Source organism: Glandiceps talaboti, chromosome 12, assembly GCF_964340395.1.
Source record: "Glandiceps talaboti chromosome 12, keGlaTala1.1, whole genome shotgun sequence".
Taxonomy (NCBI): Eukaryota; Metazoa; Hemichordata; class Enteropneusta; family Spengelidae; genus Glandiceps; species Glandiceps talaboti.
The window spans coordinates 21,782,017-21,854,105 of record NC_135560.1 but is presented as its reverse complement, the minus strand read 5'-3'; the positions used below and the strand labels follow the sequence as shown (position 1 = coordinate 21,854,105).

Sequence of the window (72,089 nt, the reverse complement as noted above, 5' to 3'; positions counted from 1 at the left end):
TCCTAAATGAAGTAGCAGAAGAATGGTTATGTCATGAAATATATAGCATTATATATCCTGGCTTTCACTGAAGGATCTACGCGTGGGGTAAATATAGATAATGCTGTATACTAGTATTTCAAAATCGCTTAGTACGACCTTAGACTCTACATGATAGTCTATTGTACGACTATCGATGTATTGCTGCCGTCAAATTTCTGGATTTAAAACAGACTTATCGGGGTTGGTTATTTTTCTTCTATTGTCTAGTGTCAGTCATTGCAGATTACCAAAGCACCCTTTTAATTATTGTTTATTTCTTTGCGTCGTAATTGATAATCTGAAGCTGTTAGCGTGGTTCATTTATTTAGTAAATAAAATAGTAATTACTGTTCCTCTAAGCATGGAAGTGTCACTGACTCTAATAGTGATGGGAACCATACAACATCACACACAGACACACAGAAATATATATATATATATATATATATATATATATATATATATATATATATATATATATATATATATATATATATATATATATATTGGCTAAGACAGACAGACAACAGATAGACAAAGGAGATGGACAGAAAGTAAAGCTTAGAATTTGGAGAATGCTACTAGGACAATACTCGTCGTGCCAGGTATCTAGCTCCTTGGTAGTGTTATCATCTCTGTCACCCATACGTAAACTTTTTATCAAACTAGTATGTTGCTGAAGTCCTCGCTGTTGTAATGTTTAATTTGTTTGTTTGCATTGCTAATTTACTGTTATTATTCCTGTAAAGATAATGATGGCATCTTAACTATTCATGCAACGTCGCTAATTACCTGTTAATGAGGTGCCAATCAATCACTGGGATCCCCTCAGATATTTAATTAACAACTACGATGCATTAATTTCATGTTAGATCTCGTTTTCTCGGTAGTCTGTATTTATACCATAGACTGTCTATGTACGTTCTCACCATCATAATATCAAACATGGGTTAACGCTTTACCAAAATGTCGAATTTACTATCATTCAATTTTGGACTATTTTCCCATCGCGCATTTGTTTCTTGTTATGCACATCATCTCAAATCGGTTTATAAGATTGTATTTGCAGTGGCCATACTATTCAAACTTGAAATAAACATAACAATTGCAGGTCAATGTCAATTTCACGGGTCATGGTATCATAAATGCTTTTATAAAATCACATCCACAATGTCGTTGGGTAGTTGTACTAGTGTAGATATAGAAATGAACTGCTAACCAATGTCAGTTTCAAGGAATAGAGACTCATTTATGTCAGAGTTTTTGCAAACCAACAATGCCTTAATTAGAAAGACAAATACACGATTTTTAAATAAATCTTGAGGGAGTTAATTATAAGAGGATTGGGGAGTGGACGCCACACTTGAACTTGTCCATCAACATTAGTCTTGCCAAGCTTGGTGGCCATAAGTTGATTCCACTAGCAGGATGAACGCCAAGTTCAAGTAGGTGACAATTTATAAATTAAACAAGGGGAGGGTGCAATAGGTGGGAAAGTTTACTCAGGATTGTTGTACTGTTTGTCATTGGGCTTTTTCACAACCCATCACTAATTGAGTAATGAGGCAGTTAATTAGTGTGTATTCATCTATCGTTTGTTATGGAAAACAAAAGTGAGGAAGTTTAAAGAGGCAAGGGGCTGAGTTAAAACAGGAATGTGAAGAACTACTGCTGAGAGGGTATTATCTTTTCTATAATCAAGTGATTCTTGTCTCGTTAAAGACGTTCTCAGGAAAGTCGCAAATTTAAAGTGGGCCAAATTAATGAAGCGTTTATCGTGAGTAATTGAACAAACAATGGTCCCCCTATGATGAAGGCATGTGTTCAGTCGTTTTGTATTTACCGGTTGTTTCAATTTTTTCAAGTATAAAATGAGACCGACTTTTAAACGTGTCCGTCATTTGACCTAATGTACCTGCCATACTCATGGTCCTGCTATGTACGCGCAATTCGAACGTGAAACTGAATGCATCGGTACGTAAATCAATAGAAATAGTCCGCAGACCACTTCCTCATATCAACCTTGGTTCACTTCCTGCTTGAAATCCAAGTAATGCAAAGAACTTTAGCTCAAAACTTTCCACACCGGTAGCAATTCTGAGAGATAACAATCTCGAAAAATTAAGGTTGGCATTTCGTTACATGATTCCCCTTGTCCAGAAATGTCAATCTTCGAGTTGAGGTCTTATGTGCCGGAGGGAAAATACTTCAGTTATCCCTAATAGGGCTTGGGCCTCGTAGACTACTTGAAGTCATGTACGGTACTAAACAGAGAAAAAACATAGTTAGCGTGTGTTACATAAAACAGAAAAGCGCGTCAAATTGTTTGGCTCAACAAATAACAACACTAGTAGAATTTTCGTTTAGATTTCGTTCTCTCTTTTCAAAAAGGCCAACAGGGTTGCCTTCACTGCCGCAATACTGTGATTAGCAGAAAGTCGTGTATTGTAACAGAGGAGATAGAAACAAATTGATTAAAAGGGGAGGTGCTAATGCTGATTTGTGCATTCAAAGAACGCCTGTGGCGAGAATTAGTACACAAAAACATGCAAAAAGTTGGTGGAGAAAGTGCACAATTGTAAACAATGGTATTGTTGCCAATGGTTGCTAACTCATTAGGAGCCTTTTCATCATCGCTCCTTTAATAAGTTGACACAGACTGGACTAAAAGGGCTTATGGCTGAGTTTGCCCGCCCAATTTGGTTTAGAGACCAACCCATAAACGTCATGTTTACATACATATCATGGAAAAGTGACAGCTAACTAGGAACCAGCATAATCCAACAAGATTGATAGTAAATCAACACAGTGGCAGATCGTGCTTATTTTGGTGTCCAATCGCCGCGCTTTACCAAACCTGTAAATATCCACTTTCTCGCCACAGAGGGGGTCCTTGCAAGGCCGCTTAGCTTAATCAGGAGTGAGTAGTACGCTGTCACAGCATGCACAGTCTAAAAGTATCTCGCCAAAAGAAGTGAATCAATAAGGACTTAGAGGGCCTCAGCAGTAATTGTATTAACAGCGTGTTTTAATACTCGTTGCACACAGTCCATCGACGATGAGTCAATTGTTGGACAGTGTTTGATTGACAAGTGGTCGTTTTAAAGTAATCGTACACATGGGCATGGAAGTTATTTGGTGTTGAGGCAACTGAGACAAGCAACAGAGGAGAATACGGTGTACACAAACCAAACAATCATCTTTTTGGTATACAACCACCTTGCATATTATCTTATTTCCAACAAATCACCTAGACCATGGCGTCGGAAATAATGCGACCTTCTGTGGCGATCGAACCCACGAACGAATCACCATCGAAACTACCTTGTAACACTCCTGCGCGGCGAAGCCCCGGTATGTCGAAGCCTAGTGCATACTCTATTGACGTTATCCTCGGTAACAAACCGCCTTGTTCCCGTGCTTTGGAAGTCCCTGTTATGGAAAGTAGACGTAACAGACAAAATGAAGTCCCCTGCCCTACGTCGCCAGAGTCCGACAGGTTGAGTTTGCTGCAGGATGAAGAAGTCTTATCGAAAGACAGCGTTTCATTGAATCATTCTGAAGGTATGGTAACAACACTCACACACTCTCTCTCTCCTTATTTATTAACCACAGCCTGGATCATAGAATATACCCAGACTATGTCTGTTGATTTTGTATTCTGACTGTAACAAACAACTCTTGGGCTATAATTGGCCTGCTAAATGTTCAGTCGTGTTTTTTGCGGGTTAACGCAACAAGTTTGTGAACAAAATAATTTCATGAAATGGATAGCCCACTATTTCATTGGCGTTCCTTTCATAATATTTGCACTAAAGCGGATAAATATAGTTCTTCTTTAAATTCCGAAAAGTCAAGCGTTCATGGAGAGGAATGATTCTAGCACCGTGACATGATAGAGCCGATTTGAATTTACCCAGATGGCTTGCAAATTTCTCGCAACAACAACTAATTAATACAATACAAGCTGACACAACACGGTTTCCGTCGGCAAACTGAGTTGCTGGTATGACACAGTCACTCCAGGGGTGCAGAACAATCATTACAGTTGAGAGAGGGTAACGAACGACATGGCCAACCAACACCCCTCCTCCTCCCGCCAAACGGTTATGACGGTTTATTGCAGTGAGACCCTAACGTACGAACCTCGACGGAATAGAGATGTCTAATAGTCACTAATATGTATAAGTCACGTCATGCTTTGTCGAGTTGTATTGTTGTCGCCCCATCCTCATTGTTGATTTTGTTTGATCGTTAATGAATACATACTTTCAACAAACGTCGTTACCAAAATGAAATGAAATTAGCTCAGACCATTGTAAAACACCCAGACAGACAACTGTGTACCATCTCCAACCAAATTACCCAAACATCAGCAAAAAATGTCAGTGGTTGGAAACCCCTAAATAACTAATATTCATTTCATTGTAGCATATAATAAATAATTCTATGAGCTAATTTTAGGAATACTTTTTTTCAACCCGTAAATATTTCATGTCTATATTTTTCGAGTTTCTCTCCTCATTGTTAACAGTTCTGTGTGTGTATGATCACTTACTTAAATTACTGGTTATTAACACACAAAAAAGCCAAAATTAAATGTGTGATGATAAACGGGTTTAATTAAAGTAATCCCCGGAGAGAAACTGATAAATAATTACTAAGTTAATATACCCTTTATTCGTGGGTTCAAATTGTACACTTTTGCTTCATTGAGTGATAACGCATAATTATAATTTTGGATATTACTAAGCGATTATATTTACATATCTACAAAGCCATGCTGGTCAACTAGACTGAATATAGTCAAAAGTGATAACCTTAGGTCCTGCACTGTTTAATTTCACTATGAAGTGGGGTATCATATGAACTGATACTCATCTCTGCTCAAACGCTTCACTTGTTGTAATCAGATTAATAGATGTGATGAACTATTTAAGGCAATACAATTAATGTCGTTCTGGCATCATTTATTTCTTTACGCATTCGTTGTCATGAATGTTATGTTAGTTAGTGTCAATGCTTTCCCATCCACTCTGACCCAGCCTTCTGGTTTATCCGCAAATCGCTTCATTTTTGCACCCTGTTAATATAATCCCCTCCCCAAAATAACTATAATTATTTTATCGATTTATGTCAGATGTTTCGGCCGAAGAGATTCTGGCAAGAAGTGATGCTGGGTCGCCAGCTGGTAGCTTACTTAACGACAGTAGCGATGCTATGGGTAGAGATTGTGAAGACCAAAAAATGAACGAATCCAACTCCGAACAGGACGGCACACCGGAAAAACCACGGAAAGTGCGACGGAGTCGAACCACCTTCACAACCTATCAGTTGCATCAGCTTGAACGGTCGTTCGAAAAGACACAGTATCCTGACGTCTTTACTCGTGAAGAACTGGCACTGCGACTTGATCTAAGTGAAGCAAGAGTTCAGGTAAATGACCCTCACATTTCGTTTTTTCCTTGTCTCGTCTGAGAACCGAAAATATGGAATTATGCTTCCCTTTTCATCATTAGATTTATTTCTCTTAGTAATCATTACATGTAACAGTAAAGCTTGAATGATAAAATAGAAAGACAAAACATAAAGATAAAATTCTGTTAAATCGAATATTTAATATTGTACGTTTAATACATTCAAATACGTTGGATATTTAAAATCGTTGATTTGGTGTTACCTTAGTAACAAAATAAATGTTATCATTTAAAAAGATAGGGATAATCATTAATTGATGCCAGTATTTCATTCTTTAAAAAAATAAAATCATTTAGAATCATCGCATGAAAGTGTAACACAGCGTCTATACGTGAATCGGCTTAGTTCACGTACGACTGCGGCAGACCGGTGTTGCCTTACTGAGCCATGCCGTAGTACGGTCAATTGTACGCCTCGGGGAAATGAACGAATCCAATGGTTCAGTTTCCAAATGGCATCAAAGTAAACGAAACGTCTACTATAATTGCTAATTAAGGAAATAAACACAGTTAGTCTGTCGTTAAAGGAACGTAAGCACAAGACTCTCAAGTAATAGTTGTCCATTTCCATTGAAAGCGTCAAGAGAAATGTGATACAGTGTTTGACTTATTAGATTGACAAGGACATTTAATGCAATCATACGAAGAACTAAAACACACTTGTATCAGGGCGGTTCTTAGCCAGACTTTCTCCACGTACATATAAACTCGACGTATTTTGGTATTTACAAGATATGGCTGGAACTTAGCAGAGGAGGGGAAGCACTCAAAAAGTCCTTAAGTCGTAGGTAACTGGCGCCTGCATGTCAAGAAATATGCGGAATTCAAGGGAGAGGTTGGGTACATTGGAACGCCTAGGCATGGGTTTCATGTGCAGTTTATAACAACTTTCGCTAGAGGAATCTGTCGACGTTGAAAAGTAATCGCATCTTCGACTGACGAAACTCTCGTCGTAGAAATTCCTTACACAATAGGTAAATTCGAATGTTTTTGTTTAGTAAATTGCTGCAATATATGCTTCATTTGGCCTGCTATGTTGACCGTACTCCAACAACTTTACTGCGACAATCTGTAAAAGCTCTAAAGTGCTCCACAGCGTGTGAACGGACGTTTTCCCTTTGCATGACTGACAGAACCGTCTGAAAATCTTAACCCTATTCGAACCGAATTCTCGAAATTTTAACGTAAAATGCTAAACATTGAGGGAGGTACCGTCAGTCTCAACTTGGAATCCCTTCACGGTTAACAAGCGTGGCAGGAAACACGCCAAATTCAAAATGTCAAGTACCGAAGCCAAGTCAACTCCTATTTCTCCACAGGCAGAGAGTGTGCGTTAATGTTGTTCATTTCAAGTACTAAGAGTTGTCCATTGCGTACATTTCACAGCAGTTTAGGTGTAACAACTACCAAGCTATAGCTTCTTGGCGTACCATTAGTAATAGAATTACAACCGCACTACATGTATCAAGAGTGAAGAACACAATAAACTGCATTAGATGTGTCAGGTGGGAAAGGTTAAATAACAACGCTACAAGACAACCAAGAACACACAGACTAACCAGTATAAATGTAGGATACACATTTTGATCAGGCACGTGATATTTCTGTAGACACCGTGATGTTACTTTACTTGGGTCCCAAACGCAAACTGATTACCACCCATGGCACCAAAGTAAAGCGTTTTCTGTATGTACCACAATCGTTTATAGCATTCATATCAAGTGTAAAAGTATTACAGTTTCATTTGCTAATTTATCAACCAATTTGTTTTTAAATTGCATCAACTTTCCGTCGCCATAAAACCACTGGAAATCAGATTATTGAAATTAAATGCAAAAGTACAATGGCACAGTCACGTGGATTGTCTTTGTGGTGGCTACCCCATACACACCACCACCACCATCACCACCACCACCACCACCACCACCACCACTATCACCATCACATTCACCACCGCTATCACCACCACCACCACTATCACCATCACATCCACCACCGCTATCACCACCACCACCACCGCCACCACTATCACCATCACATCCACCACCGCTATCACCACCACTATCACCACCACCACCACCGCTATCACCACCACCACCACCACCACCACTATCACCATCAGCGAATATGTCAGTCGTATTGATAGTGTAAGTTTACATTCAGAAGAAAACTAAAATATGGTGACAAAACAACCTGTCTGATTTTATTCACCGTTCGGTATTCACCATGACTATTTTAGTAAACCGATCATGTTCATAGTCAGTCAGTCAGTCAGTCAGTCAGTCTACAATATCACAATATCACTGACATAAAGGGCAATAGGAATAACACATGCCAGTATATTGTACTATGAAACCAAGCTGCAAACAAAAAACACACAAAGTAACAATAGACATTATATTATGACCTGTATTTTTCAACTACATCATATTTTCATACTTGTCAGTAATTCAAATAATATTCTAATACATACACAGATATGAGTCTTTTCACATTGATTATATATCATAACGTCTGTTTATTTTAGTTTTGTAATTCAATAATTAGTAAAAAGAGACAAAGTTTGAAGTGTGGTGAGGACTTTGTCTCCGTCCATACCAGCGCCCAATGTGACAACAATGGTCTTTGTAGAACAATTTGATTTAATTAAAAGTAGTATAGGATAGATTGAATACACAAATACTTAATAAAACCGCCAGCATGTTATTTCACATATCTATTACGTAACCATAGAATTTCAATGATGCATAGCATAGTGTATAAATAGACAGTCCGAGACAAACATAAGGCTACCGAGAGATCAGTATAGTGATGTTGTAAAAGGTCGATTTAAGGGCCAGTGTCTGCATTATATAGTTCTTTTATAGCAAATTTAATGATATAAGGGCAATACCCAAACTCGTTTGCTGAGCGTCAACATACTATAACTTACATAAAAAAAATTGGGAAAAGAACTGAGAACTGTGCATGCGATAGGTTTATATTCCCAGGTGTGTGTGTGTGTGTGTGTGTGTGTGTGTGTGTGTGTCTGTTTGTCTGTCTGTCTGTCTGTCTGTCTGTCTGTCTGTCTGTCTGTCTGTCTATCTGTCTGTCTGTCTGTGTTTCTGTGTGTGTGTGTCTATATAGTGTATATATATGGATCAAATGTGTCTAACGTTAACGCTAGTGTTTACATAAGACACAATATGATGGGGAAAATGTAACAGTTTACAAATCGATTTTACACAGGATTAGACACGGTCAATGTTTATTTCAAAATTTCACCAGTGCCTCCCCTCCCCTCCTCAATCGATTAAATCTCATGAATCATATGGTTTTAACCGACTTCACAATCCTAACCCTAATATTTGATCCTACACAGCAGTATTATATTAATTGGTTTACTATTTCAATTATAACAATTAAATTTTTTTTTCATGGATATTTGTGTTAATTTAAGAGGTACTCATAGCCGTTGTATTTCACTAACAGTACAAAGGAAGGCGGAGTAACAACCGTGTACATACATGTCGTTAGACTAAAGATGACGGAAGTTACATCCAACTCGTCGGTCTTTGTCCAGTCAGACTCGATCGAGTTGGAACAAAGCAACTCAAGGTGGTATAGGACATGTGGTATCTATACTACATTCCAGATCACTGCGAATATGTGTTGTTTAAAGACACAGCAAGTAGGGCTTGATTTCCATTGTTATCAGCTACCTGTTAGTTATGTTTCTATCATAGATAAAAAAAAAGATTATTGGATGTGGTACTTGATTATTTAGAGACCCAGTGAAAGTATTAGAATTTCAGTATAATTTACCAAAATATCCTGAATGGATATAATTTAGGTCTGTGACTCGTAACAATAGCAAGACAGCCACTCATCACAGTCATTGTGCAGTATGGCATACCAAAATCACCATTCTCGGCCAAAGTATTTTTTATTGTTACAGTACTTGTCTATCAAATGGAGCTAATTGCCGTGCCTGTATCGGGTTGCGAACGTAGCAACCCTGAAACTTGTTAATTAATTTTCTCATTAAGTATGTTGTACTGATTAAGTATGTTAATGTCTGATGGACTGATGACAATGCATACTCCATTATATCTGTGAAACGAGGAACAGATTGTTAATATAATGAAACAAGTTGCCGTATTTTATAGATGACATGTCTATTCGTGTTGAATACATTGTCTCACTCTCAGCTATCATGTGTGTATGGTGTGTATCCATGTCTGCTTGAGGATATAGCTGTAAACCTCCCCCGACACACACACACACACACACACACACACACACACACACACACACAATATAGCATGTCTTTATTAAGGACAAGGCTTCGTTTTAATAAACCAGGCGGATACTGCGAAGAAGCTTGAAAATATGCCGTATAAATGATGATGAAATAAAAACGCCCACCGCGAAAAAGGAAAGAAATCGTATTCGGTCAGTTCATTATGAATATAAAGTGTAAGCACTTTTACGATGGAGCCGTGTGGTGTTAACAGTAAATTGATCACAAATAGGGACTCCTGTATATTCTAATAGTGAAAAGAGCAAACAATAGTCCCCCTTCTCTTTTTGTGTTACATTCATATGACTGCATACGGTGAAGCGTCCAGATTTTAAATAGTTTTGTTCTTACCCGTCTGTCTGTTCAAATGAAAGAGTAGAAATTAGTACTATTTCATCCACAAAAGAATAACAATATGGTACGCTCTTTTGGGTATTCATTGCCACAGTGTATTAAAAGACACACAAGTGGAATGAGTTTGTGTATGTTTCTGATTGACTTAATTCAAAGACCCATCAGTGCAAACAGAACTGCACGTATGTGTTTAGTTACATTAACTCAGTGAGTATACAGTCCGTGATTGATCAACTAGTTTTCCAGTGACGTTACCTCTTTTGTTGTGATGTCCCCCCTGATTTCTTACAATTGCCTCAATTAACACCATTTTCCAAAAGCAACAATGCTGTGATGTAGACAGCGTACGGTACACGGCCGGCTTAGTAAAAACACAGACAAAAAATATCTTCCTTGTCTGTGGTGTAACCTATTCTTTAGGCCATATGCTAGATATCAAGAGGAATTTAATGTCGCTTCATTTCGACGGAATTCATGGCACAGTTCTTTTATTGATTTGGGCACAGAAGAAAAAAAGGACTTTTAAGGTAATGATTTATCTGCAACAGGCGATGACACAACAGTCAATCTACTAACAATTACTTTTGGTTGATACACGATCCACAAATTAAAAGCATCAAGTCGATAAAGCCGAGATATTTCACCATGCTTGGAAAAACAAACCTTTCACACAATTTGAACATTCGGGAACTTTCAAGTGAACCAGCGCGAGGAAATTGCCTGTCAATTTAGCGAAACTGTTACAGTTGGTTATAAATGGAAAGCTAACTGAGGCTGGTGTGAACATCACTAATCAGATGGTAGACTGAATAACCGCCTCATATACATATACCAATTTCCGATCGATACGGGCTATTTTGGCCATATAAACACAAAATCAAATAAATCAAGTAACTTGGCGTGTTGCTATTAGTCAATGGAACATTTGATTCAAAATGGTTATTCGATGATGGTGTTCAGAAAAATGTCCTTGGAAGAGGATGGTTTATTTTTTTTATCATTATTCATCCTTTACCAAAATATATCATTGACAAGGTTTATAGCTATTTGCAGTTGGCGATATCTTCAAGTCAAAGTTGCACGTTCTAAAAAAAGAAAAAATATCACCTTGATTCCGTACACAATTGAGCGACGTGTTAACTACTGGATTGTACTCTAGATAGTTATTGCAGTCACGGAGAACCTGTTAGACAGAAGTTGTGACCCAGGGATATATAAAACATGTTTTTTTTTATTGTTTGAAATAATTTCCCCAACAATCAAGAAACAGTACACGTGTGTATGACGACTAGCTGCTAAACCATTCAGTGCATGATCAGCTGGGAAAACATTTGTACATACAATGAAACCATGTGGGTCTCATTTTATTTATCGTCACAGTTAGTACTGGCCGATCAATATAATTTACATGTTTTGTTGTAGAAATCTGCCGTTTATTTCTCGTATTTCTGACTAGAGACGGACAGACAGACAGACAGACAGACAGACAGACAGACAGACAGACAGACAGACAGACAGACAGACAAATGGATGGATGGACGGACAGACAAACAAACAAACAAACAAACAAACAAACAAACAAAGAAGGCGTTCAATTATATTTCTCTCAAATATTTTCTCTCTTTAATATGTCGATATTAAATATTACGTTTAATATTTACATACTACTTTAGTTATATCAAGAGATCAACTGTCGTAATAATTATATATATAAAAAAGGTCAAAGTGTTGTAGACTCAAGTATGTAAATTTTGTATTGACAATTGACCTTTCAATAAATTTATTAATAAGCATATGAAGGCGTCTACCGTGTAACATGTAAACAAGATAATGGCTGACTTTCGCCCTTTTAATATAGTTTAGGGTGCTACCTTTAAGCCTTTCCTTCGTAATTGGACCATTGAAAATGTAAACAAAAACATAGCTGTATTCAAAGTGATGTGTAGAGATACCAGTCTAGCATGTCAGTAAAGAAACATTACTGAAAATTACTTTTCCCTGTCGATTTTGAAATATCGCTTTATGTTCATTTATTTCTGCATCAAAATTTCGACACTTTAAGCTTCAGCAGTGAATTATTTAGCTAACTATTAAAATCGACAGAAATTGACAGTATTTATTCATTTCATTCTATTTTATTTTATTGGTTGGCTACCTTTATGTTGCTTTATGCTGTTGATCGTTCTTTGGTTGGTTGGTTGGTTGGTTGGTTGGTTGGTTGGTTGGTTGGTTGGTTGGTTGGTTGCTTAATAAGTCAGTCGTTTTAGTTGGTTTTCTTTAATGTATACACTACATGATAGAATGTCCTGCATACTTTCAAGAGTTTGTTTTAAAAGAAGGAGATTACATTAAAAGAAAGAAATCATACACACAGTGTGTTTAGGCGATGAATTAGATCTTTTTGCAGCCTTTTGACATAAAACAAACAATATTGAAAGATGACAAAGCAATGTGTGTAAACTTTGAATAAAATATATATCAACGTCGGACGAGTTCGAACCCATGTAAAGCTGACCTTTGACCGTTCATTGTAGCATTCCGAACTGTCAGGCCCTCGACATCACTTATTGACATACTCATTCGATAACACACGTTGATGTATTCACCAATTTAAATTTGGTTATCACTTCAAGGAAGTCATATAAACCATTCTGGAAACACCAAATAGAGGCCAATTTCTTTGTACTTGGTCATTTTGAAATTGATTAGTTTTGATCAATTTTACCCTGCAGAAATGAAGTGGGGTATACAGTCTAATTTCCTGCCAGAAACTCCTGTATACTGACATTCATTTGATGTCATTCATACAATACCAATACATACTCTCTCGCTTCATCCCTTCTGCTTCGTTTCATGCAAATTAACCCGATATTGGCTGCAATTGGACACGAAAACCGAGTCAAACAACGATGATGACTCCTGACAGACTTAATTATACCAATTATCTCACGTCAGTGAAGCTGAAATGAAAAAAAAAGACTACCGTCGTATCTTTGACATGATGGTGACGCCGACAACAGAAAGTAGCATACTATAGGTACCATATTACGTTCAGAAGGGTCATATATTTGACACAGCATTTTTATTCTTTTTAACGGTGAGATGAGTCAAATAAAAGGTGCACCACACTTCATTGTCGCTTTGAAGTACCAGTTCATTTTGTTAGATTTGTTTCAGCAGCTCATTAAAATTGATAATTTATATTACGATCCCTTGTTCAATTGATCTTCAACAAAACGTTAGGCAGGGAGGAATGGAACTTAGTTAAAAAAATTGGGGGGGGGGATTCAAAACACCATGACTAAACTCACTTTCGAATTTCATTGTTCTCAGTAGCTTTTTAATGATCTATATAAAGTCTGATTAAGAAAAATATTGTAAAATAGTCAAATGGAAATAAAATGTAAAGAACGCATGTAGAATTGTCAGAAATTGATTGGAGCTGGAATACTACTGACACTGATGAAATACAGGAATTCTTTACAAACATCTTTACATCCCGCCATATGGCAATCTGTCCAGTACCAGAGTTCTCTACTCTTGTTTATAATTCATTATTTCATATCTCCTGCGACATCATGTTCCTTCAATTAATAATGTCACGATTTTGGAGTCACTATGACAGGGATAATAAAAGGACAATCAACATTTCATATGTGAGCTTTCATGTCCGATTCAACTTGACAACAAGGCGCTATTTAGTAGTCACAGACCAGCTTTATAAAAACCTGTATATTGGCTGTACATATGACGGGACGGTGTGTTGCGCTTGCCCGCGTTTTGGCCTTCATTAATATTACCCAGCCGTACAGTATTTGAATAAACAATTAAAGGGTCGTTTTATAATTGTCTGTTTATATTTTTAAACTAACACGTCTAATTATACATGTATACAACCCAGCCAGCATCTTTACCATGCCACGTGTTACCCTGCGGGCCTGGACAATCGCTTAAATTAGGACCAAAGCATTAGCACTACGTTGCCGACTGCAACAGACTCGCTTTCAAATGGAGTGTGAACTTTTAATTATCTTTTCGTAGTATAGGAGATTATTCTCCAGCGTTTACAATGAAACACATTGTATGAAATAAATACAAGCCTACATAAGGCACGAATTAAAAATGAATTATTCAATTTTCATACATTGAAAAGAAATTATATATTGGACTGTTGCATTGTTCGTAATATACAGACAATGCTAAACAGGTATACAGTTTCGTGATAATCAAACATTATGCGTTTTGTTTGTTTGTTTGTCCTTTTATTTATTTATTTATTTATTTATTTATTTATTTATTTATTTATTTATTTATTTATCTGTTTGTTTAATTCCGAATCAACGAATACACAGAAAGAGGGCGATTCCTTCATCGACGGTGAATTAAATAAAACTTACGAGAAAATTTATCACCATGTGTCTATTTGTGAAATATATGGTGTTGACAACGACAACACCACCCTAAGACATTGAAAAGTATTGACTTTATGCCCCGTAAATGTGTAATTAGAGTTGATATTTTACCTTCTGTTCATGTTGGAGATAAACCACTTAGTATTGTTCATGAACATGACACAGGGTTATACCCTGACCGACTCTCTGCATGATGATATAGTGCAATCAAACGCCAGGTGAAATGCTTTTACAGCCAAGCTAATATTTTACTTCGTACATTTTCACACTATTCAGTTGATGTTAAGCTATTATTTAGAACTTCTGTTCGAATATGTACTGCTCTCAGTTGTGGTCATTATACAGTAAAGAGTGTCTGAATAATTTTAGAGTTGGTTACAACCATGTGTACGCTTTCCGTATTCGTATGTGATATTCGCGAGACTGTAGTGCAAGCTCAGTGTTTATCTCAACACACAACCTCCACTTTTGGGGTTCTTAGGCGAAAGCTAATGTACACTTTTTTGAAAGGTTAAAGTAATGGTTTTAATTTAGCGATGCTAAATTACGTTACGATCCTCTGCTCGATGAATATTCAATTGTGCCTGTAGCTTGTTATAGGTGTGTATTGTCAGCTTATCTTGTTTGAGTTCTGTTAGTTTAATAATTCTGTTTTTGTGTGCATTTTTAATTTTTCTGTCTATTTTAGCTATGGGATGTTTTGAGCATTGTTGCGTTCTCTCCCCCCCCCCCCACCCCCGAAATAACTTTAAAAATAACAACAATAATACTGAGGTGTAAGGTCAAAATTGCTGTAGAAAATTACTGGTACGGACTTTACTAGAAACCAGTTCAATATGTATGTAGAGGGGAAATTTTCTTTTCTGGTCGTATAAATTTCAATTCAATTCATTTTTAAAAGGATTTAGTAATTATGTCCACGTATTGTCGCCATGGTGTCACGAGGCGTTGAAATGTTTAGAGTATCATGCATTTCCAGCGTTAAAGGTTGAATTCGATGTTGACAAATAAAGAAGAATAAATAAATTCTAGTACTGATTAGTAAACTAGTACAATGCGATTCAAAATGATACAAAGATATTTTATGTGATGCATAGAAAGCCTGTGGTGTTTCTCTACCCGTATATTTTACGCAGCATTTTTTTCTGGTCTGGGTTATGCATATGGTGTTTTAATTTCAAACACGACAAGATAGTCTTTTTTTTAATGTATGTGTTGCGCCACGCACAACGCCACTGTTGGTATTCTGGAAATTGTGAACTAGAGATAAAATTATTCTATGAACGAGGTGACAGCGTTGCTACCTCCCAGTAGAATGAAATAAATGTATACAATGTAGTTGTATAGACACCAGCAATGGGGTAAACCCATTCATACAATTATCCTAATTACTCTCACTAAATGATTCAAATTAGCAGAAAATACACCAATATTAGGCTTTCAAAAGACGTTTCCCTCGAGTCTACTGTTTCCCGCCCATTGCTCATCTTTCTGAGGAACCGGACTCATCATCCTGTCTCCTGAATGTGGTGAAATTTTACAATTTGACCAATTTAGGCGCGAAAACCGATAATTGGACAAGACGAACCGTCAATTATCCTTTTATCTTCAGTTTTATTTCTTTACACTCATTTCAAATAATCAGTGTCTATGTTCTTTAGTTGTCTGTGTCCGGTGTGATCTCGTACCATTGCATGTAATTTTAAAGCTTTCATCCAAAATTTGGCACTAATTACAAAGGAAGGAAAATGCAAAAGAGAAAGAGTGTGTCATTCATATATATACTTAGCAGTGTTTCAATTTAAAACTTGCCTATCCAAACCAAAAACAATTCGTACAATACCTCTTGGAACAGATTCATAACATGACTATTTTAATCTAATTTCGTAGCTTCACCATTGAAAACCATAAGTAAATTAGCGCTGGTCGTTTTATGCGAGGAGAAACACGTTTTTCCCATTAAAAGTGCTCATCTAAGTATAATCATTGCTATTACTCCCAAAGTCATTGATACAATTCGCATGAAATAGCATTTCTATTTTTTTGGCATAACAATAAAAATTTGACTCTGGCGTAATGCTCTCATTTACACATTGAATGTACATGTTCCTGTCTGTAATTGTTGGTTCGTTGTACAGAAAATATTGGGATGAATGCGAAAACAATGAAGAACTCAAAGCCACATTTCATGCTGTGTGGTACCGCCATTGAATGAATAATTTTCAGATATTCAATATTATTGCACAGTAACCTTACTTTTGTGCAAGTGAATATGTATTTGTTTTAAGTTTATTACTATTTTGTTAGAATTGTATTTTTAAAACGGGGGATAGATGGTAGCATCAACTATACCAAGGCCAAAGGCGGTACTAACTCAAAGCCTTTCGTTTTGATAATAAACAGACTCTGTAGGAGTGATGGTAACACCTCATGTTCTCGTCACTCATTTGTTGAATGTCTAGAAATATTCTACAATTGCATAGTATACACTCTAATATGCTAAATTTTCCCTTGTTCTTCAGGTATGGTTTCAAAACAGGCGAGCTAAATGGCGCAAACGTGAGAAGGCTTTGGGAAGAGAGAGTCCCAATTTCCTATCGCCATATGGCGGCGATATCAGTCCATCACATGAGCTCAGTCCCCAGTACTCAAGTCCTGAAAGTATTTGGGCCAACAATTTGGCCAGACAACTGCCATATTTAACCGGAGTAGGACCAATGCGAGCTTTGGGTCACCAAGGGACATTTATACCAGCGACCTCTCCATATCTGCATGGCAAATCATTTGACGGACTTTTAGCAAGCTACATGTGCAATGGCCTCCCAGGTTCAGTGTTGGCACCATCGTCTTCATCGGCGACGTCACTTCCGCTTGCATCCCCAGTCCTTTCCTCGCTCCCACCAGGAATTTCACATTTGGACTTAGCAGACGCATATGGTATTAGAAAATCTAGTATCGATGCTTTAAGGTTAAGGGCAAAAGAGCACACTTCTGTTTTAGACACCCGGAGCGGTGGCACACCGCCAGAGAAGTAAAAGTGAAGATGACGCCTTGTTATTTTTTTCGCAGTGAGGCTGCCACCTTTGAACTGAGTGTTTCTCAGAGAAACTTTCACTATACTTTGAGAATATAAACTGCGTACTCCGTCACTTCTTGTGGTATTAGTTGGTGACCTCTCAGACCACTGGTTGGCTATAAGACACATTGTGTTGTGAAAATATATTCACACTTGTGGTCTCTTAGTGACAAAGTCACGTGACCATATGAGATGTCAAACCATCATTCCAGTATATAGAATTGAGACATGTATTCAAATCGCTTCAAATTCTATTCTAAATATGTAAAACTTCAGTTGTAATGAATTGAAGAAAAACTTTCTGAGTTGTATGTTATTTCTTGTTATATTTTCTTGACACACTGTTTTTGAAAAAGTCATAGCAAACAGCATGATGTAGACAGTCCTGGGTAGTAGTATTATGATGTCGGTAACAAGCCAACTTAAACTAGTATTTACAGTAGGGTTTCGTCAATATTGCCTGCTATGGTTTCATAAGTTATATTTGGGTACTTTGGTGTTCTTCTTTACTGGGTACCACCTTACGTTGATAAATTGTGTACCGCCACGCTCACAAATTATTATTTTCTATGTCTGTTCGACGAATGTTACATTCTTTAATCTTTCTCACATTAATCATTCATGATTTCATCCAATGTTAACATTCCTATCCAAACTTCAACGGTATTATGTGTCTTAAAGTTCATCATCATGTTATCCGACTATACAACATACCATTTTGTATACATGTAAGATCTCTATCATAGAAGTCATAATTAGATATTCCATCTCGCCATTTTGAAATGTCATGGTTTTTGTCTTTTTTTGTCTTTTTTGTTATTGTTTTTTGCTTTCTTTTACAAGAATTTTGTATTTCGCAAACATCTTTTCATGAAGACATGTAAAAAAGACGAGAGAGCTGGGAAATCTTTTTAAACATTCAAGGCCGACAATAGAGCAATCTTTGAAAGGACGTTTACCCAATTTTTGTAAGAATTGGGCCTGCAAAATCTGGCGCCATTTCGCCTGATGTGCAACTCATTTGACCCACCGCTGGGCATGTCGGGTAACCCGTCCATGACCGAAAAATGGCAGAAAATCGTATTTTAATTTCCTTTTAAAGGAAGAAATGACTTGCGATTATTTTCAATCGTCGTAATGGCATGGGCAATAACCTCATGTGACAATCAATGTCGATTTGCCTTCTGAGTTTGCTGAAATTCTAATATCTATTGATTGAGATGAAAACAGTATAATGAGTGTGAAAATATCGTATAAAACTTTCCCTCGTTCATTTTAATGGGAATAAAGCTGTTAACGATTGGTTATTATTATTAAGTTAAATTTGTGCAATAAAATTACAGTTGACAATTTGAATTTGATGTCAGTTGTCATTATGTGTTGGTATCAGGCTCTTAACGTACATCCTGGAAGGAACTTGCTAACTCCTGCTTAAAAACCTCAACCAAACAACTTAAAGCATTTTGGGTCTACAGTACATTAGCCTGTATACTCGCTGGATCTGTGACTCCACAACACTCAGTATAGACAGTAAACAATTGTAGCACAGCCAAAGACACAGACAGTCGATGGGCTACCATTATATACATCATAATATCAATGTTCACGGTTCGCCGAGTGTATTCTCTTCTCTCAAAATCCCTAACCCTTCTTGGGAGCATATTCCTGACCGAGATTATCTCTTACATCCTGTGTATTGAGAGAGAGAGAGAGAGAGAGAGAGAGAGAGAGAGAGAGAGAGAGAGAGAGAGAGAGAGAGAGAAGGTGACAGTCATTTACACGGACACACATAAGGGGAAAGACAGGCTGACAGACGGACGGGGTGGATCGATGGATGGATGGTTGGATGAATGGACAGGTGTAAACAGAGTCAAAGGGATACAGAATCACCAAAATATAGGTAGACATAGAGAGGGGTTGTGGAATTGTGTAAATAAATAGGATATTAAGGAAATGTAAGGGTATATTAAGAGACAGACTAAGCCAGGGGCCGACACAGTGCTACATGTATATATGGCAATATTTAGAAAGTCTGGGCAAAACGGGTTGCCCTAGTATAACAGGAGAAAAGTACATTTACAGATAAAATGATGAAGGCAACATGACATTTATTACATACCCTCAGACAACTTCTAATGCAAAGGAAACAATTACATAGGTGCCGTGTAGTGTTTTAAGTAGAAGTAGTCAAGTTTAAATGTTGATATCAGTTAGAAAATAACCAATTATTAAAATCATCAACTCCATATGTAATGTTTCATTACAGGCCTGTTTTACTGCAATACGAAAGAATAGCAATGCTTATCACTGTTAAATGTGATTTGGCAAATGATCCTGCTGTGTTTGTTGTGTCTCTGTTAGTCTGGAGTAAAAATATGTATATCTTTGTGTCAAAAACGTAATGTCCCATGCGTGAAATACCAAGCCTACATCATTTTAGCTTTAAAGTAAATTTGTATTGCTAGGATTGTTTTGGTTATTGGGATGATACACGATCACATCTGAGTACTCCTCCATGAGGATAAAAAACCTAGATCTTACTTACAAATAAATGCAGAAAGCTGATATAGTGCTGTAAGCCTAAAATGATATAAATGATTGAAAGTAAGAATTGTGATTTTATGAATCAGAAGGGAATTATGAAAAAAAAAATCTTTGTGGTTATACAATGTTGTTTTCCCGGGACAGTAATAGTTATTATTTGTATACCTGAACCAAATTGCCATTCAAAGTTAGATGGATTAAAACCACAAGTGTATATATGTATGGCATCAGCGATAATTGACAGCTGTTGTAAATGCATGTATGGCATCCTGAAACAGATCTAAACTGTAAATGCTATTGTGGTGTGAAATATTGCTTTTAATCGTTTGTTAGGGCGTATTCATTAAAATACCGCGTTTTGTATGGTTTTACGATTCTGTCTACTTCTGTAAAAGTAGTAATTCGCTAGTAATCTCGCTGGGTTATTTTATCACGATGATTTACATATTTCCACTCGTGCTTGTGCGTGTTGTTTTTTCTGCTACGCACTTTTCACTCCTTTCCTCTTGTAAATATGTCCGCAGAGAACACATCAAGCACTCTGTTGGTCACTGTTAATAGGGTAAGGCTAAAGTGTGCTTGATTGGTCAGTGTTAATAGGGTAAGGCTAAAGGGTACTTGATTGGTCAATGTTAATAGGGTAAGGCTAAAGTGTGTTTGATTGGGAAGTGTTAATAGGGTAAGGCTAAAGGGTGTTTGATTGGCCAGTGTTAATAGGGTAAAGCTAAAGGGTACTTGAGTGGGCAGTGTTAATAGGGTAAGGCTAAAGGGTGTTCATAATCAAAGAGAGAAAAACATGACAGTGAGAGTTTGCCAGGTGGGAGTTGAAAACGATAAGACATCTTATTGTCACAAAACAAGAAAAGAAAGGCAACAAATACATGTAACTTAACTGAAAGTATTGTAACATGTCAAATCGCCAAACCACAGAGACACAACAAGTATACACGTTAAGAACTTGTAACAATATTATTTATCGACCTTAGTAAGCAACTTACTTGAACCAATTTCTACTACACTTGAACACCCATCAGGAATCTCGCAATTTTAAATTGAATTACTCATAACTTTGATATGAGACGAGACATCAGTAATTCCTTGCAATAGAAACGACAACTACCATTTGAGTCGCCGAAATTGGACAGATTGCGACAAATGAGAATCTTTATTCCGGATAATTTATTAGTTTTACATACAAATAAGCCATTAAATACTCGCTGATGTTGTATTTAACACAGGAGATGGAGAATCAATTCAATAAAAAAAAACACGTTTTAAAATCAATGTCTGGCCACAGTGAAACGTGTCAACCTGCAGTACAGGGTATATAGGTAGACGCCACATGCGGCAAAATTAAAAGCCATGATTATTTTCGAGATGAAATATGGGTTTCAGCTTTCCTGATATTAAAGCTTATTGACCTTATAGCTAGTTGACATTCGCGTCAAAATCCCATCGTGACCTCCCCGACAAACACACACACGCAAAGGGCAGCTAGAGATAATACACATTATTAAAATCATGCCATCTGAAACAAAGCATCGTCTGAACTGACTTAACAATCTGACTAATATTGCTCCATTTCATCGGATAGCTCAACAAATATACTACATTTCATTATGATGTACATTTCCTTGGTGTAAAGTATTACTGACTGACGTCAAATCCTTAAGAGAAACTATGTGCTAAAATAGTAGATTCTCAAACACAGAAACAGTAACAATATTCAGAAAGGATTTTATGGAGTCAGACGCTTTATTCCAGGTGACATGTTTTCATTGCGGGTAGTTGAAACTCTGCTCAAGATTGATATATAAATAGATAATGATGATAATAATTTAATTTCTTTGTGTAAGCTAGGCCACTGGCCTTTAGGTACACGACCTATGTAATATTTGTAATTTACAAGGTCAAAGGTCAAAGGACGTCGTGAGTCCTCTTCTTTTGGGACTATTAAACTGTTCTTTGTAAGTCCCATGATTACAGGTCTTTTAATGCAGTGTACCGGCATATCTTACGTATAACGTTTGATAAATATATCACAATCTGTATGTAGCTTTAGGGGTGAGCTATGAAAATTCTTGACTTGATTGCGGAGGGGCTTTGTACATTTTTGAGAGGGGGGAGGGGCTGCGAATTTTTTTCACCAAAATATTTTTCCTCGGCACCCCTTCATTTCCTGGCATAAATTCTGCTCGCTCCCTATCCAGTGGTTAAAGTTTTTTAATATAAATTTTAAATTCCATACAAACGGGTCATATGTTACTACACATGGACAATGGAGAGGACAGTGAAAGGAACAAGAATGAAAATGTATATGATATGTCATTTATAAGGTAGTTTGTTCTTGCAAATATTAAAGACATCAAGAATAATCTCATTCTATGCCACAGGTCACAAGTTCTATCATATGATTATCTGAAAAAATTATTTTGCAATTCCAGCATAACCTTTAACAAGTTATGGAAATGGACATTGAAATGTAGTTCATGTGCCATAATCCCTTTTCAAATACATACACTTTAAACAGAAACAGTCACATTTGCAAAATGTTTTAGTTGAAGTTGCTATGATATTTTACTGTAAGGGCTCTCGTAGTTTCTACATCTTATCTCAAAGTAACGATTTCATAGCGGGCGCCCCCAAGTGTTGACAAGACGTCAGCAACGTTTTATTCAGAAATTCAACATTGAGAAGAATTTGGACCATAAAGGGCGCCAAGTATGTGGTTAATTTTCTAAGATTATAACGCTATTGAACGGAAAACCAATTCATTTGTTCAATGACATTTGGACAATCCTCCGATAGTATGTATCTTGACAAGGGGACTAAAAACAAATTTTCTAATTAATTGAATTTAATTTGGTAAATAAATTAATAAACTATAACAAGGTGGAGGTATCAACAAAATTTGATCGATGCGAAACTATATCAAACTATAACCGTTATTAGGTAAATGTTAATTTCTAAGTCCATCTATTGTCCATCGGCTTCACACCGTGACACTTTAACGCTTGGTAAATCTCACGCAACACCCAAGAGAGAATCCCTTACCATGATTATACAAAAATAAGTAAATTGAAAACTTCCAACGGTTCAACGCTGACGGATCTCTAATTGAGTCCTTGTAGGCATTTTCTAGCTGTTCGTTTTTCGTTAAAATTTCAAAGATCTTAGAAACGTCGGATCTATCTACAGTTCAGATATTTTGAAGACTTTGATCTAATGATCTAAGTAGAAAGCTTAAGCAAAGAATCTTAATGACCGACGGGACACTGCAAGACAGGTTATGTAAGGGAAGATGAATAGATACATGTACTCACAAGTGAATATTCACTTTTTAAAATTAAAATTCGAATTATCATGCCTTCGGCTGTGGTATGCGAAGAGCCAAGACTTGTCTTGCGCTTGTATTCAATTGCAAGTGAGTCGTAATTCTGAAGTCATGCAGGCTGAATAAATTTGAGACCAACAACAGCAAACGAATCGCACGTGCTTTCTTTTATAAGAAACATTCAAGACAAGATTTCTAAAGCAGATAGGTGACCTATAGGTTTTGATGTAGAGGTCCCAACTACGAATAGCATCGCTGAACGTAGCCAATTATCGCGATCAAAACAGTGAATTAGGCACACATTGTGTAGCACTCTCTTCGGCTAACAAGACGTACTCTAGATATAATTTCTTGGGGCTTCAAACGGGTACTTGTTGTTGTCATTATTATATGCTTCGCCATTCTCACAACAGCGCGTTCAGTTTAACAAAAGCTGGACTACTCCTGATTGACAGATTGCTATGGCAACTAAATATAGGCATAAAAGGGACTGCATCGGGGTACTAATAAGGGGCAACAGGGCAAAAGATGGCAGACTGGGCTAGCAATTGTTCACTAATTCTTCTCAGCTTTACAATTCATGTACTGGTTGCTAATTGAAGAACTACGAATAGTATTCATTGACAAACAGTCAGCGGTGGGGCTTTGGATGATCCCTTGGTCCTTCCTATAGAGGCTTCGCCAAAAGAAAAGCATGCTTAACTCAAGTAGTTTCACTAAACTAGCAGTTCTGTTACACCACAGTAATTAAGCATCTGAAATGGTCGATTTAGTTGGACTCACTCCAACAAACTTCAACGAACACCAACTATCGAAAGGTAAACTTTAACGCGTGCAAACGAAATCATCAAAATCTGTCCAAAGACGCGGTTAACATAACTGCGCAATTAGACGCTAATATAAACTAATTAGGGCCTCTAATTACCTATTCAAGGGACACAAAGCAACGACGCATTAACAGTGAAGTAGGCCGGACAGTTATCACTAATGGTGGAGTCTTCTGAAAGAAAACCACTATACTATACCTAATTTAGCAAATACCCCTTTGAAGTATAGTGCTTGGCTATTGACTCAATTCTGCTTTAGCCTGCAAAAGCGTATTCTTTCTTTTCGAATCTGAACTGGTGGAGTGGCAAAGCCGCCCTCAACAAGACCAACGCCTTGTTTAATGGCCAAATTTCAATTCTTGTTCGGTCTAGCAACCACACAAGGGCTTCGATCGCGACGGTAGTGAGAAGGGAAGAAATCAACAATATCGACAGATACCGTTTCAGTGTGTTGACCAATCCAATTACGGTTTATTATGATTGTGTACTTTGCAAACATTCTATGTGTGTACATTCCTCTGTACGCACACATTCAATTCCATTGATTTCCCATTCAATCCCAATTATGCGCATCGAAGTCACATTTCGTTCACCTCCCAATTTTAGAGGATTGAACACACCCACAATCGTACTTTAGTATCAATTTTAGAGTTCTACCTTTACTTCATGTCCTTAATACAGTTAGATTTTTCGCTCTGAAGACTTACCAAGTTCGTTTATTTTCTCACCACTCATTTCCGCCGAAGGCCTTCTCACAGGATCGTTGAATTGAACAGCAGGGGTCGTTCTTTCCCTTTGTATGTGATTTTCATTCCCTAATTCTATACCGTCTGAAACGAACAATCCTTTACAAAATGGAATCAAAATTTAACGCTTCCCACGTAAGACTTTGTGTACATCGTTCGATGAAGATATTCGACCCTTACTGAAATAAAAGACTCGGTATCTACCAAGTTGGCTAATTAAAGCGTATATAAACCACATTTTTTCGATCGCAGGTGATTAGGAGTAGACTCTATTTATACCAACAATGGTCGTATTTGTTGTAACTTGGAGACAGAAAAATCGTTTATCTATAATGGCGGATGCCATGCAGGTTTCAAGAAATAATCCCGCCATCTGCTAAGAAACAACTATTAAGTTATTAAAATTATAGCGTCTGAAATAATGAGAGGGGAACACAGAGTAACGCCAAGGTAAGATAGCTTTGATCGACGCAGGTAAGATTATCTCTGACATAGACAGTGTAACCAGGCTTGTGGAGTGGCTCTGAAGAACATAGTTCGGACGATTCAAGCCCGGCACTTTGCTCAAGCAAACCCCTTTCTGTTTTGGCAAATAAATGTGTGCAGTTATTCAACTCAACAATTTGCCTCCAGAAAAGAATCGTTATCTTTCCAAACACTTGTAAAGACCGTTTGACAACTCGGAACCGTTTTGACTTGACAGAGAAGTGGAATAGTTTCTCACATAACAATACAATGGCAATTTTCTACATTGCTATTATCGTTAATCAACAGTACCAATCAACTATGCACAGTGATATGATGAGTAACTGTCAATAAATTGTTAATCAAATCTATAGAAAGAGTTGTTTTTTGAACAACGAGACGTACAATCTAGTGATAACGTGTAATTGAATTAATTGCAATGGTCAAGTGGAAACGTCCCATCTCTTTGACTATTGATTGACCGCATTCGTCGAAATCACTTCAGAGCGGTCGTAATAGTGTGCAAAAAGGGTAAATACTGTCGAATAATTTTAATATGCACTGAAAAGAGAATTTTGCTGTTTTCCTTGACCTAATTTTCACTGTTTTATTTTAGGAAAGTGTGCAGAGTAACTATGAGAAGAAAAAACCCACACCCGCGAAAATAATGGCAATAATTTCCATTTAGTCGTTCACAGTATATTATATCCATATTTTGTGTGGAAATTGACATCCGTTCATTAACAGTCGACCGCACTATTTCTCGTCCATGGGTAATTTTACAAACAAAGTTGTTGGTACAATGTAAATAAGTAGACCCATCCTGTTAGTCATTTACATAGGAATGATCATTCTTAGTGACCACTAATTCCTCAAGGACCAATGTTTTGTAAGTACAGTTTATTCAAGGCAAAATATCACGTCTTACAAAGCCTTTTGCAATTACAGATATACCCATCGTGATGTGTTTCCGGTACATTTTGAGTATTAAAGTTGGTGGCCAATTACCACTTTTGGTACCGGTTTCAAACTTGTATTGCGGTGTGTAAAAAAAAATGTTTTGCCAAATTTCGCAGTACTCTTACTGCTATTGGATGACTAGTACAAAACGATTTGTGAAAAGTTCGTCTATACATTTTGGTGAGTTTGGCAAATATACTGTCAGAGTCGGTTGTTTTCAAAACTTTAACATATTCAATTGCGGCCATACCATGGTCCTCACCAGATGTACATTTCATCGTTCTTGTATTTGTAAAAAAAATACATGTACATTGTAACATTATGCCTCCAGATATATAGAGTAAATATTAGGCAGAAAAATTGTCTCTGTAATTGTCTTTGAAGTGTTTAGAAGTTTTAGGCTAAGCCTACTCGAACATGAAAGCAGGCTAAAACGTTTAAACACTTCAAAGAGACAATATTTGTGCATAACCTTTACTTTGTGTATCTGGAGGTATAATGTCACAATGTGTGTATTTTTATGTTTTAACTTAATGTATTTCACAATTTTTAAGCCGACCCTACAACTCTTTGCGTTGTTTGTAACGGTTACGGAGTTTACCCTGAACAAAGATATGTTTAGAACAATATTTCATTTTGCATGTATTTGCGTGATTTACAAATGTAAACTTGTAATTCATTCATTCATTCATTCATTCATTCATTCATTCATTCATTCATTCATTCATTCATTCATTCATTCATTCATTCATTCACTCGGTCGCTCGGTGAGTCGGCAGGTCAGTCAGTCAGTCAGTCAGAAGACATGGATATTTGAATTTGAATGTGTTTCAATGAAATGGAAAATAAGTGAATCATGAAGTACACATAGTTATCATATAACAGTTACTTCGGATTATACAAATGAAGAGTCGCACACATTTTTGACGACAGGGGAGTAGAGATGTTTATGCCATTGACCCAATCATGTTCATAATCAATTATGACTTTATTTAACTATCATCATCATAATCAGCGTCACAACAACAACAACAACAACAACAACAACAACAACAACAACAACAACAACAACAATCAGTGTTACCACAGCAATGGCACAGACATGACCATTATTATGGTTTCATGATGACACTACGCATCGAAGGCGAAACAATAACATAAACGGAAACAGTAACAATGACTAAAACATGACTGAACGGCGACAGAAATTCAAAGCGAATTATTTTTGGCAGTAGCTTGTAGCTTTACTTTCGCATAATCATCAACAGAACAATCGTGCGTAGATGGGTTAACATTGGCATTAAAATATTGCTATCAGTCACCGCATCAACACCCGACGATATTTTAGCGTTGCACAGAGACGTGATGTCATTCACACTGTTCGGTATGGTAGCTATAGCTACACGTATTTCATTATGTTGACACAAATTATACTAAACAAGCTTCGAATCACGACTATTTAACGATCCAGTGGCAAGGACATTTTGGTAAACAGCCTGAGGGTTGATTTTTGAATACAGGTAGTGGACACACTCGACCACATCTGCTGCTAGTATACGTGATACTGATAACACTTTAACTTAAATCATTAAAGATATATTAAATATTAAGTTTACCGGAAACAACAAAAACACATTTTATGCTACAAGCATACGTCTAAAAATTATGACAGAATTAATTAAATATACAAGGACGACGTGTTTGAAATACTCATCGTAATGTTTTTGTTTTGTTATCAAAGTTACGCGGCTTTAAATCTATCCACTAGTAAACATTATAGATTTAATTGGGGAAAGTCAACACGCTATTGGAATTATCTTCACGTTGATCGAATTGCGTTAATCTATTTTGTTGGTAGTCAAATTTATGATATTGAAATGTAAAAACATGTTATCCGTTTGTCGTTACGATAATTGTCGAGCTTATTGTTGGTAACTGTGATGACTTGCTTTAGCCACATTTAATCACATATACGACATTGTTCTTCAACTTAATAGACTGTCGAAGAGATATAAGCATTGCGGAAAAGCCTGCGCTCCCGCAACAAATTGGAAACAATTTACTATGAGATAAGCCACGAATGAGTGTTTCTGTTCAATCAAAGAGGGCCTCCGCTCTCTAATAGAGCTTTTAAAGCAGTATTAATTTCCCGTCAGTAATGCGACCATTTTGAGGAAAACTTTATAGCTGCTTCCCCGTTATACATTGTCTGCTAGATATGTATCATGTTATCTCGGGCGTTCACAAAACGTGTATAGTCAGGGAGTAGATAATGTTCAGTACCTCACAAATGCCACATTTGTGATCAGTTGAACTATTGTAATATAGGTTATTTGAGGAAGATAAAACACTCAATTGCTTAGCTAATCGAATTTAGCCCTACATTGACAGAAAAAACATCAAAGCAAAAGAGAGTGCTCTGATGCCATCAACAAACTCAATTTCTGTCGACAATTTTTTATCAAATTTTGTGGCGATGAGGATTGATTGATACAGGCGATGAAGTCAACGCTTCGTCTTCAATACTGAGTTTAAATGACTTTGATACGGTTGAAGCGAGTCTTGTATTTGGCTTGCAATGGGTACAGGCGTAAGCTGTCCTCTGGGAGCTAGAACGAATAATTATTATTCGGCTCGTTGTCTGATGCAGTCACATCTGTGTTTGTAACCCTCAAAGTGACAAATATGAAGCGATGTCGAGGGTTTGATGCACTACGAGAGACACAAATTTGCTAACAATTACGAATTGGAGGTAGCGAGTGGTTGTCACTAAGTATTCAGGGACTGTTTGTAGTCTCAAGACGTGTATCAACGTAAATAAGAAACAACACCTAAATACAATCAATCGAAAAAAAATGTTCTAACTAATGCGATGATGATAAACCTCTGGAGTCGATGACTACGCGACGCCATTGAGTGGTAGCATGAATGACAGCACTACTGTATAAATTTGTAAATGTATGTATGTATGTATGTATGTATGTATGTATGTATGTATGTATGTATGTATGTATGCATGTATGTATGTATGTATGTATGTATGTATGTATGTATGTATGTATGTGTGTGTGTGTGTATGTATGTATGTATGTATGTATGTGTGTGTATGTATGTAAGTATGTATGTATGTATGTATGTATGTATGTATGTATGTATGTATGTATGCCTGCATGCATGCGTGCGTGCGTGCGTGCGTGTGTCTGTGTGTGTGTGTGTGTGTGTGTATGTAGGTAGGTAGGTAGGTAGGTAGGTAGGTATGTATGTATGTATGTATGTATGTATGTATGTATGTATGTACGTACGTACGCGTGCGTGTGTGTGTATGTATGTATGTATGTATGTATGTATATATATATATATATATATATATATATATATATATATATATATATATATATATATATATATATATATATATATATACATATATATATTATTATAGTTTACTATGGAACAACGTCATTCTTTTATCTTTAAGTTATTTTTTTCAGTTGGTGGTTTTTTTATGTTTATAATCTTATATTGGCATAATACGGATTGCTAAGCTTCAGCATAAATTACATTTTTTTTAAAAACTTTTCGGTCCTTTTTGTAAAATACGTGTAAAACTTTAGCAAAACTGAGTGTTCATGTATTATTGTTGTTGAAGACTCGAACTGTCAGGGCGGAAATACGAGACTGTGATCAAATTGTTTTGACGAAAACAGATGTGATCTTCGTTGTTCTTTGCAATAAATGCTAACAAAATTGACGTAATATATTAACGATGATGCAATGTGTTGAAATTAATGGGAAAAGGGTAAAAAGTGAGCTACCTTGGATGACAATTGTGGAAAAAACTGAGAAAAACGCCACGTGCATGTGGTTGTGTTGGGTCGACTTCCCTCAATAAGCCAACTTTGAAGGTTTAGTCCTAACTATAGCAGCTACACAATGATGTGGTAACACATGGCGTATCCCCAAGTCGGGGTTAGGTCGAGGTATTGTCATAACTATTAGGAACGACAGATAAGCAACACCAATACTATAATACATCAAATCCTGGATTATTCTGTGTTCATTTGCCTTCGACTGTCACCGGTTTTTATGTATACATAAAGGAAGGTAGAAACAGACGTCCTCGGCGGACAATAGCTAAACAAGAGAAAAACGTTATCATTATAGACAAACCGGACACCATAATAATACCTCGAGTGCTGATCCGCCATAGTTCGCACAAATCCCTCTGGTCGTGTTTTCCCTTCGCCTCTATGTTTGTCAGGACGACAGTTTAGACATTGTTAGACAATTCAGACAGTGTTTAACTATCGAATACGAATAGTTGACACTACATGGACTTTTGCAGATATTCATTCAGTCAAATTTAGGATGAGAAGAGTCTGTAAGTGAATTCAACGATTTTGTTTTCAAGTGTGAAAAAATGGATCATTTTCATATTCATATGATTGCTTCGAAAATCGATATTTCAAACTCATACAAACTAAAACAATGTGTGTACAAAAACGTGGATTCTTATCGCGCAGACAGACAGGCAGACACTGAGACACATACACATACACACAGAGAGACAGAGACAGAGACAAATGGAGAGAGGGGGAATATGACAGACAGACAGACAGACAGACAGACAGACAGACAGATAGGACAGACATACAGACAGAGACAGACAGACAGACAAACAGACAGACAGACAGACAGACAGAAACACAGAAACACAGATAGTTTTTGTATGTGTGTGACTATGTCATTATTTGCATGCATACATTATTTGATAAAAGATAAAGGATAATGCCATGTAGTGTCAAATTTCTACCTTCCGATAAGGTACAAACGACCAACATGAATAAACATAGAAGAATTTGATAAAAATGATATGCATGAATCTATTAGTAAAACTGTGGCCGCGTTATATAGTATAGGTAGTCAGTGTCGGATGCTCGGAGTGGCGGGCGAAATAATTCCATAACAAGCACATAAATGTCATCAAGAAAAACGGAACCCATCGAAATCTTTCCTCCATTAGGTAATGTCTTTTTTCCTTGGCATATTACCGATCTATAATGCCATTAAGGGTTCGTGCTGACATTTTTAATTTTTCACGCCGACAAAATTGAGTTAGCAGCGTCAGATTCAGTCAATTGAGATACGCTTGATACAGGCACTGGTTACCGGCATTTGTGGCGCTCTTCCGCTAAAATGAAAGCAAAAGACCCCGACTGAATTCGAAATGAAAGCAAATAATCACACATCGACTAGATGAAGATTTGGCCTGAATTCAATCAATTTTATTTTTGAAAAAAGTAGTTTGAGAAGCACACCATGTATATTTGTATGGATGAACAGATACACATATAGCGTTTTAGTAGTTTTGGTAAACTGTTTCCTTTATTACCACAATGCATTGTTTTTGTTTAGACCATACACTGTTAGGGCATGTGTTCAGGTATAATACTTACCAACTAAGAAAAACAAGTTTATTTACAAGAAAATACACACGAACTCTATCAGTAAAGGTCAAACTTTTGATGATTCACACTCCCAGTTACGTATATAAGTAAGGCCTAATAAAAAATATTGTGTGGCTCTGATTACGCTCAATTTTATAATAGGTGGGGTAGGTAGATATTTTCTTCCTATCAGATGTATAGCCATTACAGATACGAATAACAGTTTTGTTTTGTCTTTTTAAGTTGATGTCAGTTTCCGCATCCACTATTTCTCGTGAGACTTCACAATTTGTTGCGATTTTATAATTTTTTCTCGAATAGGTAAAAAAACGTTTAGGGTCGGCAATGAAAAACTAGGTGGGGTCGGGTAACCAGAACTAAGCAATTATTTTTTTAGGCCTAACTAGGAGTACACAGGGTAGGATATAGATGTCTCACAAGAGTATGTACCGTCATTGCGACATGTTTTAGTCCTTTCAGTAAATTGAAACAAGAACAGGAAAACTGCTGACTCGGCAGAAGTTTGTCCTTCACTCAAGAGTACTGTAAATTTATTGTTCTGTCTTTTCTGAGTTGAAGCTGTGTAGGAATCAAGTGTAACACACATACACAACATGTCAGAGCTGTCAATTCTTTACAATTCTTGACATTTTCCTTGTGAAATGTGTACTCCTAGCTTCCTTAGACTCATATTCTTAGATTAAATCGGACGTTAAACTAGAAGGTCCCTACATAACTTGAATTCACGTGACGGATTGTGCTATACGTCAAAGTTAAGTAGACAAGGGAGATTGCTGCTATTCCTAATACTATGTATCAGCTGTATACCAAGTTACTCTGTCGAATCAATGAACCGTAAATATAATGGATTCAATGCCATTTTTTTGTTCTTGAATGTGACACCGTATGTTTTCGGTTTCACAAAGTTTTCATATATTGTTTAATAAAAGAAACTGACAGAGACAGCTGTGCTCTCGTAAAGCGCTTTCTTGTTGCAGATTGTTTTAGTTTGTGCAATCATCCCTTCGTTTTTCACCACTACCTCCCCCCCTCCCCCCGCCAAGGGGAGGCTCTACTGTACATTTGAACGTAGGAAGTCATGATGAAAACGTAATGATAATTTAAAAGATGATGAGAAATGTGTTTGTGTCAGAGTTTTATTCTCCTAATTTTGAATGTAAGGCCTAATAAAAAAATGTGTGGTTCCGATTACGCTCAATTTTAGAATAGGTGGGGTATGTAGATTTTTAATTTAATTTAATTTTTTTTTTCATTTTCATGTGTGAGTGTCTAGTTCAGGTTTTCCATTGTTTTCCAAATAGTCTGTTATTAGTTTCTTCCCATCAGATGTATAGCCATTACAGATTGGAAGAACAGTTTTATATTGTCATTCTAAGTTGATGTCTGTTTCCGCATCTACTGTTTTTCAATTTTTGCGAGCAATGCAATATTTCCATAATGGCAAAGAAACATAAATTTTAATGTCGACACAAGTGGTTTTATGTATCCTGTGGGACAATGGACCCGTTCAAATCATACTACACCAACAAGCATTACCACGTATATAACCCCTGTGTTGGTTGTCAGAGATTAGAAATGTTAGTACTCTAGATCTGTACGCACCCACTATTCACTGAATTCAACAAAGTACCCTCAAAGCTAAAGAATTACAAACTTTACGAGATGTCACGGTGGTTGCTATAGTTTCATGGAATGCAGTTTTATTCCCCATAATGTTCCGATATTAATACTTTATTACCCAAAATAGATTATCAACAAAATACATATCGTAAACAATACAGAAAATTATGGTAACCAGAGTCAGAAAATAGCCGAAGAAATTACGGCCAATAATAATTTAAGTACATATTCAAACATTTCCATGAAAGTGTGTTTTTTGTGTTCGACTTTTATAGTTATCCGACTAACAGCACAGATGTAAAAATTGAGCGCTTCGTTAGAATTATTTACAATTCAATTTCTGGAGAATTTGGCTTTGGCTTGGAGGGAAACCCAACTCTAACACGTTCTAATAATGCTACGAAGGGATTATCATATAGCCTGCATTCCTTTTATGTTTGTCTATATAGTATTTTTAGATTATTCAGTGTATCGTTCTTAACGTCTACTTTCCGAAGTTTCTTTAAATCCGTTTTTTTCGTTTTCCATCCGTTTTCGATTTTGAGGAGTTTTACAAAACGGCAAACAAATTACTGTTTATTTTTTAGGGTATACGTATATTTCGTCAAATATTTAAGATCGTTTTTTGTCTTTGTATCCATATCTGCAGAATATACTAATGAGAAACCATTCAATTGGTAGAAACAGTCAAAGTGTGTTAACGTGACACGTTTATGGGAAGATTTATAATGAAATTTTGGTTTTGATTGTTTGGCTATTTTATGCAATCTGTTAGCTTCAGTTTGAGTTGTCGTAAAGAACACATGCACACAATTAAAGAGCAAATGTACACTTTATTGTGTATTACGTTCAATTGGCGGAACATATCAAAGGGATGAAGTAATAACTACATAAAAACTGTTTATTCAATTGTTACACGATAATCTTTTTCACCACTAACCAATGCTTTAATCTTCTTCGGATGCATAGCTTCACACGCGAAAAATGATTTCCAAACCACCATTCCATAATTAGCTATTTTTCCCCCGTGGGAAAATGCAAATTCATATCAAACATCTACATACATACATACATACATACATACATACATACATACATACATACATACATACATACATACACACACATACACACATACATACATACATACATACATACATACATACATACATACATACATACACACACATACACACATACATACATACATACATACATACATACATACATACATACATACATACATACACACACATACACACATACATACATACATACATACATACATACATACATACATACATACATACATACATACATACATACATACATACATACATACATACATACATACATACATACATAGACAGAAAGATAAACAGACAGACAGACAGACAGACAGACAGACAGACGGACGGACGGACGGACGGACGGACGGACAGACGGACAGACAGACAGACAGACAGACAGACAGACAGACAGACAGACAGACAGACAGACAGACAGACAGACTATGGTGTCCTATTGAGAAGCTCTGAGATCTGTAGTATATATGTTACATTAATAAGGAACTAAAATGCATTAATAATATATACTGAAGTGATCAAATGATTGCAATAAAGAATGACTAGATTCTTCTCAACAACATTATATTTATATGTCACATGCCCTAAGTACTAAGTTAGTCAACATGACCAATGCCTACGTTGGTGTCGATGTATCGTTAGATTGCATGTCATTTCTATAATGTGTACAACAGCTTGCATTTTTAATTATTGTTTGGCTTTTTAAAAACCATGAGAATTAGAGAGATCTGACCTCGACTCATTTGCATGAACACCCATCTATTAATGAAAACTAATGTTACAGAATTCCTATATTACGTTAATCCGATCGTGATTATTGTTGTAAAAAACGAAGGCAGAATCATCACGTCACCTATTTTCCATTCTTTTCTTCATCAATATGCTTATGTTGGCAGACAGCCTGAGGCCATGGATGATTGGTGATGACAATTACTTGATTGGTGTACGTAATAATTAATTTACACGTAGTTTGATCAGCTTAAGGAGATAATATGATCAACTCATAAACACTCGTTGACTGCCAGAAAATGTTGTGTATGTGGCGCTTAAAGTCGACCTATTTTTATACGTGAAATTCTTAAATGCCGTAACTATATGGTTAATGTCAGCAACCATTCACTTATTATAGATTAATAAGTTATATTGTCATTGGGTTTTGATGGACGGCATCTCCAAGAACTTCAAAAGAGAAATATGCAACTGTACTTACTATTTCGATAAATTGATTAATATATAAATTTTTAATGAAATGTCTTATCCATGAAATACAATATAACAATAAGCGAGATGACACTTGTTATTACAGTTGGAGAAACGGACGTTACGTGTTGTACAGTCGATTAGTCTTGTTGCCGGCTGTGCATGTTCTGCCTAACTAGTCGGACACATCTGTCTACTGGCTTAATGAAGTGGGCAAAATGTTACCACAATTTGGATAAACCTTAACAGATTACGCTAATAATTGCCCCTTTATGTTTTTAGCCATTCAGTTTTGAGTATAATAATTGGGTTTTTTTTTCAAAAAACAAAACAAAACAATGATTTCGCTGTCATTAGATGGAGAAGTAGCGTGTACAGTTCGTCCGAATCCTAAATTGTTGTAATACTGGAATTCTCCCGATCTAATGGCCGCCTTGATTTCATAGTGCCACAGCTTGCACATTTTGGGTGTCGACTCATTCATATAAATGTTCGATTTTGATGTACTCTATGGATAATGGGGCACTCCTTTTTATCAGTGTAATTTCATATATATTGTGTGGTTTGTTATTTACCTTGGCGGATGAACTGCGCCGCTGATCAGACTGGCGTATATACCACGTTATTCATTATTAAAATAACTCGAATAAGCAATATTGTTTCAAGTACCAGGTACGGGTGAAAGGAGATAGGAGATTTGTCAAATGTCAGTACTATTGTTAGCTTCTTACCACAGTCAGTATGGGATGGTTTGATAAACTTGCTATCAATGTCAAATTGGCGTGTTTCAATTGACACGATTGGGTCCGTTTCATAGTCACGCGTGTGTAGAACGAATTCGGATAACCATGTAACAGCTGTAATGGACGCCAAGCTTCTTTGTGTCACATTAAGGTTTCCAGATACTACATACGCTGGGAGCCCCCTATTTCGTCATTATGAAATTTTATAAGTTAATGTAGTTGATGTGAAAAGAGGAGATGTAGGACTTTTGTTATCCGATGCATCCTGTGTCTTATTTTTGTCGACAATGCCGCACTTTCAGTTATGACATTTTGTGATGATTGGTGAATGAATCCGACTCTCCATTTTGATATTTTGTAACACTCATTGACAATATGTTAAAATGTATTAGCAGTAAAATGGAAGGTTTACAAGACTACTAGTAACTATGAACAATTATATAGAAATTATGTCCATGGCGGCTTGGAGGGTGAAATGTTTACCAATACAGACTCATTATAAACTTTTTTATTGTGTTGTCTTCGTACAGCTATAGCCATCTTTGACAAACACTGGTGGGTCGGTCGGTCGGTCGGTTGGTTGGTTGGTTGGTTGGTTGGTTGGTTGCGACCTACATTCTCTCACGAACTTTGGAGACGAGGCAATCAAAGGTCTAACGGTCGATTCATGATGTGTGTTTTTCCATGCTTTCGTTTTCTTTCAGATAGACCTTTTTATGAAGTTCAAATAAAATCAATTATCTTAATAAAACTGGCAATGTTAATTTATGTTATATATGTTGAAAAGAGGGGTCTATGAAGTAACAGTAATTATCCTGTCCCAGCTGGCACAGTGTAAATAAAATAAAACTTTTTTCTTGGATTATCTGTGCATGGCATGGAGGGATGGCCATGAGCAGTATTTGCTACTGTGTGGTAACTAGGCAATACGTGGTTTGCTGGTTTATGATGTAACCCATATTGTATTTTGTGTTTATTCACGTTTTCTTTTATTTCAGACAGAAGTTTCTATGGAGTCACGTGAGTAAAATAAACAACTTAAAAACTGACAAGGACGACAAAAAGAACTAAAAAAATGATCAAATGTTGAAAAAAGTCTATATAAAAAGGATAGAAATCCAAACCCATCTCAACGGGCATTGACACCAGGTTTACGAACACTTAGAATTACAGAGTGTTGTTAGTTATAAAATAGTGATTAACATTTATAGGACTCGTTTAAAGTGACTTTTTATGGACTGTCCGTCGTCATCCTGTGACATCGTTTGATGATAACGGATTTTATAGAATGAAATCAGAAATATCAGCAAAGAAAATTGTTTTTTTGATCCTTGAAATAATTCTGTTTTATGTATGTAATCAAACGACATTTGTTTAAACCTGAAAGCAGATGGATGAAAAGTTGAGGGTGAATCTTGTGAACAACGTATTTAGTTATTGTGTTTGGTTTTGTCCTGGTTGGTGGATGTCATAGCTATAGCAACAATGAGCGAAGTTACAACAGACACCGTGACGGTAAATACGTAAGAATGTAACTGAATTCAACAAGTAGTTGTTCTCACTTGACCATTACATGACTGAATGGTTCGACTATAACATTATTGTTAGAGCAAAAGGACAATTCCTGCACTCTATGCTTAAACTGTATTTCACTTTTATTCCAAACGTTTGACCCTACATGTCAGGTCTCATGCAGACTAGACTTTCTAAAAACCTGACCTACCAGGAACAGAGTTACCTATAGCCTATAACTACAATAGCACATTCATTGATCAAATAACTAAACTTCCCATCTCGCCCTGACAGTTTTCTCGCATGACTGTTCAACTGCGTGTCTACTTGATCGAGTAGAGGCCACAATCTTAATTTGCTAAAAATTGGTACAAAACAAATGAGTATAATTATCTGAAATATAGTATAAGCTTATTTGGTAATAACAGTTTTGTAGCACTTACTGCTAGTAAATATGACAACTATAATAGGGTTACATGAAATTCTTGATTATGTAAAATAGTCTCAAATCTTTGATCAAATAATTTACGGCCTAGCTATTCAGGATTTTTGTAAGTTGGTCGTTTTTGTAACAGAATTTTGACATTTACTCAGTAAAGTAGAAGTTCAGTTGATTGATAATTTTTAATCAAACCGTGTTTGCCAAGCGAAAAATTGCCACATTCAGCAAATTGATATGATAATGTGATTGTTGTTTTAAAATTTCATCATACTAAACACATCACAGTACCATTTGTAAGTCAAGTGGGAACTCCGTTTTGCTCATTGCCACAACGATGATGTAACATTTGACAAGCTCTAGTTACTGAAAGACTTTATAATTTCAACTTTTCAACTTTTCAACTCGCACTGTATAAACTGAATAAGTTCAGATGTTTAAAAAACATTCTTGTATATCTACCGACATCGCAGAGTGGCGGCCTAAACATGTACTCACCAAACAATTATCAAATATCGTATAACACAATGAAATCAACAAAGGGTGAATTAAATACGCGCAACATTCACCTTGCAGTACCATACAAATTTTTTTTTTTTCATTTCCTTCAAAACATTTCAGGATTTTCTTTTGTCAATGCCTGACCATCGTGGTTGGAGATGAAAGTGTGAGTCTGACACTGATGAATGATATGCCCTCACATAAATGTAAGAAAAATGTCATGATGACTTTATTACCTACAGTTTCAGGGTGAAAGAAAAACAAGAAGGAAGACTAGTATATGATTACGAACACAATTTCGTTCCGTTATCTGGCACTCAATAACATTCCTCTACAGATACCTCTCTCCAAATGCATGTTCTGTCTTGTTTTGCAATGCGGTGCAGTAAAATGACAACATTATTAAACATTTCTACCGAGTTAAGTTCAGCATTCAATATTTAACATTTACACCAAAACCATCCGTCCACCTTAGTTTTTGACATAAATCGTACACCGGGCTGTCAGAGCATTCGAATTCGTTTGGAGATTGGAAACGACCTAAACCCCTAAGTCTTCACATAAACCGTACACCGGGCTGTCACAGCATTTGAATTCGTTTGGAGATTGGAAACAACCTAAACTCCTAGTCTTCACGACATAAACCTTTCTCAGATGTTTTCTGTACAACCGTTCATTAGTCCGAATTAAGTTGAAGAGTATGAACTTAAGAATGTTTTAATTGCCATCTATTTGTTGTAGAGACAGTAACTTGGCATAGAAACAGTGAGATAGTTTCGTTTGCCAACAGCTGAAATATGCAGAACGGGATTTTTAGGAAGAAAATTATACCTGCAACTGTTTGTTTCGTCGAACTAAATTATCGGATCAAGAAAGCACGGATCACGGTTCAACGACTGCCGATCGATTCAATGCCATAATTGACTACCCAGCGTTCACAGAAAGATAAGCCGTTGTGTAATTCATGTACATTGTAGCTAATTTGTCATGCCTAACTTTGACGCTGATTCTTGTAACGTGTTAACAATTACGAAGGTAACTTATAAACCCGTTTGGATCCGTTTGCCAATAGCAATATCGATATACAATCGCACTGAATCATATTTCCCGAGACGTGTGTACCAAGTATACCTTGCTATCGTTTTGAGCATATGTCAATACCGTCCTTTCGAACACCCCTAAGGAACTCTTTCAAAATCCCTAATTAGTCAAGGATACCATAGACCAAGTATAGCTAAGTTTTCAGCTCTGCTTTGTCGATATTTGAGCACGACAATTTGACATTGACACTGTATTCTTTTACTCTGAGGGGTATATATTTTACTGAGAAATACCCGTCTCGGCGTGATACGCTAAGAAACTTTCAGACCAGCACCCCAAACAAGAGAACGTGTTTTTTTCACATTTGAAAGGTGTTTTGGCGTTTTCTAATTAAAGTGTGTATATTTATCGGCATATCATTATTGTCGATATGATCGACTTCGATTTTACCCTTTCATCCCCAATCAACAGTCTCCCTTCTTATTTGTCGCCTATTCACACCAGGAACCCCGTGGAGAGGGGAATTCACGGAAACACAACGAGTCAATTCACAATAATAGACCGCCACGCATTGAAAGTGTTGTGGCTAGGAGATGTATTGTTCGGTTGTCTGACACCGTCCAAGTCTGGAACAGACGTAAATTAAAACAACGAAGGTGTTGTGGGGTCTGTATTTACTGGTCTCTTGGGCAGGGTCTGATCGTTACTTCACACCAAAGACGTATAGACAAAAATACATACACCTTTGTACGAAAGAAGACCCTCATTTGTCGCATTTGATGGTCATGGTACTGACTCGATGGGGCGTAAGACTTCCATTCAACTTGCTCACCCACATGTACAGAGGGTGCTAAACAACGATCATCGGTTCGCTAATTTGCAAGTCCGGCGCCAGAGTTCTTACTTTTAAACTATAGCCAATACTTGAGGGTGATCCGAGGCCCCGCCTCCTGATATTACCATTGATCGTATGTGAAAAGGAGACTGCCTCCCATTTCACACACACAGCATTAGTGCCAGAGCACAGTACAATGCATCCCTAATAGGCAGCTTTTGGTCTCTTTACAAACTTTTTGTAACAGCAGTGGATGCAGTGACGGGTTACTTGTTTTGCGAATCTTTAGTATTTACAGACATATTTACCCCTGTACTCTCCCCCTCCATCAGCACCTCAACACTGTATTTAAAATGGATCCCTGTTCTCATAAATTTGTCTGAAACAATTGTCCCCTTATTGGAAACTAAATCGTGCCTTAGTGCAACTGAACCACATTCCTTTACCGTGTTGAATCGCAGACCACTAACTATTTTCTTGTGGTCTGAGATTGAATGCCGTGTCCCGAAGAAGACATGCTAGCAAAGACACGGATCGAGGGATTTTGATTGCTACGACAAAATCAACCGGGGTTACCGTGTCTTCGTTTAGACTGCACGATGTGATGGGCTAACACGGGTCAATAGGAATACCCTACCTACAGTGGATTAGCAATAGATTCATACCTTTAATGAATTCGTTGTTACCTTTATTCGTAAGCAAGTCACGAACATATTCAGAACAACCTTTCAGGACAATTAACGCCACCAAAAGAAAGGATGAACTTTCAACAACACATTCGTACCATAAAAAAAAGTTGTCAATAAACGTCGGTCTCATCATAACTTTAAGGAGCACACATTGAGTTTATGCATTTTTTGGGCAAGATTACGCTGCATAGTTCTAACTTTAAAGGAGCACACACTGAATTTATGCATTTTTGGGCAAGATTTATGCTGCATAGTTAACAACCACCCGTAGTATTCTACTTACTGAAGCATACTTAACGATCACTAACATTTGACTGAATTCAAACCTAGTATTAATATATAACATATAAACGATACGATGACGTAATTTTGCATACGTATCCAAAAATGTCGAGGAATCCATACTAGGAAATCAACTGTTCTAACAATGGCAGAAGACAAATGTAATGTGATAGAAGGTATGCATTGACAGTAATATTATACTAGAGTAGTTTAATCAAGGTTTTACGTAAATATTTTCACTTTGAGTAAAAGGTTTATAAACTCAGATTGTGGCACGTTAACATGATAGTATTCTCGTGGCAATGTTTAAGTTTGATAATAGTCTCGGTAAATAAGCCGGAGAAACGAGGGTTTATATCGATTTTTCCATTATGGTTTTGACAGTGATATCATAGTCAGGAATAGTAAGATATTGTGAGGGAATACAGGTGAGATTGTTTATATCAGATATGGGATATTTTAGTGACCCCCTTCTCCTTTTTTTCTTCAATTTAACGTTTTCCAGTTTCATCATTTGATATCTTACAATTCTGAACTCCAGCTTTCAAAATATGTATCATTTACTACGAGTCCCTTTTTCGAACTGAGTCAGCTGTAACATAACAAATTTCCATTAGTTGATAAGTGGCGATGTAACAAATTTATTTCCATCAGTTGATTGATATAAACAACGTTGATATGTATTATATAACCCGTTGTTTTACTGTTCACCATGTTATATATATATATATATATATATATATATATATATATATATATATATATATATATATATATATATATATATATATATATATATGAGAGAGAGAGACGATGCATGAAAATTAAGCAAGAACTTTTTCAATAATCCACAAAACGAAACATGCCGATTGTAATTTTTCTGTAAGTTATGTGTACCGATTTCAGTTTAATGGATATATAATTGCAATCTTTATGTTGTGGCTCTGGATAGATTATATTAAGAAGCAGACAGAATGTGATAATGCGCCATAATTCACACACAGATATGACATGACGTTTCTATCGTCAACATTTGCCCTTAGTAGGAAACAAGATTTTATGTTGACACCGATTACAAGTTGTAGTTGTTACGTCATAATGTATTAATATGAACACAATAGTATTGTGAGTGCATTCGTTTGTAGTCTTAAAGTTGACTGGGTCAGATTCTGTAACAATTTATTGATGTGATGTAGACCTTCAAGGAAATCTTTTTAATGTACACTCATTAGGATAACCATATCTTACGTGGCACTGTGAACTGATATATCATAAATTCAATGTATTTGCGAAGAAAGAAAACAAGACTGGACGTCATCGTATATTCTCACGTTTCAAGTTAGATACACAACAAACTATGTTACACCATAGTTACATGTACAATTACCACACTCATTAGGAGTGTTAATAATTGTCACACAAATGTCTGCATATATTGGTTCCACCAACAGGCTATATAGTACTTTCATTTGTCAATAAATGTCTCCATATATTGGTTCCATCAACTGGCCATAGTACTTTCTCTTTACTCCAACGGGAGAAATTGGATAAGCACAACAAGCCGACCATTTTGCAATCTGCTAACCCGTACGTGTTATATCATATCTTGGTATTGAGCCATAAGAACCCAACATCTCTTTGCGTTTTGATACCCGGTACCCTCAATGTACCTTATTTTCAAAGTATAACAAGTTGTTCTATGTACCGTCTGCAATCCCCTTTCTCCACAAATGCGCTAGGTCGACCTGTTTATGCATTATCTTGTTTTGACCATGGAAGTATAACTCCACAAAGTATATAAAGGACAACGAGGACCGAAACCATAACTCACTTTAGTGAAAATTTTTATTTTTTCAACCTCCTCTGTATTCTCCAGAATCATCCACATAACTTTCCGTATAATTAAAACCTAAAACCAAACAAGCTGACTCTCATGTACTTACACGATTCTGTTAATCATCCACATAAACTCCAAACTTTCCTTTTCGTTTCTTTGTAAGTTTCTAATTTATTGGTTCATTTATCCGAATCAGCTTACTTTTAGACTTATTTCATTTACTTTCCGTAGAAATCCTTATCTGAAAATGGACGTTCTTTTTCAGTTATGAATTAAAAAAAAACATTATTCAAGTATTCATACCCCGATTCAGTCATTCTAATTCCTTTCTCCGAGTTTTTCGTAGAGGAAATGTCACTTGATTTCACACTGTTAGAAAAAATGAAAAGCTAGGTGACTTAAAAGACTGTCGAAAATGTCATCCAGTAAACGCTGTTTCATAATTATACATGTCAAAACACCATCGTTCTAAGAAGGACATATATCACGTGACATGTAAAAATAAATGGATTTGAAACTGCAAGAGTCAACGGACGGCTAGTAATAATGAAAAAGTACAACTGAAATAGATCGCCGTGTTCTGGGAAAAGACGAGATCTAATATAAATATTTATAGATAGCTTTGAAATTGACTTGAACAGATTGAGAGTGGCACGAAACCGATATCTGATTGGGAAAAATGTAATTTGCATGAGGTATGATTGCCTAAATTGTGTTTATTGCATCTTATAGTGATCGAATAACAAGCCTGTTTCTTCTCTATTGCAGTCAAATTCCTGACTAAATTGAGCAATAAAAGAAAATGAAAGGGACTTGTCTCTCTTTGCTTAAATGAAAACAAAACAGCTTTTGAGGATCCTGACGAAAAAGTCAAACCAAACCAGCTTATGCATCTTTTGAGTAATGTGCAACAACTTACTTAGTTAAGATCGCATTTTAACAATTTGCATTTTGAGTGCCATTTTTGTGCCACTTGGACGTCAGATCATGATTCAAATTCAATAGGTATCTATCAAATACAGTTTGAGTATTCTTCGGAACATGTGTTATTTCAGGAATAATTGTCCCCCGAGTCCAAATAATTCTGTTTAAAGTTCGAAAATCAATGGTTATTCATTTTGTATCGTACGTTTTTGTTCTAAAAACCATACTAGTTGTCCATAATTTACATATTTGATTCTGATAGGGGTGAACAGAGGGTGACTAGAGCATTGTGGGTAGTTTTATGTGTCAAACATAATCACACACTACCTCTAAATTCACCAGTCATATCCCCAGTGTAATTGAAACCAAATCCAAGACTTATAGAAACAAATCCTAATCACCACACAAATAAAATTACGGAATTTCAAATTCTTGATCTTTTTCATCCATTGTCAATTTCCTGTGTATAATTTCTCGAGTCTCTCGTCCACCATGTCGATTTCAGTGGTGACAGATTGTATTAAGTCTGCTTGACTGGTATCTCCGGTCCTAGTCTATTTCATTTCTCCACTGTCCCTAATTTCAAATTCGTTACGACCCTCTCAGTAATTCCCAGCAGAGAAAGCCACCTCTGTTAATTGATCAGAAGCTTCCTGTTGGAGTGCTTGCTCTCGAAATGATTTCGTCAGTTATTTTGATATTTCCTGGATGAAAACCGTGTGGTCGAAATGAGACATGATTATGCCCAAGCTTCACTTCTCCTGTGAGAATAATTTCCCTTCCGATCCAGCATCACTCACACTAATGCATGACTGTGAACCTACAACAAACGTACTCATACTTCACGTAAGCTCACAGTATGTGTAAAATACTAGTTTTTAAACCAGGTCAGTATATATAGAAGACAGTCTTGTTTGACTAGTTGGTACACCATTATTAGACCAGGTCAGGGTATCTAGGAGACAGCAGACTTGTTTGACTATATAGTTGGTACACCATTATTAGACCAGGTCAGTATATCTAGCAGACAGTCTTGTTTGACTAGTTAGTACACCATTATTAGACCAGGTCAGTACTAGTATATCTAGCAGACAGCAGTCTTGTTTGACTATATAGTTGGTACACCATTATTAGACCAGGTCAGGGTATCTGTGAGACAGTCTTGTTTGACAAGTTAGTACTCCATTATTAGACCAGGTCAGGGTATCTAGGAGACAGTCTTGTTTGACTAGTTAGTACACCATTATTAGACCAGGTCAGTATATCTAGTAGACAGTCTTGTTTGACTAGTTAGTACACCATTATTAGACCAGGTCAGGGTATCTGTGAGAGTCTTGTTTGACAAGTTAGTACTCCGTTATTAGACCAGGTCAGGGTATCTAGGAGACAGTCTTGTTTGACTAGTTGGTACACCATTATTAGACCAGGTCAGGGTATCTGTGAGAGTCTTGTTTGACAAGTTAGTACTCCGTTATTAGACCAGGTCAGGGTATCTAGGAGACAGTCTTGTTTGACTAGTTGGTACACCATTATTAGACCAGGTCAGGGTATCTGTGAGAGTCTTGTTTGACAAGTTAGTACTCCGTTATTAGACCAGGTCAGGGTATCTAGCAGACAGTCTTGTTTGACTAGTTGGTACACCATTATTAGACCAGGTCAGGGTATCTGTGAGAGTCTTGTTTGACAAGTTAGTACTCTGTTATTAGACCAGGTCAGGGTATCTAGGAGAAAGACTTGTTTGACTAGTTAGTACACCATTATTAGACCAGGTCAGTATATCTAGCAGACAGTCGTGTTTGACTAGTTAGTACACCATTATTAGACCAGGTCAGTATATATAGGAGACAGTCTTGTTTGACTAGTTAGTACACCATTATTAGACCAGGTCAGTATATCTAGTAGACAGTCTTCTTTGACTAGTTAGTACACCATTATTAGACCAGGTCAGTATAACTAGTAGACAGTCTTGTTTGACTAGTTGGTACACCATTATTAGACCAGGTCAGTATATTTAGTAGACAGTCTTGTTTGACTAGTTAGTACACTATTATTAGACCAGGTCAGTATATCTAGAAGACAGTCTTGTTTGACTAGTTAGTACACCATTATTAGACCAGGTCAGTATATCTAGAAGACAGTCTTGTTTGACTAGTTAGTACACCATTATTAGACCAGGTCAGTATATTTAGTAGACAGTCTTGTTTGACTAGTTAGTACACCATTATTAGACCAGGTCAGTATATCTAGAAGACAGTCTTGTTTGACTAGTTAGTACACCATTATTAGACCAGGTCAGTATATTTAGTAGACAGTCTTGTTTGACTAGTTAGTACACCATTATTAGACCAGGTCAGTATATCTAGTAGACAGTCTTGTTTGACTAGTTAGTACACCACCAGTAGACTAGGTCACCTAAGTCATCATATCACAAGACTTCGTCATTAGTGTTATTGCCGTCTTCTACAAGCAATAAGAAAGTTGTAAATAACGAAAAATCACAGAAACACAAATATTACTCAACTCACTAAAATCTTCCTATTTTATTCTGTGAGCAAAATTTATTATGTGAGTAAAATTCATAAATTTGTCCTTTTCTTTCTTTTTTTACTCATTATCGAAGTAAGGTGATACCAAAATGGCATCACAGTAGCCTAGAGACCCGCTCTTTTTAGTAGGTTCAGTTAAAAACTGCAACTCTATATCTCAAATTGTAAAGGAAACCATAGTAACCGCGTTTGACAAAAATGACAAGCGTAAGATTGAATTCAATTTGAACATAAAGTGTTTATTTGTTCAGAATTACATCCTGATTTTTTTTTATCCTCCTCGTAACTTTGATTTTATGGGTCAACCACAACTTGTTCCAAGTATTACACCTTGACATATCCCCTGTACTTACCATCCCTTATACCTTCAAAGAGCTGGGTACCTTCAAAGTCTAACTTATCAACAAAAACTGTACTTCTCTTTTCAAGACCCATGCCTATCATCCTTTACACATTTCAACTTACAACTGTAACACGAAAAATCATATCATATTCATTTGAATATGTTGATTATGCTGGTTGTCGATATGATCCTACCCTGGTGTGTTGTATTTACCGAGAAATAAACTGCTGTATTTGAAATGCCAGAACAACCCTCAACTAAATGTGTGACAGTGAAAATGTTACAAAACTTGTACCTGAAACAAGTGTGTTCTACCTCAATATAGAAACAATGGCAGTGTAGTATTAGGGGTATGAGATAAATGGCGAGTTCTCTCTGTTCCTTTCTGGCTTAAGAGTTAATTTATCTGTATTTATCAAAACATCTAGAGTAAAATGGCTTGTTGTTGTGTATAATTTCACCTTAAATGATTTCTGATACAAGCAGTGATAGTTTCCTTGATTGATCTGTGCTGTGATCCGGTGAAAATAAGGAAAAGAAATCCCCTTTGTATGTTATGCAATGCGGTCATATTAAAGTATCCAAGTTGTGCACTTTTAAACACTCCCTATCTGACATATCATAGGGGATTTTCCCGGCAATTTGCATCTTTGGAGTGCATGGTAACTATGGGTTCTGAATGATGCGGTCATCCATTTAGAGATGGCGTCATCAATCTCATTTTACTACAGGAGGAGGGACTCTTCAGCCTTTTCTTATTTTTCCTATGTCTCTAATGAATAAAGGATATATTAAAATGTTCAGATTTTAAACATGGTGGGTATTGTGCTGTTATCAAAAAACTACTACAACAATGAAATAACTGAAGGATATTTCAAGTAACTTATTCAAAATTGAAATTGAAATATAAATTATCAAATAATTGATAGTTGCAATTTAATGCTTCCAGAGAATATCAAGAAAAGTTCAATATCTGAACTTTATGAGAAGGGTTGCAAACATTCTCTAAACTCTACCATAGTGCAAAATTGTATACGGAATGATACAAAGTCAGTTCCTATAGAAATCTTCGTCCAGAACGTTATCTTGGAGTAAAAGTTTATTCCAGATGAAGCATCGGGACAAAAAAATGTTTCAGTTTTTAAAATTTAAATAATTTTCTTTCCTCTCTGTCTTTCCCTCTTATTTTCAAAGTTTTCCTTTTCGGTTCTCTTCACCCATCATTGCCATGCCACTTTTGTGGTAAGATGAGCAACATGTTCTTTTGCTTTCATTCGCAAAGATACTATACTTGAGCTTCGAGGATCGTTTTCGTCCACTTTATGATCTGAAGGCGATGTTGTCGGTGGTAGCGCCGTTACAGCGGTGGGAGTGTTTGGACTCACAGAACCCAGGGTTGGAGTCACGTTTATTGCGCTCAGAGTTGTGAAGTTCGTATTAAGTGTTGTCGATGTTGGTGGCATGAGAGGGTATGAAGTCATGGGTGGTGGACCAAGCGGTGGCAAGTAGCCCGGCAAAGAGTGCATGGCGGTGGTTACAGTGTTAGCGATTGGAGGAGTTAGCCATGGATCTATTGGAAGTGTGTTATTCAAAGATATGTTATTTCTTTGCAGCGCTGTCATAGGATATTCCTGTAATTTCATCTGCTGAGCCTCCATTTTCTCCTGTCTTCTCCACTTAGCTCGTCTATTTTGGAACCATACCTGAGAATAATAAAATAGAAAAATTATAGTATGATAAACGAACAGTACGAGGGAAAAAATTACAATGTACAGCTTTAAAGTTGGAAGTTGTCCGACCAGAGGTTGTTTTCAAGTCATAATGTGGACATATCGAACTTCAGCAAAATGTCTCAAGATTTGTTGATCATGTGGGAGAAGCGGAGGGGGGGGGGGTTAATGAAAGCCGTTGTAGTCTATACATATATCACAGGAAAGTGGGTTATGTATACAACAGAATTAATCGAATTATCAAATGCATTTAGGTGAATCAACTGCTTTCCTGAATGGATACATAAATTTTTCACCAGGAAAAATTACAGAAAGCGTCACTAATTGAATGCAATCGGGGGCAACGTTTTTAGGAAGTGGAAAAACCGGTCGCTTAAAGAGAAAACGTCGGTATAAGTGAGCAGTTGAAACAGGCCTAATGTCAGCGACACGAGACGAGAATCGGTTACATACACATCGAATTACGGTGCCTTTTATTGTGGAACAATAGCCTGAAACGTACAAGCGCAGACGGCGAGCCACTCAAGGAAATCGAGTATTCCATAAGTACTGTTTTCAAAACAGGCTCAACAAGCTTACAAAATAACATTTGGAAAATTAATACTGAAAATATAATCAGTGTATTTCACCAAACTAACAGACCATAAGAGATTAGAGAAGTTGCAGCTAAATTAATAAAACTCATTAATTTTCTTTGAACTCCTTTTATGTTTCATAAAATATCAAACAATTTCCGTTTCTTTTTGACACATGTAAAAGCTCAAGTGGTTCGAATATGCCTTTTAGCTTTTGAAAGTGGGAAAATCTTAGCTGGCTACTTGTCGGAGAGTGGAATGTTTTAATTTCATATTGTAACAAAGTCTGGTAAGATTGATCTCTGTCGCTAACTGAACTGTTCTCTTATCGGACAAACTGTCATTTTTTATGTTGAATTAAGAGTGTCATTATGTACTGCCGATTTGTATACGTTTGGCTTTATCGCTGAAATGTATGTTTGTTTGTTTCATGTTTTCAAATGCTTGTTTCTAAATTGGGCAAATATTCCACCAGGCGTTCCTCAAGTCACACAACTGAGTGTGCTGACTCATTGATGGCTCGAAAACATTCAGTCAATTTCAAAACAACAACGTTCGAAAAATCAGAAGTCTAAGATATAAGTCCTTCAAGTCGTGTTCATTGCAAGTACCTGTCATAACCATACTCTACGACTAAAAGCCGACGCTACAGCTGTCAAGTTCGTCATGTAAATGCAATCGTTTCCTCGGTGGATGAAAATGATTTCGACAACGTCACAACAGTGCAATAAAAAAGTAAGGATATATTGATAAATTCCGCACAGTAACTGACCCCAGTCAACATATCTAATTTATTAACATATAGACTGTTATTTCTGGTAATAGACAATAGGATATTTTAATGTCCGATTCAGTCCACTTGGTCAAAGGTCTCGTAGAGTAGACGACTTGCAAACACAGCTTGTTAAAGGTCGAATGCCCTTATTGACAGCCCTGGCATTTAAACCATCTGCCCTGTGTAGATTTTCGAAAAGTCTCGCAATAAACTAAATCTACTTAATGATTAGTCTTTTAATTACAACTCGTTCTAAACATTAGTTATATTCACTCGGAGTGTCTTGTGTCCAAATTTGATATCAACATCGTTGAATTCGACAACGCCAAGTTCTCTACAGTATCTCTAAGTTCAGACACATTCGGTATAACAAAATGTCTAGTAATAAACTTTGTGATGTAATTAAAACTATGCTGGTTTGACTAGTATGGATTTATAAACTAGTAGTTCTATGAAACATATGTCCCAATCCTCTTTATTTTGTATTCCTCCTACTCCCCTCCCTCGTAAAAGTCACTACTTGCTTTATTTCTGCTTTTAATTGATGTTTCTGTATAATTAGATCCAGCCTAATAGAACAGTTGACATTAATACATTGTACATTTCATGACGTATGCTTCAACAAAAGATACTTTGAACATGTCACGTTTCACATTTTATGCATACGTCAGACTTTTAAATATGTTTTACAGTTCCCTAAAGTTTGCTGTTTGTTGGAAACCTTGAGATAGCAAAAACGGTTTGGATTTCCCTAGTAGGCTCGTCAATTTTCAGCTCTTTTGGCACTTAGTCTAGTTTTTAAACTAAATTCATCGTCATACAAATAGCAAATGTCACTAAGCTTTGTCTAACTGTGAAATTCCAACAAACGTCTTCACAAACAGCTGATAATATGAAGAGCCTTGTTAAGTGACATTTTTTGAAAGTATTGCCGCCATAATGTTTGCGATTTAGAGAGAGTTAATTCACACAGTGTAACGTTGGCAATACATATATGTATTAGGTACCGGTATACTTCCCATTCTTCCTTCACAAATAGACAGTGAAGGATCAAGCACTGACGATTTCATTAGACCTGCATATGTTGAACTTTATGATTGTGACTGACACTCTGCTATGGGTTGAAATGAACGACATATTTTCGAATCATATTTCTCCTAATGCCTCTAAATGAAACGTACCTACCGAGAAACAAATCAAAAGTGACAGAATCAAAGAACCAAAAACGCGCCAATTGTGTCGTCTCCATAATATGATTACAGCAACTAAAGCTCAGGGAAAACACCCGTGAAGGGAACCACATTAATAGACTTTTTCTTTGATAAGCGATGTGACTGACCGAAGGACAAGATATATCACTTCAGTAGTTACTCAGTTTTAAGAAAGATCGAAGAGTTGATTTTGAACTTGAGCAAATAAATCAGGTGAAATTTTAATTTTGAGGTTTCACACAAAACGGGACCTTTTTAAATTAATGGACAATTGGTGCTTCTTTAAAAAAAAACAGATCAAAGCTCTAATGCATTAACATTTTAGGAGAACTGACTATCTCTGATGTCATTTTATATTCAAAAACGTAATAAAGGGTCAGATTTAGAATTAGTAAAAGAAAACAAAGATACATTAATATTTGAAGGTGCTGATTTTGTACTTTTGATAGTCTTATTCAGTTTAGGAGTGCCCTTGTCAATATTATGTCACGAACACATAAATCCATTTTAGATCATGAAATAGTTAAATCAGAGATCTGGCTGTCATATTTTGGATTATGTAGAACGAAATAGTCGATTATTTCTCGATTTTGTGAGATAAAGCATCATTATCAAGTCTGGTCAAGTTCAAGTTGATTATACATGATAACAGTATGCAATTTAAACTGTTCATGCTACAATGTATGCTTTGACATTGTCAATGGGGTCAGATTTATGAAGACATACTGTCGTTAATAAGCCAAGTTTGATCAAAAGGAAAGGTTCATGAGTCAATTCAAATCCTGAACATCATTAGCCTAATCCTGAGATTGCTCAATGTATTCACACTCCGGCTCCTCAACAACGGATTTTATTCAAAGATATCATAGTACAAACGTGCGATCACTTACGTAATTACAAAGCCAAACGATAACCATTCATGGTAATATTGCTGCATATCAACAGATTTTACAAAACTGTGTTAATTTCAAAACCGCTGCACTCAGTCTTGTTACATTAAATGTTGAACTTCAACCCCAGATCAAAACAAACTTAACTCTTGATAAGAAACAGTTCGATATTAGGAACATAGAAGGGGTGGGGGGGGGGGGGGGTGGGGGGTCTTCCTGTTCTGATCTTTGGAGTAGACTTTTGGATATGTTTCGGCGGTTTTAATTTTACCTTTCCGTGAAACGCATATTCTTAGCTGTGATTCTACGACTAACTCTAAAAGATAAAGATTTCAAATTGACCTTTCACCCTGAATCAGAAACGTCCAATCTGTCTATCCAATCTTAAACAAATTATCATCAACAAGATAGCGATTTCCATTGAACATTTTCTTGTACAAGTGATTAAGAAGGGGGAGTCAAGTTAGGTCAGATTCCCGCCAAACTGTCCTCTCTTGTCTGTTGATTTCAACACTTCTCTGTGATGAGACCCTTCACCGTTCATGGTAACAGTATTTGATGTTGATTACATGTAACGTATAAATGGTGATTAGCTATGATGTGATGTTTGATTTCAAACACTCACTGTCTCATGTCATTTTCACAAACTATGAACCCTTATCCACTAACAATACAAAGATGCAGCCCTTTTATGTTCTCATATCAGTGTTTGGTATAGAAAGTTTATTTATTATCTAATGGTGCATCGAGACAATAAAACACACAGTGAAGTGTTCAAGCGTGTTATTCTACAATCGCCTTTTACCATTCAAGAAGCCTAATTAGATATCCACTGAATCTAAGACATTGATGATAATGTTGTGTTTTCTTTAACACTATTTTAATTTATATTAATGATCTTAAATTGCAATCAACAACTTCAATAAACTTGTGTCAATAGGTCGAATTCGAACCAAGAGGTAGAGGATTGATTAACCATTAAGGGTCTCACGGTGAGTGACAATTTGAAAGCCTTAAACTGTTCAACCACGTTATGACATAAACAAACCATAAATTTCCCAGAAAAGTGAAATGTAGTCTCTATTGTATGGAATGAACACACCTGTGTCAGGTGGTCTCATTCCATACTGAGATTATATTGCTTTCAACAGACAAGTTTAATGCTATTACCAAGATTACTTATACTAGCTTTATTATTGTGTTTCAATGTTGGTCGCAGTTATTAATTCAGTAATTTTGAGTGAAAAAAGAGGCAACATACGTTATATCCATAATTTAGAACTATTCAATATTGATGATATGCAGATGGAATATGGTACAGTGGAAAGAGCGATCGGTAGTATTAGTTAGGGATGTTTTCAAATGAGTCAAACATCATTTCAAGTAAACCCACTGAACAATCACCATATACAAAACACCAGTTCTGTATGATAAAAATATGGAATTATTTTTATCCGCTTATCGTAATGGCATTTGCAATAAATATACGTTGATCGTCGGGTCATTGAGAGCTTAGTGAGATCTTTCGGAACTCTTCGAGTGACTGCAGTTCGACCACCTGATCATTATCCAAGCCAGGTACTGAGTTTACAAAGAGAAACCAGAACACTCCGTTAAATTGACTTGGAGACGTACATTTATATGATAATCTATATAAATATTGTTGTGTTTAGTGACCAGATACGGCATCAAGATACTCAAGTGTCTTTACAGATATTAACGCCTGTAGGTAGAAGGTTCTGAGACACTCAGGTACTGATTTTTAATGGTGTATCCGCGGTTGCCCTCAGAGCTCGGGCTTTCACAATCACTGTTTAATCATTACTAATCGAAAGTTGATAATGTAAATATAATCTAATGTTGGGATCGCCCGGAAGGGATGATCCGAATATAAATCCGAATATAATTCAGGAGTGAGAATTTTGCTGAGTACGATGTCAAATCCGCGTAGTTCTGTCTAATCGGGTTGGATGCGGTCTCTTCAACGGTTTTGTACGAGTGTTCCGCCGTGCTCTTTTGACTCTACTCGCTGTCTTAATACGATGTTTTAATCCGTCCAAAACCGTTGCGTCAAAAAACTTCACAATTCAGTTGGTTATTTTCTTTTTCCTAATCCTTTTCAAGTCTCTAAACACCGGATAAGACTTTTCCCAGAAAGGCCGATACAAACTGCTCCCGGTAACTTGGCCAATTAGATATACCGTGTGGCATAGTGTGTTAGAAGGGAGAAAAAAATGCAAGGAAAGTTCGATGTGTACATTTCACGAAAAAAAATACATTATTTATTTGCAGGAAAGATTGAATAGTGTACATTATGTCGACTTTCTTTTCTGTTTTCATGAAGACGACTTAACATCATATCAAAATCATAGCAATTATCGTCCCAGTTTTAAATCTTGTTTCATGGTGTCATTATTCATATATTAATAAAGAAACAGGGAAGCATTCAATTTTCAAAAAAAATGTATTCATTAAATTGAAATTGTGGGACATTTTCTTGCGTTTCATATCTTCATGTAATATATCACTGTAATCATTCGTTTAATCATTACTAATTTCAAATTACACCACTAATGACCAACTTGATTCGGAGTCACTCCAGGTTCGTTGGCCCGTCCCAAATTCTCGCACGGGGACTTTTTCTCATCAGATTCCAATTACAGACTAAACACAAAATACACTTTTGCTCTGAAAATCGCATTTCCATGCATTGAATTCGTTTTGTATTGGGGTGAAAATTGAAATAATTTAATAATGTTCCGAGGAAAATAACCCACGCCTCACCCCGTCTCAACTGCATTAGTCTTGATTAAGGCCATAACAATATAGAGTCATGGCACAGTCATGCAACCCATCGCAACAAATTAACTGTGAACTGAATTGACGGTAACGAAAATGAAATCCGTGAACAAGTCTGATGTGTGTTCGCCCTCTTAACGCGAACATCTGATTAAAGTCTCCTGTACAAGTTTAGTGCACGGCAGATGACTTCGAAAATCATATTTGAATTTGATTACAGCGTACAATATTCCCGCGTCGCTGATTCGAATAAAAAAGTGAAATTGATCTCGATTGGAATTTTTATGAGTCCATTTGTGTTCATTTCAGTGTTATTTTGATGATATGAATGTGTTATAAGATTGCACATTGTGTCGTATTACCTGTTCGTTATAGTAAGTCGACCAGATGTAAATAACTCTAGACAGAGGCACCGTTACAGGACCGAGTTCACGACGGAAGAAAACAAGTTTTAGGATCAATTTGGACGTGTGATTTGATTATCTCTTTGTTTATTCTGTTCGGATTTATGACAGGTTTCCTTTTCTGTCTAGCATGGCATAATTAAGCGATTTGGGCACTGAGGTTGGTGAAGAATTCAAAACACAGGCAAGCCAAGGATCAGTTGGCTGTGTCAGACTAAAGGGGTTCAAACTGTGTGACTCGCTGCAACAAATACATAGGAATACAATTAAGTTTCACCAAAGGGGTAGTTTTCAGTCATTAATGTGTTTTAGGACGAAAGCAATAAAGTCCGCACTTTGGGCGTTTACAATCGCTCTTATGCCGCGACTTTGGCTAACGAGGAATAATACTGCTTAATTGTGCAAATTGAAAAATGGCGTCCGCGCCTATTTACTTCAACCCCCAATTGAATTTACCACTTTGTGATAGTGCTGCGCTGTAAATTTGGTTATGGCACTAAGCAAAATCGCATTATGGCCAATACATAAAAGCCTTCCATGTTATAAAACTAATATTTTGTGCCGTTTACAGAGCAAGACAATTGTTACAAAAACAAGGATGAACATCGCTGATCTTTTGTACGCTGAAAATTGTCCAAAGACAAAGTTTTTTTTTTCTGGCAATGTTCAGTGCCTAATGTGACACACGCCAAGCTAGAGGACCAGTAATTAGAAAATAATAAACCAAACTCATGGTGATAAATAGGACCAATTACAACCCCCTCATGCACCCGATCTCAATCTATAATATAATGCAGTTTTCTTTAAAACAGAAAATTAAAAGAACCAAAATAAATGTAGCTCCACTACATAAGAGTAAGTTAAGTGTATCTTTTGAGTCTGTAGTCGGTGGCTTTTGGACAGTGAGCTTGGTGACACCCGCTGTTCACTCGTGGCAATATCGTGAAAAACAATGAAGCACTCCACCGATGATGTATCTCCCAGCAACGCAAATCAGTTTAGAAGTTGGAAATATCACATGCAGACTCTTAGAACGAGTAGGGAATGACAAGTGAACTTGAGGGGATGATTCTCATTTAATAGATAATAAATTCATGAAGTAGAACGTTTGAAGATGTTCCCTTACACGTTAATGTTCACGATTTCGCTTTCGCGTACATGCGCCACACAATACAGCCCGACCCCTTTCCCCAGAAAGTACCCCGTCACTAGTTAGTTTGCATGCAGATCGTATGTGCTATTTGAAATAACTTCTGTATTCAAAAAATAGCAATATTGATCTCGGATAACTTATTAAAGGCATGAAAAAATTATATCGGTACATGAGAGTGAAAACTCATATAAACAGCAAACGGCGAGTCATTACTCTTATTGTTGGATGATTTCACAAATATCCTGCCAGCTGAATGGATACAGCTTTGTACGCTAGGCCGGCTGACTAGAGCAAATTACCCAAATTGCTCCGATTAAAGTGTGAAACGAGCGATGAAAATAAAATAGATTTCAGACAGAAAATATAATAAGCTAAAACTGCCCGAAATCATGCTATGAGACAGTTGTGCAACCGACACGACAACGAAGCAATGAAATGTACAAACGCCAATTCTTCCATTATGATTATTTCACATGGCGAACAAATACTGTCTGGGTCGAGAGACACAACACCAGGTTATGTTGTGGCCTTGTTTTCATGATGATATTTGCTAATCAAATGGCGTGTATTATATTACGACTATAAATTATTATATACACACTTTAATGTTAATTGTTCAGTGAAGCTAAACTAAAAGATTAGTCAGGAGAGCTAGATTCCAAGTTATTCTAGTGGTTCTGACAATTCCAAATTTATTTCAGAGTACTTAAAAGTTTTCTATACCCTTCCTTTTTACAAAAAAAATGACAAGAATACAATTTTGAGAAAGGTGTTGCCATTGCTATTACAAATAAAACATCAATAGCGGTATTGAATCTATTTGTTATCGTTAACAAATATCGATTTTACCTGAACTGAAAAAATCTTACCCTTTTCATTTGGCATCAAAGAAAACTGAGTATATACTGGGTGTGAAATTATCAAAAAAAATGACGTAAATATAAATTGGCACTAAAAATACACCAGTCATTAAGCTATTATTGAAATGGCAAAGGTGAGATATTATTCTGAAGAACACCACCAATATCAGTGTTTGAGAAGAGGGAGCCAAGGGCTTGGAGGTGAGAATTAACAGGCTGTGAGAATTACGAACGTATTTTCCCTGTGAGATATACACAGGTATAGATATTAAAAGCTAGTCTTTCTAAAGGTAAATTATATATGTGTAAGATTCCCCATTGAGCAATCATACATGTATACATCATAGACACACATCAATTTTCAATTTTCCCTGAAGTCGAATTACACTAGGGCTTTGCCCTCGATCACTATCACAAAACAGCCGTGTCATCGGTGTAAATAAAATATCGCCATAACGATACGTCCTCTTAAGATTTTATTACCAGCGTATGAATTATGAATTATGCATAAATAATAAACGAAGGCGCTCTTCTGTTTTTTTCCTCAATTGCTCTCAAATGATACAATAAGTGTTCTGAATGACTGAAGCATACGTCTATGCTATTGCCACTGATAATGTATACTTTGCAATGTGAGGCAAGCTTCCATATTAGAAATATGCTATAAAATTCCACAATATTGCACCCAATTCAAAGAAATAGCTTGACGGTATTGGTTGATCGCAGAACATTGGTGTGTCTTTCACTGTTTTCGAAACCGTGATCGATTCTATTCAGTTGTAATCTTAAAACAGGGTAGTGTTGAAACGGCTATCAATTTCACTCTGCTTTGATAGGAAGTAAAATCCACCGTAATACTATAATGGAACCGATTCCGAACCTTAGAGTAAATCGAGAGTAGATTGATCGTTACAGGGAATCTGTCTACAATTATGATATAATATTCCTCATGGAATAATTTTTACCTGGACTCTGACTTCAGGCAGGTTAACCTTTATGGCCAACTCTTCTCGGCTATACACGTCTGGATAATGACTCTTTTCAAAAGCTCTCTCGAGCTCATGAAGCTGGAAAGTGGTGAAGGTTGTTCGATTCCGTCGATGTTTCTTCTTCGGCTCGTCGCCGGAATTATTGTTATCGTTTCCGACATCATCTTCCACCTGTCTTAGTTCGTCATCGGAGCTTAAGTTTCCGATGTCGATGTCATCGCGATGTTTCTCTCCTTCCCCGGTGGCTGCAAATAAACAGATGCGAACTTTGTAAACTTCCGAAATACAAAATACACAATCTGTGTTTTTGTTTATATTAAAACTATGGATATATAAGGGAAGTATAAGTCGCAATACATATCTTAGACATACAGGCTTTTATTTTTCTAATTGCTCATTCTAATATTCTTGGGAGTCAAAATCTCGAACATAATTTGAACGGGAATAGAAAACAGTCACGCTGAAGCCACAAAATAGTGACACAAGCAAAACTTTAATAGTTTTTGACAATACATTTCGAAAAGCTCTTTGAATTTGTACTAAACACGACTTTTTGTGAGATATATTCATTCCAGTTATTTTTTCTCGTCGAAAAAAAACAAAGATTAAAAGTGTATTATGCCGAATAACGAAACCCAATCGGTGGAATTGCCGTGCTTTCTTTTTTTTTTGTCAAAAACCAGTATGGCGGATATTTCAAAGTCGTTGACATGCATGTCACTTTTTGACAATCACTACAACTGTATATGACACAAACTTAAATTATAAAATGGTTTATTTTGCCTTTTGAGGTGAAACAAACTACAGAAAAAATAATTCAGGGTGTTATGATCGGTAAGAGTATACCGTAAATAAGATATAACTTAGTAAGTCTCTCGGTGTGACCCGTGGTCCCCTGCTGGCATTATCACTTTCTCACAATGTTGAATAAGTAGTGCGATCACCCCAATCATTGAAAACTACCACGTCTTATTAATACGGTTTACTACTCCATACCACAATACTAAACTCACAGATTACAAATATTCATATGCTATCTTTTCGACAGTATATTTTCATCAATGCGGTAAGCTCATGTTCTGGGCGATATTTTCGATAAAAACAGACGTGAAAATGGATTTGATAAATAACACAGATGGCACGGAAGGGCACAATATTATTCGCTCCGCTCTGGGACTACATCGGGACAGTGCTTCATCATGTCCATATCTTGATCCGTGTAACTTTGTTCACCGAGGTATGAACATGATTCATGTAAATAAGTAAGAAAAACATTTCACTTACAGCGATAACATCGAAAGTAACCGTAAAAAATTCACAGGGGAGAAAAAACCATCAGTGTTCGTCGCCATTTGTTTTTCAGTACAACTAACACGGTGAACATGACGAAGAGTGGGTATTATCTTCTTTATATGACCTGCATCGAAATGACTAAATAAATGACAAATTTGCCCTTTTTGTACAATTTTTTTATTCCGTGTTTTAAAATTCGTAATCACAAACGCAGTCGATTCATGGTCAAGAACAAAAAAGCATACAAACTTTGACAAGTGCTGGCCAATTGAAACGGAGGTGTTAATTGCAAGTTGTTCAAAACTGCGAAAAACGTTATAATTAATGTTTTAATTATCCGAAGCATGTCCATACCGGAATCGTCTCCTGTACACATTCTCATAAAAATCATAAATTAATATTGAATAGAATAAACATTGGTTTTCATCGAAATAAACAAAAACAGCGAACCTTATCAAGATCGAGTGGCATTACAGGGGGATTTGAACAGCGTAACACCGTAGCTTAAAATCCAGCCCTGAGTGGATTCGTATTGTTTTAACGGTTTGTTACGAAAGTAAACACTCTTTATAGTTCAATCTATATACAAGCAAACATAATGAACACTTGCTTGTCCCCTTAAACTCAAGCATATTGTACACCAAACCAATTTTCCGACAACTTTTTTGGGGGGAAAACATGGCGACATTTTTCTTTAAATTTGATACCGAACCAAGTTGACAGTTAACCACAATCGGTTCCTCTCTGCCTTTGATTCCAACTATCATTCGTACCAACCAACGACTCGTGATAAAACAAATATAGGTATATTTGACATTAAGTATTTCATAAAACGATGTTTTCAAAATGTAACTACAGTTACAGTCTTGTCTGTTATTTACCATGTAGCAGTATCTGTTCAGAAACACCACGCACTAAAGAACTATCCTGGGTTCGTTGTTCTTGTTTGTTACTCGTCATGTTGTGTACATATGAATTAACAAAACTTCAAAGTTGTAATCTTCGAGTACCTGGAAACCATACACTTATCTGTAATTTATTAATGGTTTCTTGAATCGAATATGGCTCATTTTTTTCCAAGCACTGGATTTCAGGGGAGGGTTCGAAGAGCAGGTTGAAAGTTGAACCTTGCCTTCTGCCATGTGTTTCAGAACACATACTTTGAATTTTGTGCTACGAAATCTCATACAATTTTCACTTTTGTTAGGGTTTTAAACGTACAAAAATTATACGAATTTTGAAGTTATCAAGAAATTGCAAATCAGTTAGGTTTGAAATCCTTAAATTGTCTGTTTCATTCCTCTGTTATCTATAAAGACCAATGCTTACTTGGAGCATCAGAAAAATAGTGGTGTACGTCATGAAACAGTAAGTTTTAGTCTAACTTGTAATGTACTGGACAAATTCATTCATTGATAAAATCACCAAACCATGCATTGCATTCATAATGTAAACTGAGTGTGTGTTACATGTTCTGAGAAGTTTTGTAAATAAAGATATGTTGAAAGAAGAATGAAAACAACTTACATGTAATAATACCGTCTTCCATCATCGACGACCCTCCGTCACTAGGTGTTGTCTTTGCTACCGTCTCTTCTTCACTGGGGCTGCAAACCTGGCTTTTCCTTTCGTCTGTGTGGTTTTGGTCCCTTTTCTGAAAATTTAGACCTAGGATAGCATCTATAGAGTGATTGGGGCTGTTATGTGTAGAGGCAGGACATGCCGACATGCCCTTTCCCTTTCCAGTAGCGAGGCCCGTTCCCTCGCCTCTCGTGTTTGTTAACGGCGGGGTGGTGGACGTAGAGGCAGTGCTCATGGGTGGAAGGGGAGCCAGACTGGCTGTATGGCATGAACGGAGAGTTGGAATAGAATTCTTGACTGTCGTGTCCCCTCGCACGAAGTCAGTTCCAGTGCTTGTTCGATGGCTTCGCTGTGTTTAACTGGTAGGGTTGACCTCGTTGTAAGTGAACGTTTTTGTAGGAGGGAGCTTGGGACTGTAGACTGCCAGCTATTGTCACACTCTTGGAGCCATTACATGTTTTATTAACAAGATGGGAGGGGTTTTTGTTTTTTAATGACAAGCCTTCATCACGGCTAGTCTACCAATGAAGCTTGAAGGACTTGCCTCAGCATTTTTGGACATCGCATCTTATCACGTTACACAAATTACCAATTACTGGTAATTGGAATCTTTGATATAAAAATAAATATTAATTATCGTAAAAAAATAAAAATATGAGGATGAAAGTTTGAAGTTGTCACATTGAGAGTACAATTTCATTAGTTGTCAATAATCTCGAACAATGCAACCAGAAAAAAAACTGTTTTGAGGTAGTATACATTCCAGTTCATTGCATTTCGAGAGTTTCTCAGGAAATTCAACAACAAAATAGAGAATTTGTGATGCTGGGGAGGTCTAGTCGAGCTGAGAAGCAGTGAAATGTGCCACAATGGCGATGATTGAATGACAAGTAAGCTATGAATGATTGGTCTTATTGACTGGTTGTGTTTGCATTAGTATTGTTTTGAATGCTAAACGAAGGGGTGGAGCGCTCTCTCCTCATTAGCTGTTTACTTTGATGAGACTGAACAATAAACAATCAAGAAAGAATGGGCGATTTAGACAAACTCAAATCTGCTGGTATGTCGGAATCTGACATACTTGTACCCTAAAAAACCTGAAATTGATACCTGAAAATTGTAGAGTTCGTACGCTTTAACTGTATTTTAGGTAGATTCAGATACTTGCCTTACACCGTCAGTGGTGTACGAAATGGCAGTTATACGCTCATGTCGTCAGGAGTCAGTCCATGAGAATGTTGGCCTGCCCACTACGCGTTATTATGTGGCCATATTAACACCTTTGCCTTGATGTAGTCCGGGCCAATCATTACTTTCGCACCTTCGCATCAAGTTGGCCAGAGGCAACTGTTATCTTTTAAGGGAAAATCTTTAACTTTTTTGTACATTTGAAAGGTAAGTAAGAGGGTAGAATCAATAACGGAAGGTTTATGGCTTCCCATTGAGTTAGTGCCATCTCGCCAACGAAGGGTTAACCGTTCGGGCAGGAGAGCGGGAAAGAGTTAACATCCTATCGACACATGCCACTCCGGTCTCAGGTTCCGGGGAGTGTGCGCTTTATTATTGGCGACGAAGGCCATGCTTCTCATGGCCGGTAGCTACTACTTTTGTGTTCACCCTAAGCCTGTTTCACGGTGAATGTTGCAAAGAGAAGCTCAAGACGTTACCTGGATACACGAAAGGAACAACTTTAATGCATTTACACAAAGTAACTCTTTTACGCATGCCTTATTCCGTTTGATCCTCAAGCAAAACCAGGGCCGATGAAAGAAAAGTGCCACATCTTGCCCCATCAAAACTTGTACAACAAGAGCGAAAGAGTACTGTCAAACACGAGGCCTTTTCAAATAACACAGCATTGGGCCGCGGGACAGTAGATTGTTTAAATCAGCCCTCATAGAGGGCATATTTGCCGATACAAATATCAATTTAAATGATACAATTGAGAAAAGGGGAAAGTTTTTACTGAAGAAAACATATAAACTGGTGTATTGAAATTGACATAATCAAAATAATGTCGGTGGTAGACATCTGCCGGGCCAGAGCCAATCCGGGGACAACGAAACGGACAAGTCGTGTAATGCCATTGTGTCTGTCTTCGACTGATACAGAACAAAACCAACATGACCACTTGTCTAATTTGTGTGTTCGGCGCCATCTTAAGCAGCAAACTCAAACACGTATGGACATTAATACGTCAAGCCTTTGTCTTTTCCATTGCTGTACTTCATAAGGGATAAAAACGACGTGAATAGAAGACTGACACTCCTTCCAAGCGAGCGTAAGTCCCCCGGAGGAGACTATTATGGTTATTAAGTCTTAAGACCTATTCATTAAGGCTCCATTGTCCGCCTTTAATTAATGACGGCATTAAAGATCAATTAAGGCAGAGGTTGGACAACTGGCTTATATTAGTGGCCATAGCCAAGCCTTGTCTTGCCTGCTAAATTATCAATAATAAATTAGTGTTGACTCAACTTAATAGAGATGAATACTCGACTCAAGCTCATCCCGTCGGAAATGTATCCTCCTCTACGGTCCGACAATGCCCACTTCCCCCCGACGACCCAGTCTAGTCAAACAGTTGCCAAGTAACCGCAATCATCATGCATTTGCTAGATGTCGAAGTGTTTGTTGCAGGTGCGTTATTTAAGGGATTTAAATATTCTTTGGAACATATGTGGATGACTGTCTGCGTATAACAGTTATAGATGGCCGACATGGAGATGATGAGGTTTAATTTAATGAAAGCATGATAACAATAGAGTCCACAACAAGAACAATAACGCCCGTCACAAATGTGTCGGCTTAACAGATTAAATCATATTTTGTTTCTCTCAGCTGTTGGAAGGACAAAACACGACAAAGTTGGCATTTTCTTTTCACATTTCACTTTTTTTCTCAAGCTGACAACAAATTGGTTTCAGCGTGTTGTAAGGTTCTCTTCTATGCCCAAATGTGACAACATACACACTGTGTGGGAAAACGAAGTTGGTGAATACAATAAACACTGAGGCACGCCACATGTGAATCGCTGCAATCGATCAGTACTGTCATACAGTCTATGCAACGAATCATCACATTTATGTCAATCATAGCCGAGCTTATTCTGACCGAGTAGTGTCGTCAATATCTGAGAATTGTCTATTTCAACGATACCGTTCTTCCTTTCTATTGTCCATTTCAGTTTTATTTAGACTTTATTTTATATCGAGCACGTCCTTTCATGTCTTTTAAGAGCTCTATTATGCTCCACTTTCGGAAGCGTTGCATTACGGAAAATAAACGATGCCAAAATCTATTCTAGCAACTCAGACATGACGTATATAAGTCTCCTCATTCAAACGGTTGGGATCACTGTGGATAGAAGAAAAGCCTAAATTGAAATTTCCGCATGAGTCTAAAACATCAATATTAATATTTAAATATATAGTTTTAACTCTTTGTTTCCATGACGACGAGTTGGTCGACAAGAACAACATTCATTGAACATTTCAAGTTTTAGATGCGACCATACTCGTTTTAACGCATTCATGTAAACAGTCCGTTTTCCAAGTTATTGTGCGCAATATGATTTGCTGTGTGAAAAACACAAAGACCTTCTATGTTAAGACACCAATTATCGCTATAAATGTGTCAAAATGAAATTGAAGTCATAAAAGGGATTTTCAATTAATTAGCAGTAAGATAAATTACGATATGTTTATTATGCAAGCGTTATAACTCGACACATTCTTATAGCCGTGTATACGGTTTGGATCCACCCACCAGTCTCTACAAAATAACATGGGCGATAAAACATGACATTTGAAAACACATAGAATATTTATATTTTCTATCATCAATTTGTTGAATGTGAACTGTCATGTATTGTGGTATTTGTATCGCTGTCCCATTACCTCAGTTGTTACTAGTATGTCCTAGTCACTATTTTCCCAGGTTTTTAAAAAATTAATTTATAGAATAAACATGTGTACACATTGTCTGTGGTGGTCATATCATTTTCCGCGTATATCAGTTCATGCAAGGTTCGTCAATTATATAAATATCTGTTTGGCTTAATTCAACTGAAGCCTTTGTTTGTCAGCCAATTAGGCTAATTGCCTTATCGTCCCCCCTCTAGTTCAATGGATGCACATTTGCACTAATTACGCCGTTAGTGTTTGTTTGGGAATACCGTTGAGCAACGGAATCCATATTCATCTCTCGCTAAGCTATGTAACTGTGTTTAACAACGAGAACTGTGCCATGTTGAGTACTGTAACTTGCAAAGACCTACCACCAAACTTATTCTAATACGGTAATATTAGTTCAGTTTAATGGTTTCATTGGTGTCGTAATCAAATTGGTTCATGGTCTTGGCGCTGTGATTTTACGCTTACTAATGAGGGTGTTTTTGCAAACCCTCCGTGGGGGCTATTGAATTCCTTTGTCAGGCAATAGTGTCACCACCAATAGAAGCGATCTCTTAAACCCGGCACCATGCCGCATCGTGCAGTGTGAATGCAGTGCTAGCGTACTAAAAGGCGGGAAATTGTCGCTAAAATTGACAAAATTAGTCGTCTGCCATTAAAATAAACTGATACCATAAACATTTATTTGACAAAATAACGCTATACTCCAAATGATGAGAGTATGTCAAAGGAATCATTTAACACACCACATTGACTCCCATAATATAACGTGCACATAGTTCATGTCTTATAGTGTTTATACGTTAACTTTTGTCAACATACGACGGGAGAACTCATACGAAGGGTGGGCGACTGAATTCTACGATTGACTCAGTCTGTATTGTCTTCTTGGATTCCCGATATTTATGCATGCCACTTTCTGCCTGTAACTCGCGTATAGCCAACCCATTCTTTGATTTAGCCACCTTTCACGTGTTGGGACAACAATAGACGGCAATTTGGTAATTACGGTAAAATGGGTACCATTTTGAACGTAAGACAGTTGTATGGACACTCTGTCAATGTGGCCTTGCGGCGATGCACATAACGAGACACAAGCAAAAAATCGAAAATATTGACCGTTCCCTACTCAATTGTTTTTCCAATCATATTCCGCTTGGCTGACACTTCATACCTGTGATGGACTGCCTATGGTGACATAAGATTGCCAGATTTCAATGTAAGCTTTGATTGACAGGTGACAACTTGATGGCAAAGAGATATGATCTAACATGGCGGACAATGGATGACAGCTACTGTGTTCTAAGATCTGGGCCGTTTGCAAAGCACTCCTCTAAATAGCCCTTGGGGAAATGGATTGACGGCCAATCAAGAACGCGAAAAAAAGCAGTTCTGCTGGTAGTGTCTTGTAAGACATAGCCTTGGAAGTTTCCAGTGAACAAAGGGGTGCCTAAGTCATATTAGGAGAATAACAGCAGATTTCTTCTTTCATACGTTTAGAAATAAAAAAGAAGAAATAAAACTTCCGTTTCCAGCAACACTTGAAAGACTATAAAATACGCTGCACTGACAAGTTCTGCCCCGAGGGCTGATACTTTAGCCGCATTTGACATCAGCATACGGGCTGTCAATGGCCGAAAGTCTCTGCACCCTTTGTTACTTGTTGCATAGACTCTTAATTAGAGGAAAGTTGGTAGGGTTTGGAGGCGATTAAACAAAGTAGCGTAAGACAAGGGGGCTATTAGAGGCTTGTAAGGAGATAAGCGAGGAAGGGATGGGAGAGGATGTACTAACATTGACGTTTCAGTGACGTTTCTTTGGCATGTTTTCATACCTTGACGCCACGGTGGATCTTGGAGAAAAAGTCAATGCTTTCTAGTATCCAGGCTTCCGATCACAAAAAACATTATGGTGGTTTTTAAACAACCGTTGAATAGCAAATAACGTGGACAAGCACCAATCCCATTAAAAAGGTTACTCTAATTGCGTTAAACTGTTAGGTAAATATACATGTATACCTAACTGGAGTGGTACTCACTTCCCAATGGTAAGCAGTGTAGTCACAAACAATACCATCCGTAACATTTAAAGAATTATTGCTTGTTTATGTTCTCGAATTAAATTGACACGAATTTAATTCGAACGTAAACCCCCTTCAGCGCAAATTAGACAACATGTACGAACATCGTGTCAGTTTAAACTTCAAACTAAATAGTATGTCTATTTCTTTCATACCTTCTACTGAGAGAATTTTACCAGACAGCTTCAATAATGACCAATACCGCGAATATTTCTTTGTTTGGGTGCTTGAATGAGTCTTTGCTGTTCAGAGGAAATCGACATGGACACTGAAATTAACAATATAAACAGGGACATGTGTATAGTAAAATTGAATTTGCTCACACACGTAGATAGTAATTCAACATTCATTCACACACTGCAGGATAACTGTATTAGGCGCAATTACTTCTAAATAAATTTGAAAAATCTTCCTTGAAGCATACTTTAAATTGATATTGGTAATCACATTTCGGTAATGTGTAGTTTATTTTTGTAGTAAGTGTGTCTATTACATTTTCGAGTGAAAGGTGACGACCAGGGGCACATCACAAGATCTAATTTACGAAGTAAAATCGTGTTTGCTTTTCATTTTAAAAGTTTGTCTAATCTCATTTTGGTCAGATGTGAAGAAGTTGAAGTGTGTTTGGAACAAGGCTGAACGTCTCTCTCTCTCTCTCTCTCTCTCTCTCTCTCTCTCTCTCTCTCTCTCTCTCTCTCTCTCTCTCTCTCTCTCTCTCTCTCTCTCTCTCTCTCTCTCTCTCTCTCTCTCTCTCTCTCTCTCTCTCTCTCTCTCTCTCTCTCTCTCTCTCTCTCTCAATTTCTGTTGTCATATACACCAAAGAATCTGGACCAGAGCATCGATGTACTTCCCCATGCTAACCAATACATTACGGAACAAATGAATCATGTAAACATACAGGGCTTTCCTCGACTTTTTAGCATACGTATGATAAATGACGTCATCGAATCGATTATGTATTATGGTATGTTTTGGTGAGTAACGTATACAGCAAACACTACCCCCAACAAACGTATACACTCTAATTAAAAGAAGATTATATAACCAATATATTTTCAGGAGACTTGTTCCATCAATCAATCTGTTAATTCATCTCCAACCCATCTATATATCCATTGATTACCAAGTACATACATACATACATACATACATACATACATACATACATACATACATACATACATACATACATACATACATACATACATACATACATACATACATACATACATACATACATACATAAGAAGTTGCATCTTTTCACAAAAAATAAAATGGCATGGCTAATTTAAGATTATACATCTGTAATCCAGACATATGAAACAAAGACCACTCTAACCAGACATGTATTAGAGAAGTTTTGAAGAATAAATGCGACCACTCTACCGAAAGAAATTAAGACATTCTTCAAGCTGACAGACGGACAAATTAGTCCCCCAGACGCCGTAAATTCAGTGAAACGATACTAAGGACCACACATTTAAGTACCAACTCACAATACAGAGACAATAGTGCTGGGCAGATTATACCTGTCGGCCACCTCCATGACACTATGACAAAATTGACCCGTCGAATTACTCCATCCAGCCGGTCATTTGACTTTGGGGCAGATTTGACGGACAAGAATGTCACCAATCAGGATAATGTAAGAAACAAAAGCTAAAACAAACAAACTAATCAATCAATCAATTTGTCGATCATTGCAGTCTGTCAATCAATCAATCAATCAATCAATTAATTAGACCAACCAACTGACATAGTGACTCTGTATTATAGCATTATTACCCGAACAACGCGTGACCGTCTATCGCCCCCGACGACATTTGCCTTTGAAAGGTCATTGCTTTATGATAGCATAGGGCGGAGGAGTTGGTAGAAAACGAACTCGTTACGTAAATATGCTATGCTACTACGGAATAATGACAGTCGTGAACGAACATATTGGAAACAATATCAAGAAAAAGTAAATAAATCAACGTCATTTTACTTTCCACGTATTTACATCAAATTGAAAACAATATCCTTCTGGGACACATTCTCATGGTATTATTATCAGTGAAGCACTATAAAGTCATGTGACCCTCACTGAATTATATTGATTCGTGGCGATGACAAGATATTTAAAAATGTCCCGGGATACTCGCAACGGTCAACCCTTATAGTTCAGGCTACGCGGAGCGAACAGTTATCAACCAATTGGAGCAGAAAATTATGCGCTGTGGTAAAAAAAACAGTCATAAGTATATTAGACCGCGGGTAGCGAAGAGTGAAGTATTCCTAAGTAACCAAGTAAATGAAGGCACCGTAAAATGAAATAATACATGGTTTAACGCGAATAACGTAAATTGGAGTAATTTACAACATTCTCAGATGTAAATTTCATTAAGACAGAGTCTATTATCTGTGGGATCGAAAACTGTCAATCATTATCATTATGTATGGGTTGGTTGCTGCCTCACGTGTTACCTAATTAATTAATATAATCAGCTTCAATGTAATATTAACAGTTGAACATTAATATGTCGGTTCATTGACGACGGTACTTACTCCTGGGGTTTGCGATAATAAATTGGTAAAACACACAGCAGGGAAAGTGGATGTGTTTCAACCACCTGAATGAACAGAGCCTTTTGAATTCTTTGCAATTAATTGGAAACGTGTCGGCCTAGTTTATGCCGTCATTGTCTGAGTATCGCCAGCACGTCCAAGTAATTGATATTATTTTATGCTTGTTTTTTATCTCGCAGCCGCCATTACAAAACAATAGCACTCAATTAGAGCAATTATATTTTGGTCATCCGTTGGGATAAGCCTTGAAATTAGATTATCAATACAAACAATTATTCCAGACATGAATGTATAGTTCGTTTTGTCCCAGTTTTCCAACACTGCCGCGTTCGCACTGGGCAGGCCACTATAACATATGTTCTGTCTATTATACGTCAGTCTTTTTAACCGCGCCCATCTTTATTGAAAATGGATATTGCACCGAGTGTCGTCATTTACAATGTATAATTAACTTGAATATCTTGTTTATTTGCTATGTCTTTTTGTTGACTGATGTAGTATTTTCTTTTTCTTCCTTATTTATGTTTGAAGATGTCTTGCTTGTGTGTTTCTTTTTTTCTTGTTGTGTGACAGTGTGTTTAAATGTTTGTGGGTTGTGGGGGTTCTTTTTTGCCATGCCATTTCTTCTCATGCAATGTGCATGTAATGGAATAATTAATGTAACCCTTCGAAGCATAACGACACAATTAGGCAGCATTGACAATGGAATGAGATATGTTTGCTTCAATCATTGAATATATCAAACAATAATAATACCACAAATAATGAGAAACGTTCGACATTTCCCCAAACTTCGTGTTACCATGGTTACGATACAACGACGTCAATCACTTGTTAACTTATACGCAGACAGATAACACAGTCGTCCTACAATATCATTACTGCCAGGACGTTATTGTCTGCCATGATAGTCCACCATATATGTCATCAGCAATTTCTAGAATTGAACTATTATTGTGTATTAGTACGTTCAACCGTGTTTAAACCATTTATGATTAAAGATCAATTTTGTTATATGAATTATTAATGTATCGGTTGGTATCAAAACTAGTCAGTCTTCAGTTGTTCTCTCTATTCCATACCTACATATTTCAATATCGTGTAACAAAACACTAATTACAGAAGATCTATTCTACATACATACATACATACATACATACATACATACATACATACATACATACATACATACATACATACATACACACACACACACACACACACATACATACATACATACATACATACATACATACATACATACATACATACATACATACATACATACATACATACATACATACATACACATAGACAGACACACACACACACACACAAAGACACATCATATTACACTATATTCTGAAGACTTCAAATCAATCCCTCTTTCATAAAATTCATAGAATCAGTTTGTTTGAGCCTTTCCCTGGAATGTCTCAGGGAAAGACAGGGAATGTAAAGTCATGCCAATATACAGATATATAAATGTATAAATATTACCCATGTCTCTTGATGTAAGAAAGGAGTGGCTTCATAACTTGTCATGGTAGTTTGTGTGTCATAACTAGTCATGGTAGTTTGTGTGTCATAACTAGCCATGGTAGTTTGTGTGTCATAACTAGTCATGGTAGTTTGTGTGTCATAACTAGCCATGGTAGTTTGTGTCATAACTAGCCATGGTAGTTTGTGTGTCATAACTAGTCA

At 36.7% G+C, this 72,089-nt stretch overlaps 2 protein-coding genes across 2 annotated transcripts; one reads left to right on the top strand and one right to left on the bottom strand.

Moving 5' to 3' along the window:
* The first annotated feature begins 3,377 nt into the window (after positions 1-3,377).
* Positions 3,378-17,861, top strand: LOC144443112 (homeobox protein orthopedia B-like). The gene is made up of 3 exons (XM_078132484.1): positions 3,378-3,585; positions 5,162-5,457; positions 17,069-17,861. The coding sequence occupies exons 1-3, from the start codon at positions 3,378-3,380 to the stop codon at positions 17,579-17,581; spliced, it is 1,017 nt and encodes a 338-aa protein (XP_077988610.1). The 3' UTR covers positions 17,582-17,861.
* A 30,922-nt stretch (positions 17,862-48,783) lies between these two features.
* LOC144443854 (retinal homeobox protein Rx1-like) lies at positions 48,784-62,058 on the bottom strand. Its single transcript, XM_078133426.1, has 3 exons — positions 61,770-62,058; positions 58,926-59,194; positions 48,784-49,266 (listed from the first exon to the last, which is right to left on the bottom strand). Exons 1-3 carry the CDS (start codon positions 62,056-62,058, stop codon positions 48,784-48,786), a joined length of 1,041 nt encoding a protein of 346 aa, XP_077989552.1.
* Positions 62,059-72,089: the final 10,031 nt, after the last annotated feature.

Excerpts from the sequence above, each read along its gene's own strand:
- LOC144443112 (XM_078132484.1), top strand. The coding sequence starts at position 3,378 with ATGTCGAAGCCTAGTGCATACTCTATTGACGTTATCCTCGGTAACAAA. Across the intron at positions 3,586-5,161 it reads TTCATTGAATCATTCTGAAG|ATGTTTCGGCCGAAGAGATT; the intron begins GTATGGTAACAA and ends GATTTATGTCAG. Across the intron at positions 5,458-17,068 it reads TAAGTGAAGCAAGAGTTCAG|GTATGGTTTCAAAACAGGCG; the intron begins GTAAATGACCCT and ends CTTGTTCTTCAG.
- LOC144443854 (XM_078133426.1), bottom strand. The coding sequence starts at position 62,058 with ATGAGCACTGCCTCTACGTCCACCACCCCGCCGTTAACAAACACGAGA. Across the intron at positions 59,195-61,769 it reads GGAAGACGGTATTATTACAT|CCACCGGGGAAGGAGAGAAA; the intron begins GTAAGTTGTTTT and ends GTTTATTTGCAG. Across the intron at positions 49,267-58,925 it reads TGCCTGAAGTCAGAGTCCAG|GTATGGTTCCAAAATAGACG; the intron begins GTAAAAATTATT and ends TATTATTCTCAG.